Source organism: Phacochoerus africanus, chromosome 14, assembly GCF_016906955.1.
Source record: "Phacochoerus africanus isolate WHEZ1 chromosome 14, ROS_Pafr_v1, whole genome shotgun sequence".
NCBI classification, from domain to species: Eukaryota; Metazoa; Chordata; class Mammalia; order Artiodactyla; family Suidae; genus Phacochoerus; species Phacochoerus africanus.
Window position 1 is genome coordinate 34054987 of NC_062557.1, and position 71007 is coordinate 34125993.

The window sequence follows — 71007 nt, forward strand, 5'->3', positions numbered from 1 at the left end:
ATTTCTTGGCTCATGAATGAGGGCCTTGGGGATCCAGGCTCCTTCAAGCCAGATCTCTGGGTGGGATTTAGGCTGACTCTGTAAGAACTGTAGCTTTCGTGGCTCCCAGTTGCCCCTAAGGTTGACAGAGACTTAGCTTCCCATCCCAGTCTCTGAGGCTGGCTCCCCCTCTCCATGAGCAGCCTCTAAAATTGGCACATCTGCTCCCAGCCTTGGACCTGGGCGCTGATTGCAAGACAGAGCTGCTGCCCAGTCACTGGAAGGGCACGTCCCCTCCAATCCCTTTAGTCTCCTCATCCTCTTTTGCTGCTGTGCCAGTGGAATAGCTCACTGGCCGAATAGAACGTTGTCCCCAAATGGCCGTCTTCAACCTAGTAGTTCATTTTTTTGTTTGTTTGCTTTTGTCTTTTTGCCACTTCTTGGGTCACTCCCTCGGCATATGGAGGTTCCCAGGCTAGGGGTCTAATCGGAGCTGTAGCCACCGGCCTACGCCAGAGCCACAGCAACGCGGGATCCGAGCCATGTCTGCAACCTACACCACAGCTCACGGCAACGCCGGATCCTTAACCCACTGAGCAAGCCCAGGGATCGAGCCCACAACCTCCTGGTTCCTAGTCGGATTTGTTAACCACTGCGCCACGACAGGAACTCCATGATGTTCTTTTTCTATGCACTCTTCAGAGATATTTAGGGGTTGGGAGGAAGGTGGGGTATTTACTTAAAGATCAGCAGGGATGAAGAACATTTCTGAAATTAGTAGGGACACAGAATCTGAAGTGTGCAAATCCATTCCCTTACCATGATAGGGCAGTTTTTGTAGAGGGACGTATACTTGACCCTCATGGTCAAGGCCAAGATCTCGGGTCAAGTGCCTGTCTTGGGAAGGGGAGCACTAACTAGCCAGCCCCTGATGGGTTGGTCTAAGGGGATGGCTAGATCACACGAAGATCCAAACCAGAGCCCTTGACCCTCCCTCTGTTCCTTTCTTGGGAACTAAATGGGCCTTCCATTGCTCAAAAGTGAGCAGCTAGTGAGAAGCTGGAGTCCAGAACAGTGCGCAAACTCAGTCAGTATTCAGCCCTAAAATTAACTTTGTCAAAATAAATCTGCAGTTTTTGCATGCTAGTAGCACAGTGCTGGTATTGACAGGAAAAATCATCTGCTTGGGTAGAAACCTTCGTTTAGGAGCACAGCTTAGGAAGGAAATGGATACAAAATAAAAGGCAAATGCACGCCGTGCGTAACACACTGATCTGCCTGCCCCCATGGTTTTATAAGGCAGAGAGATTATCCAGTAATCTGCTAGGGTCACATCAGCTGTGGGGCAGATTTGCAGGCCCAAATGGGGACAAATGGCATTCTTTTGGCTACAAGACTCTTTTAAGGAGGAAAGGGAGGGTGCAGGACGGAAGGCCAGATTTTACAGGCCTGGGAGGGGAAAGTGACTACCATTCTATGAGCCACACTGGACTGTCTTTCAGTCCAAGGGTACTGAGAGAAAATCTCCGCTCTCCCCTCCGCATCCCAGACCCAGGTCTCTCCAGGGAGGACCAAGCGGCAGGACCCCTTGAGAAGAGTGGAGACATCTGGACAGCTGTGACTGTTTGGATTAACAAGCAACCCAGTGAAGCAACACTTCCCATTCCCAGACCAAAGCAACGTAAAGAATTCTTCCTCCAGCTGTTTTCACTGAGTCATTAAAGAGACTAAAAGCAATAGTCAGAGGAAGTTTGGAAAGCCTCCGTTCTATGTAAAACAGAGGTGGATATCTAAAACGTTTTTAAAAAATGGTGTCAGATCCGTCTTGACTTGCCATCTGGTGATACTGTTGCTTGGGACTTGTCATGTCTCTCGTGAGCGCTTCCTTGGAGGCAGCAACCATGCCTTCATCACCTATATATGCCCTTTAGTGCCCAATAGTGCCTGGCACACTGCTGGTACTCAGTAGCCAGCTGATGAATCCAGCTGAACAGAAATGGGTAGGAGACCCAGCCTAAAACCCTCTTCAAGGAAAGTGAGTTTACAGCATGAGAAGAAATATTTGTTTTTTTTTCCTTTTTCTTCCTTTTTAGGGCTGTACCCCCGTGCCACATGGAGGTTCCCAGGCTAGGGGTCCAATCGGAGCTACAGCTGCCGGCCTACATCACAGCTACAGAAATGTGGGATCCGAGCTACATCTGTGACCTACACCACAGCTCGTGGAAACACCAGATCCTTAACCCACTGAGCGAAGCCAGGGATTGAACCCGCAACCTCACGGTACCTGGTCAGACTCGTTTCCACTGCGCCACAACAGAAACCCCAAGAAGAAATATTTGAAACCCATCTTCTCTTGGCTTTGCTCAAGCTGACTGGCAGGGGAGCGTCTCTTCCCAGAGCCAGTCCGGTATATTTCCATCCTCCCTTCTCAGTGGTCAAACCAGCCCATTAGTCCCTCCCGCTCTCCAGCCCAATACCAAGACGTATACACCTGGAGAAGCAGCAGTGCTTCAGAAATGTCTCCATCATCATAGTGAAGTGGTGAAGCTTCTGAGGTATTAATTAATCCATCATAACATTTGTGACCGGTTAACTTTAATTTGTCAAAATAAATCTGCAGTTTTTGCATGTTAGTAATACAGTGCTGGTATTGACAGGAAAAAAATCATCTGCTTACATAGAAACCTTCGTTTAGGAGCACACCTTAGGAAGGAAATGGATACACAATAAAAGGCAAATGCAGGCCAAAGCAGCGAGCCCTAGAGCGTAACAGGCTGGATGTCAGATTTGAGGATTATCTAATACAACCGTTTAGCTGCCAATCTGATAAAGGGGAAGCTCTCGACCAGGTAGGTTACAACCAGAAGGGAAAAACTCTCTGCTTTTTCGTGGGTGGTGGCCGTCGTGCCTTCAACACTTGGTTGAATCAGTTCATCAGCATCAAAAAAATTCCAGTTCCAAGACACAGGAGAATTTCACCACACAACCTACTTGGGCCTCCCCTTCCAGCGGCCCACCGCCACCCCCATCCTGCCAACTCTCTCCCTCCCAAAAGAACACACAACGTGTGACTTTATTATTGCAGACAAGCTTCTTAAGTGAATAAAGAATGCATACAAAATAGCATTTTAACTGAAGTCATACAATGAAGTCTCACTCCTGTTTATTATACAATGAAGTGATAAAACAATCATTTCTAGTATATATCTTTTTTTTTTTTTTTCTTTTTAAGATCTAATACTTTCAGGGTTCTGACAACCACACTCTAACCTGTGGGTAGGGTCCACACCTGCCCCCACTGAGGACTGCTCCTTGGGCCACTGTGGAGGAAGCCTAGGCTGTCTCAATCTTGGAGGACTGCGACTGCCAGCCCAGCCAGAGAGGGACGGCAGGTCCCAGCAGGCAGAGCCAGAACCCGGTCCTGGGGCTGCTTGTCAGGAAATTCGGGCTTCCTCCAAATGTGGCCACTACCTCCCCAATCCAGGCCTCAGCAGGACCAAGGCATGGGCCTTCCCTACACGAGTCCTTCCAGTAGTCCACACATAATGCTCTACATATTAAAAACAAACCATCTTGGTACTGTGGATAGGGACAGTTGTAACAAAGTCATAGCTACATATTTTTCTCTACATTTTGTTTATTGAGACAAACTAATTAAAAGGCACAAACATAGGGCATGTTTACATGGACATTATAACAAACATATACATTAAAAGTGTAGGAATGTGTTGCCTTCCTGCTAAACAGAAAGTTCCTAAGCTTTTATATATACAAAAGTTGTACAATTTAATGTCCTAAAGTACAAAAGATCATTTATAAAATTATTTTACACTAAGTACTATTTATTTTATTTTTTTACTACGTAGTTTAACCCCCTCGAACTGCTTTGTATAATGACACACAGATACCTGTCCCTGATGTAGGAAGTCTGCCTCAGATGCAAGGTATTTTGATGCTTGAACTGACACGGTGGGGTATAAATGGAAGTCGTCTAGTTTGATAGTCAGTCCTGCAAACATTCTGCAAGATTAACACAACTAATATCCATTTCTCTTAACCGCAAGATTAAAAAAGGGAAACACCCAAAACATATTGCAACTTAAAAAAAAAAAAATCAGTTTTGGTTTTAGTAACTTAAAAATGCTTTAAAAACATTAATGTGTGGCATGATGGTATAGAGAGTATCTGTTTCCGTAGCTTTTGGTTTCTACTTTATGTACAGAGATAAAAACATCCTGCTAAGAAATAAAAAGCACATGTCTTAATGTGCACAATCACTGCTGGACTTCTACAGGGAGTGCAGACAGCTGTCTCCCTGAAAACCCCAGAAAGCTGATACGAGTGTTTCCTCGAGAAAAAGAAAAAAGAAAAAAAAAGTGATGTCCATATTTACAAAGTTGAACAAATCTGCACAATACTTGATTAAGAAACGGAAGGAGAAGTAAAAAAAAAAAAAAGAGAGAGAGAGAGAGAGACACTGCTTGTTCTGAAGGGGCATACTACCTAGTTAGTGGTTAGAATAAAAATTGTATACAATTTAATATAAGACATAAACTCTAGTGAGCAACTAACACATCTTTCCCTGCTGAAACATCAACAGGCTGATTGGGAGAGAGAGGGGCATATCACATCCCAGTGCCTCCAGCATCTTCCAATTTAAAGCAATAGATTTTAACTGTTCCAAAGTACTCCTTGGCTCCTCAAGAGGAGTCCCACTGGCCTCCGTTTGTTAGAAGTCTGCCTGTCCGCACACTTGACTTCTCCTCTGTCAGTTGCGGCCTTTTCTCGCCAAAACACAATTTGTATATTTTGTTTTTTCTTTTTAATTTTTTAAAAAAAAGTCCACTACAATGCTATATTCCATCAGGATTAGTATGCTGAGCAATATTTACATCTCCAAATATCAGGTCACAATCCCTATTATATGTTGAAGTTAGAATGATAAATTATCATATGCTTTGCATATCAGAGCTGGTATCACCTTTCCCATAGGGAATGCTGCCTGAAATTAACATATTCCCAAAGGTAAAATGCATATTCTCTGAAATGCATTTTATTATGACAATGCATGTATTTACTCATAAAAACAATAAACACAGACAATTCTACACTAGCTCTCAATCTGTGGATTTAGAACTTCAGGTTAAAATCAGCCATCCACCTTGTACATATGGGGAGAAGAGTTTTGCTAGTGTTTAGAATAAAATGATTTCTTGGGATTAGAAACAGTAATGCTGTTTTGTTTTTTTGTTTGTTTTTTTAATTTTGAAATGGGTTTTGCTTCTTTATGATTGGTTCTAATTCTGGCATTTCATCTTGCCAACTACTATCCTGTTTAAGCAATGCGGTCAGCTAAAAGGAATTTCTGGTTTAACTAAAGTGGTCCAGTGATAAGTGACATACACACCCTACTTTGAACAATCCCAGCCAAATTGGAGAAAAATGCTGCTACACTATTATTAACTAACATAATAAAATCTCCCTTGGTTTACTTTTTGCTTTAATAAACTAAAAGTTAAGTTGCTGGTAAATATTTACTTTAACCCATATTTTGATTTTATAATACTGTTTACCAAGGTGGTGATGTAGGCAAAGCTTGGGGCAAGAAAGGCATGCTCTCTACAGGCCTCATTGCTATATTGAGAGGGGCCGCTAATGTCATAGGCGTGGGCAGGTTCATTGGAGACGTGATGGTGACAGGGTGTGCGATATTCACTGGGGCAGTGACGGGGGTGGGGAGGTTGACTGGGGTGGTGAGTGTTAAGGGAGAGGTCATGGATAATGGACTGGTTATAGTTACAGGGTGCCCTATGTTCATTGGGCTGGTTATGTTAACTGCACTTGAAACATTGACTGGACTTCTCATGCTCATTGCAGCTGCCACTGTGACTGGGTTTGACATAGTCCCAGACGATACAGAGGACGTTATATTGAATGGAGTAGTGAGAGTCACAGGTGTCGTAGCAGCCGTGGAGGTTTGGCACAGGTTAGCAGCTTCTAAAATAAGAAGACAAAAGGATCTTTAGATTCTCAAAAACAGTGAACACAATTCAGTTTCTCAATCAACTTCTTTTAATTAAAAAAGACAGACATTTAATAAATTACAGTTTTCAACCTGGTGGTCAACAGGAAGGGAGGAGCCTTCTGAGCACAAGCCTTGGGGCCAGGAATCCTGGCCTGAGAGCAGATCCCTTTACTGATACTGTGCGCCCAACAAGGACTTAGGCAACTGGTTTAGCCTTGGTGCCTTAGGTTTCGAGTTTAGATTTACCTACTTACCTCATGGTGATGCTGGGAAGATCAGTTAATTTCTGCAAGGCTCTCTGAGGGGCAGAGATACCAGGTAGGGCTAAGTATTCTCACTAGCACTTCATGTAGTTCCTCTGAGTTCTAAAGACTTTCCTGGGAAGAGCCAAGCACCCGCAGAGCTGGGCCAATGGTTACACAATAACAGATAATGAGAAAAATCTTCTCATAAGGCACACCATAACTAGCAGAGAGAGGTGTGTGTCCTCCAGGCTATGTACGCTAAAGCCTTCTCAGAGATGAAGCCACATTCTGTTAAGGTTTCAAAAATCCATCATGTAGGGACTGATAAACAAGCTATTTTAATATCATCTGCTTACTTCAGACTTAGAAAAATCATTCTAGTTAAATCATCTTGTTTCTGGTTATGCTTCTTAAAGATGTTCGGAGAGAGTCAGTTTCCCTCAGAAGCTTTACGTTCTCCTCCTCATTCTGGTTTCCTTTTCTCTGATGCTGCCATAAGCACCTACTTAATGCCTAGTGTCATTTCACTGTACATATCACACACACCATCAACCATACTAAGGGGAGACTAACCAGACTAGGAGACCCTGAAGTGAGTTGGGGGACCCTCGTCCTTGTTATCAGCAAAGCCAGGGCACCTTTTAAGGAAAACTTCCCTCAGAGGTGACCCCTCCAACCCCACCCCTCAAACAAAATTCAGCACCACCTGCTGGTGTGTCAGAAAAGAGCAGTAAGAAGACAGATGGGGGTGCTGGCTGTGGCTTGGCTGTGAAAGTGGAAATGCATTTGAAACTAAAAATGGAGGGCTGCACACACACACCACGGGTGGGTCAAATCACCTCAGGTGGACCCTTGAGTCAGGGAGCAGCCCTTCCTTGATCAGTATGCTGTAACCTTGGCATCACTCCACGCTCCAGATCAGGGATTCCCAAACATGGCCGATGATCAAAATCATTTATCTAGGGAGTTTCTGCTGCGTGTTTTTCTATTTTATTTTATTTTTTTGTCTTTTTAGGGCCGCACCCACGGCATACGTACGTTCCCTATGGGCTAAGGGTCGAATCGGAGCTATAGCTGCCAGCCACAGCCACAGCCGCAGCAACGTGGGGTCCAAGCTGCGTCTGTGACCTACACCACAGCTCATGGCAACGTCGGATCCTCAGGCCACTGAGCGAGGCCGGAGATCGAACCTGTGTCCTCATGGGTGCCAGTCAGGGTCATTTCTGTCGAGCCACCACTGGGACTCCCTGTTGTGTGTTTTTTAATGGCTTCCCAGGAAATTCAATCTTGAGATGTAGATGGAACTTGGGAAATCTATCGACTTAAAAAGCTCCTGAGATGATGATCTGATTGTCATTTAGGTTTGGAAACTTATATTACCTTATTTAAGCCCAATATTTAAAAGGGACCTGCTGATTCTAAGTTCAGGTTTTTAGGTCAGGAGTCTCTTCTCCTCCAAAATGTGATATTTACTAACATGAACACCAACACAGAAGTTTCTCTTTGGTCATTTCCAAAGAGATTCATGCTACAAATGGGAATACAATAGCATTTTGTTTCATGGAGGTCAGAAGATGAGCTAAACAATTGAGTTTTATTGTACAAGCACACTGAAATACAATACCAAGCAGAAGAGTGGAGAAAAAAAGAGAGAATGAGGGAGAAAACCAACTCACTTTTGAGGTGATGGCAGCCTTGCTAAAAATACTCTCCTGTTTTCACCTGGTGAGTTTTCACTCCCCTACGTGCCATCTCCCCACCTTTTCTTTTTAATCTAACCCTGTCCTTTTCTGTACCTTAAACTTTCACCCTTACTTCTCTGAGTAAAATATCCTTCACAATATGCTTTCAACCCACTATACAATTATCACGCCATATAAACAATTTTCTTCCCCACCCCCCATCCTCCACCCCTTCTATTACAAAACATTTTTTCAAAATAATGGCAAATATTCATTTGGAAGACAGGGATAAGCAGCACCTGAGACAAAAGGGAAAGCCTGTCTGAACTGCTGAATTCTTTTTTATTTTTGCTTTTTAGGGCTGCAGCCATGGCACATGGAAGTTCCCAGGCTAGAGATCGAATCGGAGCTGCAGTTGCCGGCCTACACCACAGCTGCTGCCACATGGGATCCAAGCCCAATCTGTAACCTACATCACAGCTCACAAACATGCTGGATCCTTAACCCACTGAGCGAGACCAGGGAGCGAACCCGTATCCTCATGGATACTAGTTGGTTTCTTAACCCACTGAGCCACAATGGGAACTCCTGAACTGTCGCCTTCTTTTCCTCCAATGCCACTAGACATATTAAAAAGAATGTTTTTCCTTTTATCTTCAGCCAAGTACAAGATGTTTAGAAGGGATCTGAGGTGAGGGATAGCTGTGCCACATGAAAGCAAAGGATGGAGGAAACCACACAGCAAAGGAATTAGAGTGGAGACCACATGCAGAAGATCCCTTAAAATTAAAAATAAAACAATAAGACGTGACAAGGGTGCAGGAGGAAAAAAGGAGTCAGTCCTGTGCTGATGATACACCAACAAAATGATTTAACTCAAAGAGCTGCACAATAGTGCAGAAGCCAAAGCTACAACTAGTAAGTTAAAAAGCTGTGTTGAAAATTGATACTCCAACCAATTCTTTATAAGATATACATGAGAGAAAAGCAAACCACTCTCAGTTTTATAACAATTACAGTAAAAGTCACCAACAACTAAAATACATCCATGTTAACCTAACGCCAGCCCCAGTGACAGCCTAAATGAGATTAAGAGGCCAAGAGAAAAGACATCAGCATTATAGTCTGAAACATGTAATAATAAAATTGAGAAAGAACACGGAAGAGCAGAAAATAGCACAGTTATAAGAAAATGAATTTATGTACACATAAGGGTACTTCCTACCTCTAAGAGTGGGACTATTTCAGAAAGGAAAGAAAAGCAGCTCTCAATGCATGGAGGTTGATATAAAAATGAACATAAAAAAGGAATTTTGAGTGCATATAGCAAAGGACTAAGTTTGGCTCCAAATTTGTAATGAAAAGTAAATCAAGAGAAAGAACATGACAGAAAGTACTGAGTTTTTATTTCCTAGTTTAAAAAAACAAAACAAAAAAGTTCTCTGGAAGCTTAGAAGCTTTGTTTCTAATAACCTTAACTTTACCAGAAATTTCCCAGCGTATAGTATTTCCATAAAGCGTTTCCATAAAGCTGGATTCCTTAAGCCTGTGGCTGTGTTACTCTGCTGACTTGGCATACTAAAGGAAAGCCCTTCTCGAGCCATCTCTGAGCACTGGAAGCCTCATCTTACCTTTCTTTCTTGCCTTGACAGCTTCTTCCCACAGTCTCAATGTCTCTACCTGCTTCCCTGGCCAGCTTGTCACATGTTGCTGCTGCTGCTGTTGCTGCTGCTGCTGCTGCTGTTGCTGCTGCTTCTGGTTGCTGGTCTCTTCACTCATGCATGCTACTCCAAAGACAAACCAGAAACACTATATTTACCTTGAAAAAGTGTGGCCATTTTTTCAAAATCTGCAGCTTAGATACCTGACTCCTCATGCCTCCATGATCTTTATCATTTCACTGATAGGTTTTGTTTGTTTGTTTACTACAATCTTTGCTGCTTGTGTCTTTATTGGTCAAAACAGATAAATTAATTTAAAAAAATCTAGAGATCTGCTGCTGTGGCTCAGCAGGTTAAGAACCCAATATAGTGTCCATGAAGATGCAGGTTCGATCCCTGGCCTTGCTCAGTGGGTTAAGGATCCAGCATCGCCACAACATTCGGCATAGGCCAGCAGCTACAGCTTCGATTCGACCCCTGGCCCAGGAACTTCCATATGCCACAGTATGACCATAAAAAGAAAAAAAAAATCCAGAGAGCTAGGGAAAACCAACAAAAAAGAGAAAAGAATGCTATGTTACATTAAAAAGTAAGTGTCTTTTAGGGAGTTCTCGCCATGGCTCTCTGGTTAGCGAACCCGACTAGTATCCATGAGGACTTGGGTTCGATCCCTGGACTTGCTCACAGGCTTGCTGTGGCTGTGGTGTAGGCCAGCAGCTGTAGCTCTGATTCGACCCCTGGCCTGGGAATCTCCATATGCCATGGGTGCGGCCCTAAAAAGACAAAAGACAAAAGACAACAACAACAACAAAAGCATGTGTCTTGTGTCTTTCAGAATGGAACTTGGACAGTATCTGCATGGAATAATTAATGCTCATCAAAACATCTAACATACTTGGTTACTTGACCACAATGATATACATGAAATTTCTGTAAAGTTCATGAAGTTTGATATACTGGATAATAAACCCAAGGTACAAAGGAGCAAATAAGAATGAGATTTAGGGAGTTCCCATGGTGGCGCAGTGGTTAACGAATCCGACTAGGAACCATGAGGTTGCGGGTTCGGTCCCTGCCCTTGCTCAGTGGGTTAAGGATCTGGCGTTGCCGTTGCTCAGTGGGTTAAGGATCTGGCGTTGCCGTGAGCTGTGGTGTAGGTCACAGACGCGGCTCGGATCCTGTGCTGCTGTGGCTCTGGCTACAGCTCCGATTCAACCCCTAGCCTGGGAACCTCCATATGCCGTGGGAGCGGCCCAAAGAAATAGCAAAAAAAAAAAAAGACAAAAAAAAAGAATGAGATTTAAAACACATTAACCATTCTTTCTCATTCCCCTTTGGCCACCTATTTTGAGAATTTAATGTTTCTGCTGCATGAAATGCCTATATAACGGAACACAGAATTAAGAAAATACCTTATTCTGGTGCTTAGGGAGATCTAAAGAAAAAGCCTGGGCAAAAATGCATTTTATCCACAAGTCCCTGGAATACTCTATCTTCAACTCTGAATTAAAGATAAGGAAAGCATTTAAACTTTCAAATGGATATGATAACTCATTTCTCTACAGATTGGGGTTTGAAAGGTAAACTGATTTAACACTGCTTTTATCTTAGGCTCATTAAGGACAATCAGGAGGTAAGAAGCACTTGTGCTTGAGAATCTTCCTAACACTTAACAAAAACAATTAAACTGCCTGGCATAAGATGCAGTTTCTTAGTATGGCTTCTGCTGCCACAACTCCAACATACTAAAGCTTTTTATTCAAACTCACAGTAGAGGGGACACACTGAAAAGCAGCTGCAGGGGAACTGTGCTCTTCAGACAGGGGTGTTATTAGCAGAAAAGGACAGGATTAGAAGCAAAATTAATGCTTTAATTAAACGTCTCCACATAATTTAATTAATATGGAAGAGTGTATCAGTGCTGTCTGTATACATGTATGTAAAGTATATTTCCAACATGCATATACGCTCTCCATTGATGCAACTACACACTTTAATAACAGGGGGAAACATGTAGGGTAAATGTTAATATAGTCCTGAGAACACTAGTGAAAATATCTTCAATACATTATAAAAACATTTAGGTTCCATCAATGTCAAATGCAAAAGAAACACAGTTTCAAGTGGCACCTACTTTTACTGATGCCTTGTTTACATGTGTTACAGTTGATACTTTGGCTCTGCCCGTGTGTCTTTAAGTGGCTGGTGATGTACGCTGCACTCAGGAGCTTCCCACAGATGTTACAGGACACCTTGCCTTCGTGGCGCACCATGTGTGTCCGCAGTCTGTCTTTGGTGGCAAAGGCAGCAGTGCACGTCTGCATGAGGGAGGAAAACTTTTTTTAAATATAGACTATCCTGTTCTACTCATTTTAAAGTACGTTATATTCTAGGTATTATTACCCTACCCATGTCAGCAAGCAGACTGAGTTAGCTGAATTTTAACTGCATGTGTTACTTAAAATCATAATAAAACACTTGGTGAATTTTAGATTCTTACATTCTGGGGAGGAAAAAAAAATGTATCAACAGAGTAGTGAAAAGATGTAAGCTTAGACTCAGTTAAACCTGGATTTAAATCCAGCTTCCCTGGTCCACTAAACAGTGTTATACTGAGCAAGTGAGCTAACCTATCTGAATTTACTTCATCTGTAAAATGAGGATAATACCTACCTCACACAATTACTGGTGGATTAAAAGCCTGGCCCAAGGGCTCACACATAGCAGGTACTCATTCAATGACACTGGCTTCCTTTCTCCAATTGAATTTTTCTTAGAATTCAAATCATTTACTTAATAAAATCAGTCATTAACAAATATAACTGAAAGAAGCCCAAAAAGACTTCCAGCCACAAACCAGAATTACTGATGCCTAAAACAGTCATTTGATTTAGCAAGATTCTTAACCTTTTCTTACCAGAATTTGTGCTGAATACAATCATTGACATGAATAGATTTTCAAACCACCAGAAAATGCTCCAATTTGGCAAAAGCAGAGTAAAACCCAAAAAGAGGTAGCATTTGTGAGAAAATTCATATTTTCTTCTATTTTAGTTAAAACAACCTGAACCATCAGCCCAGAAGTTAAGTTAAAGCACTTCATTCATTTATTCATTTCAAATACACAACAACCTCTGACCTCTGCAAGATAATAATTTTTTTCTCTTACAACAATTGTTTCCCAAGGAAAGAAAAATGTAGCTTAATAAAAACAACACATTTACTTTTTTTTTGCTTTTTATGGCCGCACCTGTGGCATATGGAAGTTCCCAGGCTAGGGGTCGAATCAGAGCTGCAGCTGCCGGCCATAGACACAGCAATGCAGGATCTGAGTCGAGTCAGCAACCTACACCACAACTCATGGCAACGCCCGATACTTAATCCACTGAGCGAGGCCAGGGATGGAATCCACATCCTCATGGATACTAGTCGGCTTTGTTACTGTTGAGCCACAATAGGAACTCCCACATTTACATTTTTAAATCTTGCCTCACGGAAATAAAAGCTGTCATTTATATTTCATAAAACTAGAATTCAAACGGACCACATTTACTCAAGTCAGTGATTTTAAAACTATTCAAGAACGGTGAGATTTGATTGGCTCAGACCTTCTGGATAATGTGCATTAAGTGCTACACTAAGGATAAGTCATTTTAACTCTTACTTGGCATTTGAAGGGTCTTTCTGTTGAATGGACATGTTTTACGTGACAGCTTAAGTGGTCAGGCCTGTGAAAGAGAGAGTTTCAACAGAAGATGTAATGGAACAAACATAGAGAAATGCTACTTACTGTGATGTTTACATGCTTGGCAGATTTGGGTGGGGGCATTTTAAAGAAAGCTAGCAGAATTACCAACTTCCCCACCCCCCAGTGCAAGCCTCCTTACCTCTCTTACCATAAACGAAAGTCTTAGTCCTTTACCTGTTAATTTTCTCTCTTAGTCAACATCAAATTAATATTAGGTCTTGATTCTTTACAATCACAAAATACCCAAAGTTTAGTCCTAACACTTGCCAGAGACAAGTGTTACTATATTAAGTTTAAAAGCCTTTAAAAATGAAAATTAGTGAAATGTTAGTAACCACAGAAAAATGGGAAAAACGTTCTTCTAAAAGTTTTAGGAGTATCCAAGGTCACCCAAACTTTCAGGATATGTTTCTTTGATTTGTGCAGTGAATCTCATGTCTAGTCATCCAACTGAATTAAAAACTGATGGTTTTGCAGTGATACAAAGTATTGACGTGCCAAATGAAGGCCTGAGTCCACCAAAGCACTTCCTAAATGAAATAAGTTAGTCACTATGTCACCGCTTGTCAACCACACCAAACTGGGTTTAGACACAGAGGTGTAATACCTTCATTCTGTCACCAACCTGCACTAATAACACAGGCCTGCACATGTCTATTCTCACACAAACCTTTTAGATCACATAGAGATTGTACTGAAGCCATAATGGGGAAAAAAAAAAAAAAAAAAAGAAGCAAAGCAAAATGCAGTACCTTGAGAAGCCTTTCCCACAAACACTGCAAGTATAGGGTTTGGTGATGCCTCCTTCATGAGACCTCACATGGTAAGTCATCCGGTCCTTCCTCTTGAAGCGCTGGTTACAAATAGGACACTCGAAGGGTTTTTCGTCCGAGTGGGAGAGCTTGTGCCGATTGAGGTGGTACACATCTCGGAAGGCCTTCCCACACATCTCACAAGCATGGTTCTTCTTGACAGGCTTACTGGGTTTCTTGACCGACTGGGTCACGGGCATAGCTGTGGTGCTGGCACTGCTGCTGGGGTTGGTGCCCGAGGAAGATGTAGTGACTGTTGACAAGATGCCTGCAATGGTTGAGACCAACGAAGTTCGGCTGCTGTCCCCAGCGATGGTGGAGATAAGGGGAACCACCGTGGTGGGGGTTTTCTTTGGCCGGGACACCAACTTGATGCCTGTGTGGCAGGACTCGTGGCGCCTCAGGTGATAGCTGTCCCTGAAAGCTTTACTGCAGTAAGTGCACACAAAGGAAGTTTTGGGTTTTTCTTTCTTAATCCCAATGGCATCCTTTAATGTTTCTGGAGCAGCCTGAGGTTTCTGAGTTATTGGTATTGGGAGCAATGGTTTCTGATCAGGGGGTTCCACAGCAGAGCTCAGGAGGGGCAGCAAGCTGTTCTGTGCTGCCTGCTGTTGGTGATGGGAGGCTTCATGGGCCTAAAACCAAACATTTACACTTCAGAAACTCAGCCTCTCACAATGACCTTCAACATTCAACAAGCTTCAGACAATAAAGACCAGAAGAAATAATCAACAAGCCTGGAAGCTACTCTCTGCAGTGGAGGTGCAGTAGCCACCTAGTTACTCTCAGAGCTCCTAACACGAAGCATTAAAATCACTGCACAGACACAAAACTTTTGCGAATAAGTTGCTGACAGTGATCTTGCTTGCAAACAGCTGACTAAACTACACACCACCCTGGTTCATAAGGGACACACCAGCTGATGAAATCAGTCTGCATTAGTCTGTCAGTGCTGAAACCAAGTTTAAATAACTTGTCAAAAAAATTACACTCCAGACTTAAGTATTTAACAGTACCTTACTGCAGTAATGCACAAACCGCGCGTGCGTGCGCACAAACACATACACACACACACACACACACACACAATCATCTATTTGTCTAATTTCTACCCAGGAAAAGAAAGGCACTGTGTCACTCCTCCTTTCCATCAGAAACCTAATGACTGAAGAAGGAGGTTGTTGCTAAGTGACCAAAGGAATCTAGTTCTCTGACTACGTGTGCTAGTTGTTAAGTTTACTTTTAAGGTTTTCACTTAACTAAAAGATTTGGTTGAAATGGAACCTGCTGTTAATCAACCTGAAGGCACCCGTGAAGGCAGCCCACAGCAAAACACCTGTCAATTGTTTCTCAGTTTAATCTTACACTACAAGCCTGCATCCTTTAGCAACACTAGTTGTTTGTTTAAACCCTAAACTCTCCAAGAGAGACTACTAAGAGAAAACACACCATAAATAATTAAAATTCCTTTCATTTTCACCTTCTTCTAGCAGTTGTAGGTCTCCTTAAAGCATTAGACATTTGCTGTTATAATGTGCTTCTCTACTCCCAAACTAGGGGCTGGACACTGCCTGGAAATGTTTCAGCTGCACTGAAACCAAAATTTCATTGTGGAGCAGGTCCTTGGTATTTATGAGTAGTTACTCTCTGGTTTTGAGTCTTCCAAAATTCTCCACTACCTCCACAGTGATAAACATTTAGGAAACGATGGAAAAAATTCCTGAAATAGTTCTTCCTAATATGTTGTGCTTTTTTTTAATCAACATTGTGTTTGAACTCTTCACAGTGAGCCCCAGCCCCTATGCTTGAGTTTTGTTATCCTAAAAGGATACATGCACTCAGAGGTAAGCGATCCAATATTTTAAGCACACAATGTCCTAGTAAGGGCCCATCCCATCATCTTAGACACCCTAGATACTTATTTACCCTTCTCACTCTATAATCATAAGTCCTACAGTTAACTCCATTAAGGAGAAAAAAACACAGGGACAGACAGTCACACTCACACAGAGCTCCTCTCCTGACCAGTAAGAACATCTACCACACACCGCTCCATGTTACTCTGTGCTTAGCTGTTTACTCCACATTAACAGCTAAGCCTAGAACCAACTCCCCCGGATCATTAGGTGGGGTATCCAGAGTTACCACTTTCAATTTAATAGTCTTAACTGACTCTATCTTTGAGTCCTAGAAGTACTCATAGAAACTGTGTACTTACTTATGAGTATCCTTCTGGACTTAGTGCTCATAATGAATTACAGTCCACTTTCCATTTAATTTATGGAGCTTCTGTAAGTGTCAGGGTCCTACCCAATTGACATCAGCAGGAACTTTACAGACTCCAACCTGACTGTAGGATACCCAAGTTTCCATACAGTATACAAACGGTTAATAGCTGAAGATAGCTCAACATATACTATTTCAAAGGCTAACTAACAGATCAGATAATAGGGAATGCAAATCTTCTGGACAAAGTTCAGACTTATAATGTTTAGAGGCATTTTTCAATTCTAAACAACCATTAGTTCGATGGAGTACTAAAAGCACTTACTGCCATTTTACCAATTCAGATGTCTGTGGCAACATAAAGTATTTTTACAGCATTGCTGAGGCTCACTCTCACACGAGGGTCACACCAGGTCCCTGCTTCTTGGGTGAAATGCTGTAGAATGCCTCGACCACTACAGGAATCACTCTCTGAGGATTCCTAGGATCCCCACACTTCTACATGAAGCCTTCTAAGAGGGGAACTGGATTTCCCCAACTTGTTCTCTGGGGGAGAGACAGAGTAAAATAACAACCATGGCCTGCCTTCAGTTAAGTGATTTAAAATATATATATATAACTTCTGGGTAAACTTTTATTTGACTACCATCATCAAACCAAAGTTTTCATTTCATCTCCCATCTCTTTCAACTGCAAGGCTTTTTTAACCCTGCCCGAGCTTTCCTTTAACTGGGGCTGGCAAAAAACAAAGCAGAAATGTTATTTCATCACCCAGGGTGGTAGGATATGGCACCGTGAAATTTCCAGTGCCAGAGGGCAAAAGATTTTGTTCTGAAAGAAATTAGCATCAGTGAGTCATATCTTGAATGTCCTGTTAGGAGAATCATTCATCAAACATTTTAACAACTATGGCTTTCACTTTCCACCAGGTTATTTGGAAAGCAAATTGTTTTCAAATATAAATTCAATAGGATGCTCCAGGAAACAAACAAGAGAGTTTAACTCTCCATTTCCCCCAGTGAAAATTACTTAAAACTGGAACTGAGTAAGTCTATTCATACCTTTCCAGAGAAAAGACTGAAATATTCTCTTTACCCATTCAACTGTCCTCGGCTCTAAATTATAAGTTTTCCAACAATTTTCACTGCACACATTGCCAAGCCCAGGATCAAATATTAGCTTTCACACTTCTCCATCAGGTGGAAAAAAAGATTTTAATAGCTGAAAAAAAAATTAAATAATATAAAATCTAATTAAAAAGGTGATCAATAAATGCTTGGCATTTGCTTTACCCAGGAAAAGAATAATTAAAGTATTCTAAAAGACTTTTTAACTAGTTTTCCAAAAATTAGTTATGGGTTTCTCCTTCACATAAGGACCCGCCCCTCCCCTTAAATCTCCATGAAGAGAGAGCATGGTTAATATGGTAAATCTAAATCATGTGAAAATCGCTTCAGTGGCCCATTAATCCCATATTTTTAAATGACCACTTGAAAGATTTTCTAGAGAGGGCATTTGCCACCTTTACACCAACCTGGATGCAAGCTAGTTACATATCATTTCTTTTCCAATGCATTTTAAATTGACTTATGACATTAAGGAGCTCATTAAATGTTACAACAATACTAGATCAGAATGAGAAAAGGGTCAAGTTAGTAAATTCCGTAGTTTTGAGTATGTTCAATTTTAGGAAGCCTGGATATATCTCAACAATTACTTAAAAACCAAATTACTCACATTGGAAAGAACATACGTCTTAAAACAATAAATTATCTCTACACAACAGGCAATATTTGAATTATCCAATTCCCCATATTAACTCCACTGGGATGGGTCCAGGGGCTGGGAGGATTTTTTTTTTTTTTTTTTAAATTGTGCATCCGTTCCTGGTTAGTTCCAAAAGGTCTCAAGCGCCCAAGCTACACATTTGGGATTTGACGAAGCTATTCAAAGAAGGAAAATAACTCGGAGAGGCGGGAAGAACGCACTTAGAGTGCCGAGCTTCCTAACCTCCTCCAGTTCGGAAGTTTCCCCGTGAGCTCATCACTACTGCACACTAAGTGCTTCGTTTGCAAATAGTAACGAAGCAGGGGGAAAAAAAATAAGTCCTAGGTCTTCCAAATAGGGGTCTCCACCTAAAGTGGGAGGGCAAGAGGATGGCCAACGTATCGGCCACAATCACCTTCAAGTTTCTTGCAAAAAGTGAAGACCAACACCCCACGAATGACTCATCCTGGGGGCTTTGTAAGCGGACTTTGTTTGCTCTCTCCACTTGCCGTCTCCCCCACTTGGTGGGAGGAAACGTTCGAGGTGGGACGAGAGAGAAACGCACCCCGGGAGAAGGTGGGGCCTCCCGGAGTCCCGACCCCCCCCCCCCGCCGCCCCCGCCTCCCCGCGCCCGGCCGGGGGATTCCCCGGGCTGAATGAGCCGGCGGGAGAGCTGGACAGAGGGAGAGGGTGTCAGCTGCCAAGGCTCGGCAGGGGCTTGGGAAAGAAAAGACGTAAAGCCAGTGAAAAAGTTTGGGGAAGGGACACACATTCGCGACGCCCCCCCAAATGGTGTAAACACGAGGGGGGGGGCGGCGGGAAGAGGGAGTGGCGGGGAGCCCAGGGATACCCGCTATTCACGGGGATGGGGGGGTGTCAGAAAGTCAACACACACGCACAAAAAGAGGAGAGGGAGGTGAAAAGAACGGAGAGTGAGTGGAAGATGGATGAAGTGGGGGGGGACTGAGTAGGACGTGGGGACCCCCCTCACCCCACGGTGCGGGCCCGGGCCCGGCGCGCCGTGGCCGAGTGGACCGCGCTATCCAGCGGCCCGGCGCCCTCCTTTCTCTGGGCCGCGAGTGGTGACAGCGACCGGCCTCCTCCCTTCCCCTTCAGGGCGGGAGGAAAGGGTGTGTGCGTGTGTGTGCTGGGGGGGCCCGGGGTTCACCCCGAGGCCTGCTCTCTTCCCCGCACCCCGTGAGGCCGCCTCCTTTCACCTCAGCAGCCCCGCTCCGCCGGGGCGGGCGGGCGGAAAAACAAAGGGGGATTAAGGCCGGGCCGGAGAGCGGAGCCGGGAGGGAGGGGAGGAGGAGCGCCCGCCCGCCAGCCCGGGGCCCGGCCCCCCTGTCCCCCCCGTGCCCCCCCCGGGGGGGGCCCCAGTACCTGGAACAGGAACGCGGTCCAGTTGGCCTCCATGGCTGCGGCGGCCGACCCCCCTCCTCCCCACTCCCCCCGCTCGGGGAGCCTCCTCAGCCGGAGGAGGCGACAACAAAGCGGCGGCGGCGGCGGCGGCGGCAGCGGCAGCGGCGGCTCCTCAACATGGCAGCGCCGAGCGCGGCCACTTCCGGTAACCTCCGGGACGCACCACCGCCGCGGCGAGCGCGGGCGGGGGGGGAGCCCCGACCCGGCCGCCGCCGCCCCCAGCGGCCCGGACCCCTCCCGGGCGTTCCCGCGGCCGGCTCGCCGTCTCGGAGCTCAGCCAGGGCCCGCCGGCGGTGGGGTCAGGGCCCCCGCGGGGGGGCTGGGGTGGGGCGGGGGGCGGGGATGGGGCGCGGCGTCCCCCCCCGCGGGGGTGTGTGGTGCTGCGGTCCGTGGCTCAGGCAGCTGGAACAGGGGGAGCTCAGGAGAGAAGATGGAGGACGCCAGGGTCTGGCGCTGGCTCGCTGGGCAAGGCTGGGCCGGCTCTCGTGACTCAAACCCGATGCCCAGTAGCATCGCTTCCCTATCAGACCCTCAGGGGAAGGCACAGACGGCAGCGGTCACCTGGCTCGTCAGGCCCTTTTTTGCGCAGCACAGTCCCTACCTCCAAACTGGGGGAAGCCCCTTCGACTTGGAGAGTCTCTCCACTCTGGTATTTCATCTCAGCGAAACCTTCCGCACTCTTGCTAGGATACTCATCTAACTCTGAGTGGCCTTCCAACTCAAGCAGGGAATCCCACTGGGGTGCAGCCACAGATCTTCCCTGGGCGGAGGGAGACACTTCCCACGCGTAGAGGTGTCATTGCTGGGTTATTCTTGGGTGAAGGGCTGAGCGTCCCCATCTTCCCTTTAACTCCAGATATGATGTGAAATTCTACCAAACACCCCCTCTCCCGCCAAAAAAAAAAAAAAAATTTTTAAAGTATAGGCAAATTATTTCAGTCTTTTAGTACAGTCTGCGCCCTCACCCCCCAAAACAAAAATCGAACTTCTGGTTGGACAGCGTCAGATGTCACTGAGGTGACCCTAGCCTGTTTGCAGTTCCAAGTCTTCCGTGTAGGCGTCACTGCTACTGGAACTTTGTATGATGATGCCCTGAACATTTTCTATCCATTCCTCACATAGAGGTAGCTACTGGGAATATTAGAAACAAGCTATTATTATACAAGTGCCTCAAGTCCAAGAAGTCTCCTGTGGCGGGAAATGAGGGGGCAGACTATCAATGATATTTTTATTAACTCTGGTTTTAAAAAATCCCTCAGATGGTCACATTATTTCAAGGCTTCAACATCTTTCGTAACTGACTCTTATCTCATCCGCTCCATTTATTCCTCTTAAGTCACATTCTAATCGAGGTCACCATCTCTGACTTCCCCCATACAGACACAATAAAAATAATACGGTGGCAGAATTCTATTGGTAAAAGAGACTGAGGAGGTATAGTAATTTGCCAGTCTGTGTTTCCTTTCCATCCACTACACACGTATACCCCTTTCCCTCAGTCACCAGAATGCAGGGGGTGGGGGCTGCAAAACATTGGTCTGGTTCCTTTTAGAGGCGATTCTCTATTGGACACTGCCAGGAGGCCTGGGGGATGAATGAGAAGCTCTGCAGTGTTTGGATCAGTGGCAGAAGCAGGTGACTTGGTCAGCCTAAGACGGGGGGCAGAAAATGAATAGTTCCTGATTATATTCCTTAGCTAAACTGCTACAGTGGCCCCTAAGTCTCCTACAAATGTCCATTAGTCACTTTTGGAAAGAGAAATAAAATGCCTAAGTTTATATGTATATAAGATAAGGAGAGAACTAAGATGTAAACTTAAGGAGTTAACTAGGTAAGCGAAAACCTTTTTGCTCTGACCGTAGACACTGCATATTCTTTTGTTTTCGTTCAGTAAATGCAAGTCTCTGCTTCTTCCCTGTCTGTCTTAACATGTTCATTTCAAGGTCTCAGTACTACATCTCCTCAGTTTTTCTCTTCCCCTGTATAGCCTCTCCTACTTTGCTGCCTTTCAAACTGGTGAAAGTGAGACTTCAGGATTATGAAAACTAGTACTAAATGAAGACCATTTTTCTAATGACGATATTGAACATCTTTTCCCAGGATCTAGAAAACCCTTCTCTAGCGAGCCTTCTCACAGTACCTCTGGAGAGGGTTTTCCCCACTACCATAAAGTAGATGTCCAGTGAAAAACGGTCCAGTTCTCATTGTTGAAGAGCTGGGATTCAGAAGTATCACTTTTCTTGAAGCAAATGGCTTTGTTTTTTTTTTTTTTGGCTGTGCCCACAGCATGTGGAAGTTCCCAGGCCAGGAATCGAACCTGCACCGAAGGTGACAACGCCAGATCCTTAACCGGCTGCACCACAAGAGAACTCTGTGTAAACGGCTTAATTTTTCTTTCTAACCATGAGATGAAACCAGAGTTCCTGATTGCTCCCCAAACCCTCCTTTAAAGAGAAAAATTAACGACCTTTTAAATTCAGATGAAATGTTAAATCTTGGGATATTTTCTCTGGAAAAAGTTTGGAAAACAGTACTCAAAAACCTTCAGCTCCAACTGTTTTGAGGAATGTAATGAAACTAAGATCAAAGACTCCATCCTTAGGACAGACAAAATCTTTAACCACAAACAAAACTCCTCCTCCTCAAGCAGGCTTCCACAGATTGTACTAAGGTCCATCAAAACACTAGCAATGTCAAAAGACAATAAATTCCTCTTGATTATTGTAAAGAAAAAAAAAAAACTTTCAGTGGTGTCACCTCCAGATAGGATGAATAAACCGAAATGTCTGGTAACTAAGCCAAAAAACACAAGTGCTTACATCCACCCAAATAAAATTCACATTCCCTCCTCACCCTGTCTTTCTATCCATCTCTCCTACTCCGATGTGTATAACCTGTCACTTTATCTTTCAGGGCCCCAGTTTCCTCATTTGGAAAATGAGGACAAGATAAATACCTAACTCACAGAGGTGTCTTACGGATTAAATGAGAAATGTATACAAAAAACTAGACCATTTTCCTGGATTATAACAGGTGCTAAGTAAATATTTTTATTGGTGCTATTGAGTGGTTCTAGATTAACTTTTGGGCTGGGAACTCTATGTAAGAGCTCTGAGCCACCTCCTCTTACTTTCTCTCAAAATAACAGGTTTTTTCCCCATGCCCCATGCCTCTCTCCTTCAAAGAGCCCTAAGGGGAATAGCCAAAAGGCTAATGACACATGACAAAAGAAGAGACCTATTAAGATCAGCTTTTCTCAAGACAACTTTTAGCAAACGCTAAAAGGCAACAGGATATTTCCTTCCCATTTTGGAAAGGATTTTAAAATCCTGTGGGTACATTAAGGACTAAGATTAGATTCACGAGCCTAGGAATAGAAACTCTCTGCTATTGTCAATTACCTTTCCCAGGTAAGACTGCCCAACAAACCAAAACCAAGTCAAATTCAAAACTTTTTGTAGAGACCATCCAGTTAGAAGCTCCAGACTGGCAGTTAATGCACTACTTAACTCTTCATGCAAGAAAGGTAGAACTGACAATTAACAGGTCTACTAATAAAAACCAAGACTGCAATATTTAGAAATACCAGAAACATCAGCCAGAGAGAAATGTTACCCTTCATTACCAGCCTCAATGGAATCCAGAAGGAAGCATACTCTACCAGACCAAAGGGAACAGCCCCCTGCCCCAGCCCCAGCCCCAGCCCCAAGACAAAAGCAAAAGCGACCAAGCTTGGGGAGAGAGGAAAGCAGAAGTAATCTCACTCCCCTCCTCCCTGCTTAGGGTTTAAGCCAATTGCCTGTGGCCCATGTGGTCAGAAGTTGGGTTTGTGTTTCAACTTTACTACCTAAAGTGTAATACTAGTTATTTCTGCTCTAACTAGTAAGGTGAGCAAGAGGAAACAACAAAGAATTTTTCCCCTAAATACCTATTTAAGTTCCTTGACAGCTGGAACATAGTCACAGAGAATAAAGGGAATGGGGAACAAATCTACCCATTTTCCTAGTAGACGTTTAATTCATCTGGTAGTAGAGGGTCCTTATACAGTCTACTAAGAAAGGCCACATACCCAAGATGCCAAAAACAAGTCCAAAGCCATGGAAACACATCTATCACCTTAACGCTTCTTTGAAAAAAGGTGCCAGAAATCAATGCTCAACCTATTAGTTCCATCCACAAAGCATGTGAGTAGAAATACCAAGTCCTGAATAGCTGAAGAGGACATCCAACAAATAGCAAGCAAAACAGCATAGGACACAAGAAGGAAAGAAACTAAGACAGGTCAAAAATACACCAAGTAAGAAATTCAATACAACTGGAAAACATATTCTCAGGCACCAACATTTCTCCTTTGGACACCTGTTCCTCCCTGCCCTTAGATGCCCCAAGCCCAGAGTAATGGCTGAGCCTGAAAAAAAAGTTAACACTTAACAGGTCATGCAAACTTGGTAGGCCTGAACCAAACTGCAAAGCTTATTCAGTTACATCATACTAACAGTTAAAACCATAAATTAAATCCTTACATAAGCAGTTATTCTGGTACAAAGGAAAAGCTCTTTTCAGTGGCTATAGCCTCCCCCCCAAATACATTCCACTGGAACTCTCTTGTGACCCAGTGGGTTAAGGGTTGCCACTGGGCTTGGGTCACAGCTATGGTGTGGGTTCGATCCCTGGCCTGGGAACTTCCACATGCCTCAGGTACGACCAAAAAAAAAAAAAGGAGAGAGAAAAGAGGGATAACAGCACTAAACAGCATTGTGCTAGCAACCCATCTGTATTACCAGAAAAAAAATGATATTCATTTGAAAAAAAAAAAAAAAAAGGTACTTGTTAATGCCTGTCCAAATGTTAATGTGAAGAGTAGGGCAGAACAAAAACATACATATATCAAGTGAATATTCTTTAACCAAACTCCCAACAAAAACATCTCTTCAATTTCTTCTTCATACCAGACTTGAGGATAGTCCAGAGTTTGAACAGGATTCTGTTTCTCAGAGGTCTCCCAAGAGTTAGCATATTAATATATGCAGATTTTATGTCTCCCTCTTTCTGAGTTGGTGGTCCTTCCTCTCCCTTTCATTGGTCTAGATTTAAAAAAAAAAAGCTTCATTGGGTCAATCTGATCTTCAGCTGAAGATCCCTCCATTCCTGGTAGTGAAGGAAACAGGGAATAATGAAATGAGCTTGAGGAACCTATGTAGTATGCTCCCAGGATGAGGGAAGTGAGCAGTGGTGACCCAAGACACCGATGTGACATCACAAGACTAGTTAGACTAAGCTTTAGGAAGGCTGCTCCATTCCAGACAGCAATGCCAAGAGATGGCAACACAAGGCCAGAACAGTTTAAGATTTGGCTAAGGCTCCAGGGGAGAGATTTGCTTTTTTAAGGATGTTTCTTGACCCCGAGAAGTCTCTGAACCAGAAGCTGCCTCAAGTTCTACAGTGATCTGGTCCAGGCATATAAACAAGTGCAGGGAACCTGGCAAGCTGGTTGTTAAAGCTCTACATTGGGACAACAGCTGTACTCCGAATTTACACCTTAAGCTGTGTAATAAAACATCAAGCTTACCTGCTATCCACAAGTACTACTTGAAGCATTTCACCCTTGGTTGCCCGAGTGGTAGCAGAAAGCTCTTTGCTTTACTTGAAGAAAGAGGACCAAAATTCCTAGAAGCAGGATAGATTTTGACTTGAACGATTGACAGTGGTACACAGGAAAGATGGGTCAGATTCAGAGAAACTAGATTTTTCCTTTATAGTAATTTTAGTCTCTTTTAACAAAGTACATAAGACTCTTCTCATCTAATTGGCAGAAGTTAATTAGTCCTCTACCCCCAAGGCCTGACCCTGTCCTCTGCTGTTTTACTGACCTTAAGTGAATGCCCCCAACTCCCCAGTTCCCAGCTGTTTCCTCTTATTTTTCCAGCTTCCTCACCACACCCCCCAACCTCTCATTTCACTTTCTTTCCCCTTTCATTCAGCAGTGAATGCTCAGAGAGCAGATGGCAAGTACTCAACTCAAGCCGGTGAAAACGCTTCCTGAGCATCAGGTTTAAGGCAATCCCAGAAATAGGAATCCTGGGGGTTGTGATACACACTAGCTCTGCCTTTTAGTGATTTATACTTTAGACAGGAGAGGCATGGTATACTCTTCACATATTAAATATCTTCAGGCCAATTTATTAAAATTAGGTTTATGAAATGAGATTTAAAAAAGCCTTAGTTCAGCTTCTCAGGGACAAGAGGATTTTTTTTTGGTTTGCTTCGGAATTGATAACTTATTCTTAATTTGTCCAGTCACCTATATAATACATTTAGCAAAACTCATGAAGCCTTAGGAAGACCCATGTATGTTCTACACACAAGTTTATTTAGCTAAAGTTGGGTTATTCTGATCACTTACGCAAAGCATATGGAGGGATCCAAGTGGGTACTACAATCTGCGATCAGCCCTCTCACTCAGAAAATATAAAAGGAAACCTTGAATCCTAGAAGTAGGTTTGGGATTTGCTCCACGATGATCTCCCTAAAACCACAGGAATTTGGGGATGGAAACTTACTAGGGAAAATAGGAGGAGGGAGGGGAAAAGGCACCCCAAGTCCAACATCTCCAATCAGTAAAGTTTAATTTGGCCTCTTCTCATGTTCTAAGAGTCCTGGTAAACACCTGGTCCTAGAGGTGTTTGGGACTGTCTCTGAATCAGCTCAGAGACAGTCCCAGAGTCAGGCTGTGCCAATTCTAACCTAGAGTGAAATTCTCAAGATTTTGAAAGGCCAGCCAGGAGGACCCCCCAGGGACTAACTTCCTAGTTTATAATGAACTCTAATCAGCTTGAAAACAAAACAAAGACGTCCTAATAATGTAGGCTCTCCTGAGAAAAATGGCCTATGTGTAGAACTATGCCATAACTACTATCCTACTTCAGTAGACAAATATTTATCAAGCCTTTGTTAAATGTCAGGAACTGTACTAGCCACTAGGAAACTTTTAAGAATCTCCTCCAGCAGAGAAATCAAAACTTGAAAAGAAATAATTATAGAGCAATCAGACATTTGTACAAAGTACTTAAAAAGAGCACTAAAGGGGCTACTTGCTTTAATAATGAATGAGACTTTATCTCACTGGTTCACTGCAGATTATCATCTATTATCATCAAAATTGATGCTTAAAAGGCTGTGTGCTCAGGGCTAAGTGTAATACAGACTGTTAAGCTACGCACCCCACTGTCTTGTAGCTAGGCTCTGGGCCATAGCTGCAGTGACTAGATTAACAGCAACTTTGAAACAGCCCCCAGCAACTTGGATAAGAGCATGGATCAAAGATGGCACCATGGGACACCCTAGTGGCATCAGGTGGATATTGCAAGTGGTGATCACTTGGGTCAAAGACTTCCTCTTAACAATCTCCCACTGGAAAAAGCATGGCTTTTTAAAAAGCAATATAGTAGTAAAATAAACAGAAATTTGTCACTAGAAGATGCAGATTCAAGTTCTGGGCCTTTCACTTTAACATCTCGAGCCTACTTCCACAAACTGCAAAATAAGGCTAATACCATTTGAGGATTGAAAGGAGTACTTCATAAACAGCTACTACTTTCACTAATAAGGCCATTCCCCCCCCAACCCCCAAAATTTTCAATTAAGGTAGAAGGGGCACAAACCCTTTCAGTCACTACTTTGGAAATAAGCCTAAATCTAATTGGAGGAACACACTACATATAAGATCTAAGCTATGTGGCCCATCTGCCTATGATCTCATGAACCCATTTATCCATAATCATTTAAGGTGTATGCATACTAACATTACTGGGCCATCTTGAAAGTAGTGTTAAAAGTTATTAACAGTCTTTGCTCTCAAAGAGTTTACATGTACCTGGGGAAATAAAACATACACACAACAGCTAAAGGCAACATGCAAATGTATGCATTTAAGACATTAAATGTTGAAAAGCAAAGCAGACAGTGCAACTGGCCCAACAATGTTTTGATCTTTAGCTATCACCAAGGTGCTGAATAATTTTTAATGGCAAATGGAAGATTTGGGTGTGTGCATTAAATGTGTGCTGAGTCTACTGGCTTTGAGAGAACTGCTGCTAGTTGATTCTCTATCAGCCCAAAGGCCAGGGTCAGGGGTCTGGAGTAATATTAAGACTTTCCCAAACCAAAGAAACAACTATTATCCAGTTTCTTCACTCTATATATGAATTCCCTTTATGAATAACTACTAATAAAAAAGAACCAAGATGACTCAATCCCAATGAGGAATCTGCTAGAAACTTACTGAGTTAGGGCCACCAAATTCAGAGGCAATTTAATTTTCTTCTGTAAAAAGAATGCTTGGGGGGAAAAAAAGACCCAGGAGGAAGCAGCAAGAGAAGGAATTCTTTTACTTTTAGGAGACACTGGCATCAATTCTTGAGTTCTGTATTGAAGTGTGCTCATCTTGCAAAACTTTTTGACTTTATAAGACTGATTTTGGGGAGGCAATGGCTTTCCAACTGTATTTGCTTTAGCCTGGCATTTAAATTAGTTGACTCTTGTAAAACACAGGCTTAACTGTGCAAGCTGGTTACATGTATTTTTCTCTCAAGTGAATATGTATTACAGCACTACACAAACTGCTTAGTTGAACCTGTGGGTGCTGAACTGCAAATGCAGAGGCCTGACTGTAGTTATTTGGGATTTTCCACTACTGCATGGAGGATCAGCACCCCTAAGCCTGGCATTAAGGGTCAATAGTGACTTGCATCTACCACCTCTGAGGAATTATTTGATGCAACCTCAGTAATACTTTCTCTTATACCCAGTCAGCCAATAACTTGTGAGATAGTTTTCTATGACATTGCTTTTAAGGAGCACCAAGTTCTACTTCTGGTCAATGTTATTAAATTGTGCCAGAGATAGGAGACAAATCCAAATGGCATTTTGAGGCTATTTGGCAAGTAAACATATGGCTCACTGGAAAATGCAAATATGACAAAAGTTCTGCTGGGTAGAAAAAACAGAAAAATTTCAATGGCAATTAGGAAAACTGTGGAGACTAAATGCATCAGAGAGCCATTACATGGGTTCAGAAGTTTGCTTTTCAGTTTCGGGAACTAAATTTAACTTGTTAATGATTGAAGCTGCAGGGTGACCACTAACAGGAGGGAAGGCGAAAACTCTGAAAACAAAACAAAGAAACAAACCAAGCATGGTCAGTAAAATACTACTAGCTCACCTAGAGCAGGAGAAGATGTGATTGAAAATGGTGATTAACTGTAGACTGTAACCCACTGTTGTTCTGTATTAGGGGAGTGATACTGTTTTAGGAAGATCAGACTTGACAGTCAGGATGGAGACAGGTAAGCAAAATCAGTTTAATGAATCTGGGTGCACAGACAAGGATATTGGTATGGCGAATGGAGATGGGAGACAAATGCAAACAGCAATGTGAAGAATTCTACCTATTAACAACTTTTTAATAACTAATTTCTAATTTAGCTCAAGTCAGATATAAGGGCACTGCGGCTTAGAACTGGTTAAGTCAGAGAATTTGACCATCAGTCATCTTGCCCCAACTTTACTACCTAGTTTTAGAGAACAAAGGAGTCATTTTTAGTTTCCTTTCTGGTAGTTTGCTTGCCCTGCCCCTAACCAACATTTTATATTCGTCTCATGCTGTGAATGTCACTCTTTCTTTTGTAATTCAAGTTAAGGAAGTCTCCAAAAATTCTTAGAAACACTCCAGCAGGTAAAAGGATGAAAAATGTCTTAATGTTATTTAGCTTCTTCTATATAAACTGTCAAGTGAATAAGGACTTACTTCCAACTTGGAAATAGAAGAAACTGAGATTGTATTTACCGGTTATTTATCAAAATACTCAGAAAGGGAAATAAAATGAATTAATATTTTGAGTGTCTACTCACAACACTGAGCTATGCATTGTGCTATTCCTGGGAAGAGAGCTGTTAGAAAAGACATATAAACAACTCATCGATAAAGGCAGAATGGCTTAAGATGTGGTAGAACAATACTCTGCAGGAACCATGAGCAAAGACAAAATAGTGCTTATTCAACTAAGTTTATTTAGTGACTATCATGTGCTAGATATCGTTTTAGTTCTTTAGAAAATAAAAACTCATGAGCCAAGTTAACATGAGGTAGACGATGGATAGAGCAAGCAAGGTAGGTGACATATGCTATACTAGAGGTATTTACACAGTCTGTGCCAACACAACACAATGGGCTAGTTTTCAGAGGTGATTTTTGAGACAGTACTATTCAGGGTATATGTTACACTTCTCTGAATGAAGAACAGATGGAGGGCATTGCAGGAGCAAGAAGGACAAATACAAGAAATACTGGGCAAATTCCTGGGTTATAGAGTCTACCAGGGAGAAGACAGAGAAGAGGGAGGCCAGGAGCCACGTTACCAACAGCTTCAGATTCAGCCCAGGACTTCCAAGGGCTATTTAAAGGCTGTAGGTTGTCCTTTGTTCAACTGATGTGGTAGTCCATTCCTAAGTATTAAACCTTAATAATTAAAACCTGGAAGCTTTTTTCTCCAACTTAAAAAGGCCCTCTTAACACCTAGGATCTTAGGGTACAATGCTGCCATGCCTTCTGGCACCCTAACAATCTCCAAGTTTAGCCTTTTAATGAAAATTTTTCTAGATTTCCATTTGAACAACTTTGGAATAGAATCTCTCTTCACAAGTTAATTAAGTTTAGTATCGACTAAACCTGATCAACAAGGGGGCTTAAAAAACTTTTAGTATTCCTGATAACAATTTAAACAGGAAGCAAATTTGTGTCCTTTACATTTTTGCAATGTAAAGTTGGGGAGTGGAAATAACAACTGTTGAAGTGTGAGTTTATAATAATTTTCAGCTTTCTTAAAATAAAATGGCATTAATCAAGAAAAGCTTATACTGACTTTTTGATCACAAGATACTCTGAAACAAGGCCTGCAAAATAGAATATAACTAGCCAAACTGATGAATAAACAGGGTTTTAAACACACAAACAATCATTAAGTCTCAATAATGCTCAGAAATGATTGGTAACACTCCAAAAACTGTTTCACATCATAAATCAAATGATGCAAGTTTCTGAAAGCATATTCACTGTATGACTGGCTAGATTTTGGGAAGCATGGGGGAGAGGAGAACACATTTATTTCCATACCCAATTCTTACACTGCTGGCCTTACTATTCCATACCTGGAGATGTACTAAATAGGCTGAAAACCATGGAGACCCACATCTTCAGTTATTTTTCCCCAAGTCCTAGAACCTAGACATAATTTGTGATTCCCAAGTTCAGTACTCACTGAAGTACTATTCAAAACCTAGGAGTTCCCATCGTGGGTCAGTGGTTAATGAATCTGACTAGGAACCACGAGGTTGTGGGTTTGATCCCTGGCCTTGCTCGGTGGGTTACAGATCTGGCGTTGCCGTGAGCTGTGGTGTAGGCTGCAGATGTGGCTCGGATCCTGCGTTGCTGCGGCTGTGGTGTAGGCTGGCAGCTACAGCTCTGATTAGACCCCTAGCCTGGGAACCTCCACATGCCTCGGGTGCAGCCCTAGAAAAGACAAAAAGACAAAAAACAAAACAAAACCTAGATGGGTCCAGAAGCTGAAAAGGGGAAGAACTTTGCACAACAGTTGAGGATGCAGAAGCAAAGTTACAGGAAAAAAAAACAACTTCGACCAAAATAAAAATCTAACTTTGGGGCTGAGTAGTAAAATAGTTTCTATCTTGCTGTATGAGGTCATAGCTCCTGATGGATTTTATACCATGGCTCCCTCTAGTGGCTAAATGATTTTTCCCCCTAGCATTTACTCAAAAAGGGCAGAGAGAAATAGACCAGTTAAAACAAAAAAAGCCCCTCCCTCATTAGCTATTTGGCATCCCTACAAAATTAATGTTTTGCTCAAATATATTTAATCAGGATGAGTACAGCATTCTAGAAAGGCTCTCAACTTCCACCATCTTCACACTGGTAATTCTATCAGCAGTTGTCAACAGTCAAGAAGACACTAACAGGTAGCTGAATATGTAACTCCTTTGAACCTTTTAAGAGATGGAGATGAAACTGGGAAATACTGGACTCTTAATTTAAGTGTTTTCCTTTGTGTTCTGAATACCTACCTAAATGGCAATTGCCTTATGCAAAAGCATGCATGATTTCTCTCTCCCGTAACTCAGAGAGATCTCTTATGAAACGTTTATTATGAGGTTATTTTTGCCTAAGTTAACTTCTGTATGACAAAGACTATACAGAAGCACCAAGTGATTTTTGTAATTTAAAAAGAAAAAATCCTTCCCTCCCTCCATCTCTACAAAATCACAACCACATTCAGGTTAGCAAGAAGCACCCTCAGAGCCCGCAATCACAGGAATAAGCTGGTTTAAGTATACTGCAACCCCTTATATCTATATTTAAAGCAAAAGTTTTTGCCAGGATTACTATTTATTCAATGACAATCACAAGAAACACAATAAACAAACATTTCCTTGTAATTTCTTTACTTCATGCCAATCCTAGCTTTTCCTATAGGATCAGATTGATCAATGTTCCTGTAAAAGCAAAGTACTGAGAAAAAATTGCCCCCGAATAGAGTATTACCCACTGTATGCAATAGGATGGCAGATTTCCTTCAATGGAGTACAGTTGTTGCGAATCCACTACAGCAACAGAATATAAAGAAAGGAGTCATACCTTTTCCTTATGGCTGCTTCAGCCTAAAAAATGAGGAACTTAACAGCCCAAATAAAAGATCCACAGTAATGGGGTTTGTTTTCACTCACATGCCCCAAATTACACAGAAGCTTTTGCCCTGTATATTCTATTACAGTTCTACAATCCCTTATCCAAACTCTTTGGGGGTAGATGTACTTGAAATTCAGAGCTTTTTGCACTTCACAGACTCATCACATAACATCCTCAGGAAAGCCTCTGGCAACTGACGATGGTATAACGAAACACATCAATATTTCTGCACGAAGACAGTTTAGTCACAGTAAGTACAATACAAAGGCACTGGTTTTGGTCATGCTTTATATTCAATTTGCTCACCACCACCAAAAAACTTGTTTTCAGATAAGAGATTGTGAACCTGGTTTCTGCCTTTGCACTCTTCATACTGTGATACAAAGTTAAATCAAACCAAAAGATGGTTTTAACAAAACTTCAGTCTAACAGTTTTTTAAATACTATTTATGGTAAATACACAACTTATTTTTTCGTTTGCAATTTCATTACAACTTCATGTACAAAGTAAGCAAAAAAGGCACACAAGAAATTCATCTTCACAGACACTTGAAAAAACATCAGCCCTAATGAGCAAAGATCTATCAAAGACAAAACTGAAAAAGTTGAAATTCTAGATTCATATTGAACTTAGTAAAAGCACTACAGTGACTAGATACATGAACACTCCAAATTTATTAAACTATAAATCCTAAAAAAAAAATTTTAAATGAGGAAAATCTATTCATATTAGTTTTTCAAACTATTAACTAAGTTTCTAACAAAATTCAGATCCCAAACAATTAGGAATCAGAAAATGAGTTTCTTACCTTTTGTTTCCAGAAGGATGTGGCTGAACAGCAAGGTGAGTTACTCAATCTGACGTTATGAAAAATAATTGCTTCTCAGAGATTTAAAATGTTTCCTTGGTTAGAAAATAATAAACTAATTACAGGCCCCCTATAATATTCTAAGGGGACATAAATGAAAGGGGAAAAATTTTTAGGTCCAAAAGGGTATGACTTGTTTAGTAGCTGCCAATATGGGTAGTGGCCTAAGGTCTATTAGCTAAGACTGAAAAACAAAGTCTTAGCGCACTAGCGCTCTGGCTGATCTTACCTTTCATACATACAACACAGTTGGGTCCTTTCTAATCTTAAATAGCTAGACAAACAGTATTTTCTATCTCACTTCAATCTGGGGGTGGAAGTACTAAAACTCTGAGTAGAGCACATCTTTCAACTTAGCTTAAATGCATACAACTTTGATCTTAATTTTGGTCTTGTTTCCAAAATACTCAATGAACACAAATCCAGGCTTAAGACTAGGCCACATTCACCTTTCCAAGTCATTTAAAATTATCAATGTATATTCTACCCATGAAATAAAAACTTACTTTTGAACACTCTATTGAATACTAGAGCTTCTCAATGAATCTATACCAAGTGCTTTAAATATTTTAATGGACTCCTAATTTTGTACTTATCCCTTTTCTTCCTAACATTCCACAAGGTTCATTTAAATATGTTGGGTGACTATGCAACTCCTTGGGTCCATTCCCTCTGCTACCAAAATTATTCCTAGTTTCCTAGGTTTGAAATTGTCACCTGAATAGCCATCTTTAATTCTGCTGCCAACTATAATTAATACCCAAGGAAGGTTTTACAATATAGCTATCTTTTGGGTGCAAAAATAAGAGTGGTTTGATGGGTGTGACTAGCTGTCAGGAAATCAGAAGAAAAAAAAAAGCAGAAATTCTAAATAAAAATCTCCTCCTCCAACTCTAAGTTGAAGATTTAGCACCAAGAGGCCATCAAGTAAAGATACAAAAACTAGTAGACTACAAAGATATAATCACTGCTTTGCTGTTTTGGATACAAGAATAACTTCCATGGTTGAGACGACTTTCAAGGTAAAATTCTAAAGAACGACCAGCTTTGTATTAGCAATGATTCGCTCAAACATACAGCTAACCTTCTAGTGTGCTATTCACATCTCAAAAAGAAAATGTTATTTAACAATTCTAATCTGTGCTGAATTTAGTATTTAATACTTACCAATTTTTCAGATGAGTTTGAAACTCAAAGTCTAAGTGCAACACTAGTCACCTAGTCATCACCAAATTTTGCACAAAACCCTATGCTGCCTATACGATCACTAAATATAAGCAGCCATCTATAAACTTTTAATCTTTGTTTTCTTTTCTAGGGCTGCACCCACAGCACATGGAGGTTCCCAGGCTAGGGGTCTAATGAGAGCTGTAGCCGCCGGCCTATGCCACAGCCACACCAGATCCGAGCCGCATCTGTGAACTACACTACACCACAGATCACAGCAATGCTGGATCCCTAACCCACTGAGTGAGGCCAGGGATCAAACCTGCAACCTCATGGCTCCTAGTCATATTCGTTAACCACTGAGCCACAACGGGAACTCCTTAATCACTTTTTAATTAAAATACTGGAAGCTTATTTTTCAGAGACTAGATGACCCCCCCTCAGTTACCATTACATACAGTTGGTGTATTCTCACCTTATCGTCCCCTGAAGACTTTTACAAGAATTAACAGTGGCTAATAGCATTTACTAGAAAACTTCAAAGAACCTTTAATTTACTAACACATAAACACGAGAATCAGTATCTTATAAATTTAAAGTGAGACTAGTTACTCAGTAAAAAAAAATCTTACAAGAGGAAAAAGGACAACCATGCATAGTTTTTTAAAAAATGTTTATTTTTTTCAAAGAAAAATGGCAATAGCCAATTGGAAACCTACTTATTCTTCAACTCCAATTTTGTTTTCTTTAAATTTAGAAGTGACTTACTGATTTACTATTTTAAACAAACCCCCCCTTTCCCCTTTAAATGTTTACCATCTACTCGTGCTGAATCCTTCCAAGGAGATTGCTCCAGCGTTTATCTCCAGGTCCTCGCTTTGCTCCTTTTACCAAAAATGCAAAACACAATTCCATCGTGCATCTTAAGGGCTCCAATCGTCAAAAATAGGAAAAAAAAAAAAAAATCTTTGGAATAGCCAATTAAGTTGAATAAAAAAAAAAAAAAAAAATCCACACGAATGCGGTTTGGTTGGGGCAGGAATCCACTCCTATGTTCCTGGTAATCTGATCCCGCTCCATGAATCCTTGTAATTCATCCTCCCTATCCTATCCACATTATGATTTGAATCCAATGATCCAGCTCCAAGGATTGGGATCCAGTGAGCCCTCTCCAATCCAAACCTTTATAACCAGCAAAACCAAAAAAGAGGAGGCAAAATGTTAGATACTGTAATCAAAAAAGGTTTCTGGGGAATGATGAGTTATGTCTGTCATCAGTTTAACAGATGTACATCAATAACTATCAAATTCCCCAAAACAAGTTTCTGAATGGTGTTCAGATAAATTTTAGAAACTTAATCATCATAGAGACTAACTGGAAGAAGCATTTTATATTTACAGTTCAACTGATAATGCCAACACTTGTTACTGTACAGCGTATTACAGGTTTTGTGGTTGCAAAAAGTTATGTAGTTGAAAGTTTACTGGTATTGCTACCCACCTAAGTCTAAACTAAATCTAATGCTCCCAACTGCAATTTAATTTGTAAATTAAAGTGTTTTAAACATGAGTCAATTATGAATATTAAAGGGGAACGTGAGACTTAAAAAGTATTCCCAACTAGATTATCTACACCAATAAATTGGAATTCTATATTTTGCTTTCATTTTGTCTTAAAAAAATGAAGTAGCAACGCTATTATATCAGTCACACAGAGGACATGCAGATTTAGCAGTATTGATATTATACTCTATCTGGTTGGAATTAAAGACACCCTGTACCCACAAGTACACCAACAGCAGGTCACACATTAACAGTTGTAACTAAGCACTGTGACAAATTAATCAGTTCTTCCCACATTAGTCCCTAATAAAACAAAAAAGGGAAGGGAGCAAAACAAATTGTTACAAAATGGGCCATTTAATTTTGCCACAATTGCCAGAGTTTTAAAGAGTAAAGCAATTGTAGCCAAATATAACTGCATAAAATGTTTTCAAGTGTTTTAAGATAGACGTATATAATCACTTTAAACCCTTGCCTTTTAGTATAAGGTCAATACTGCCAATTTCATCTGTGACAATAGCACTTGGAGTCATACCATTGCCTCCATTATTGATCTGATCCTCCTCAATCCTCCTTTTGACAATCCTAAAATGATTGAAATGTGCTCCACAATCCTTAATCCAAAGCATTCTTAATCCATCTCTTCAGATATGTCTACAGAAAGACACATGAAAAGCAAGATAAACATAAGAACTTCCCCAGGTAAGATAACCACCAACACCCCCAACATCCCAGTTCACACAAACCAGAGCAGAATAGACATTTACACAGTATCACAGTCTGAAGAGCATGGAGAGTTAACTAAATTTAAACAATCCTGTCTATGACATCACTTAAAATACAATTTATCAGACATGAGGGGAATGTAGATGTTAGGAGCAAGGGGATATTACACAAGAATGCAATTCAACACTTTAGCCCACTCTGAACAAAAACAGTTTTGAATTAAAAAATGAAAAGATTGTACTGAATAAAGGAAAACTGTATACAACATGGGTTCTACAAAAAAGTGTCACCAATCATCTTATGTACGAGAGCGAGATCTGCTATGACGGGGAGAATAGCGTGGTGATCCTCTGCTTCTCCTTGGGGAATAACTGCGACTCCTGCTGTTGCTTCTGCTACGGCTTCTGCTACGACTACGGCTTCGAGATCGAGATCTTCCATAACTTGGACTTCTGGGCCCATCAACTTTAACCCGGATGTAGGCAGTTTCTCCCTATTGGATAGACAGAACTTTCGATTGAAAGATCTAAGCTTTCACCTGTCTTCAGGCATGCTGAATGAATCAACGTAACTCAAACCAGAAATCTGGCACTTTACTGGGTTTTTACTTGGACACCCTTGCCTGAATCTTACCTTCAAATTCCACTGTTAAGACCACTGTATCCAATTCTGGCCAAGGAAAAGAATATAACCTACCTCATGAGATCTAAACTTAGTGTTATCCAGTTTTCGAACTGCATAGGTCATATCTTCTTTCCGTACAAACTCCACGACACCAGTGCCATCTCGGTAAACATCAGCATAACATACATCACCTGCTTCACGCATGTGATCCTTCAAATCCTGCCAGCTTCCACTTGGAGGCAGTCCTGAAAAAGTGCGTTTTCTTTCAATACCAATTATCCTAAGTTTCACATTAAACATAAAGGTTACATTAAAACAAGACTTAAAACCAACGGTCCTTAACATCCTGGATTAACGAGCTGTTAAAAGAGTTCGGAATCAAGAGTCCAAAATTATTTGTAAAGTTAAGGCTCTTCTTATCTTCTAGGTACTGCAACCTAATTCGCTAAGTCTCAAATAGAGTAGTCCTTCTTTACTAAAGTCACCCAAGGCACTCCGGTTTAAGTGAAGACCTGGCATGAAAACACCAAGAAAAACTTCAAAACGGTGTGCGGTCCCCTTATCATCAATCCGCACGGACCCGCCAACTCACCAGAGACAACCACTCTGTTTTCAGAACGCCTGGATGGGGGGCCATAGCGCCCTCGGGGAGCCCCGCCACCTCCACCCCCGCCGCCGCCTCGGCCGGTACCACGGCCGCTTCGAGGAAACTCCACCCGCAGACGGTATCCATCGTAATCATAGCCGTCGCGACCATACACCGCGTCTTCTGCGTCTCTGCGTGACCAGAGAAAGCCAAGGTGTAAGGAAAACAAAAAAGGAAAAAAGAAAAAAAAAAAAAAAAAAAGGGCCAGGAGGGGCGGCTCACTCCGCCGGGGAGCGAGCGGGCCCCCGCACATGCGCACCGGGGTGGAAGAGCCCACATGCGCCGCATAATAGGAACGGCCCCTCCCCCACCCAGAAGCGCGCCAGGCTCCCGACCACTCCAGCAGCCCTCGGCGCCTCAGTTTCCCGCTCCGAGCCTGCGAGTCGGCTCTAGGGACGTCCGTGAGGCCCGGCCACCAGAGGAGCCACGCCGACTCGGCTCCTTACTCGACTCCTGCATGGGCGATATCGTCTGGCCCCCAACCCAAGAACCCACCGCCCCATTCCCTAAGTGAAGGCCCCGGAGCCTTCCCCAACTACTCCAACCTATTTCCTCAAGGCCGCAAGCCCCTGGCCGCCTCACCGCGGGTCCTCGAACTCAACGAAGGCGAAGGGCGGTCCTCCGCGGCGATTCTTCAGGTCGATGTCGCGGATAGCACCGTATTTGTAGAACACGTCCTCAATGTCCTTGGTTCGGATGTCTGGAGGTAAGTTACCCACGTAGATGCGGCAATCGTTGTTCCCTGCCGGGCCACGGATCACACCACCTCCCGACATGGCGGCGACGAAAAGCGCGGACTCGAGAACAGGCCTTCCCACCAAGCCTAGCGAGCGGGAGAGCGAGCCCGCAGCGACACCACGTCTCCCGCGGCCCCTCCAAAATGGCGCCTTTATCAGCTCGGCGCACGGATATGGGGGGGAGGGAGGAAGAGAAGCGGGAGGAAGCAGCTATTCGATCTCACTACGCACGCGCAAGAGCGTAACGGGTGCTGAGAGAGGGACGCTCGCGCAAGCGCGACGTCACCCTCCGCGCGAAGGGAAAAAAGTTCCCGCCTTCCCGATTTGTCGAAGGGTTTAATAAGGGAGTGGCCAGCCTTGTGGCAAAATTAAATATAGAGCTGTCGTAAAAGGGGTTATTAATCTCTGTCGAATCCTAAAGAATCAGCAGTTTCCTCAGGAATGTTTCTCTCAAAAAAACGGCGTCTTGAAAGTATTTGGTGAAACCTAGCCTAGAGCTAGGTCCCACCATGCTCTGCGCTGTTAACGGCCTTTGGCGGGAAAGACTGCCGGGGGCGGAGTCAAAGGGGGAGGGACCAGGCGGTTGCTCCGGAAACACGGGCATCCTTGGCGAGTGCACCTCGTTCAGGAGTCGCGTTGCGGGTGAATCAACGCGGAGCCGAGACGTGACTTTGTCTTCCCGCCCCATCTGCGAATGGTCCGTGGACTGCTTGGACGACTGCCTAATGCAGGGGAACCTGGCTGAGACGCTTTAATAAATATTCTACACTAAGTACCGTTCCAGCTTCGGTTCGGAACTGACCTCAGTTCAACGCTCCTTGTGCTCGTGGCGGTAATTCCTGGCGGCATCAGCCAACCAGGACCCAGACCTCTGCTTCTTTTTTAAATCACCTATCGCCAGGGCCCAGCGCAGCGGAGAGGTCCAGTGAAGGTTTGCAGAATGAATTGTGTCTGTTATTTCTACAACGTCTTTCAAAGAACGAAAAACACGTGCGCCCTCCTGTTTGTATTGCAGAATCCTGACGTTCCTTCCCTTTTTTGGAACTCATTAGCAAATCTCTCAGGTAATATGAATGAGGAAAGTGGATGTGTGAGAACTTCTGTGACCACTGGAGACCGAAGTGGCGGCTTAAGGACTCATCTCGCCAGCATGTTGGTCCAGGGAGATAAGAACTTGTTACATTTTGCCACGGAGCCATCTGAAATCTGGATTTTTATATGAAATACTGGGATTTTAAAATATTAATGGTGAATTCAAATTAAAAAAAAAAAACCCTGTCATAAATATGCTGAAACAGATCTGCACCCTGATTGAGAGGATGATTTTCTTCATTTTTATTTATTCGCATCAGTCCCTCTCCCCAGTGATGTGATGCTGTTTACAGAGATACCAGAAAACGTTATTACAATTGAATGGAGAAATCACGGGGAAAATAAGGGGAAATTAAAATGAAGTCATGGATAAAGTTAATACACAAAATGGCTGCAGTAAAAATTTGTGAGTTCTAAAGATGGATTACAAATTTGACCCTAGTCGTCATGGCAGTCACAGTAAAGAAGGAAACAGTATATTCAAGATCCAAAGTGCCTTAAAAAGATTTTTCAGAAGGTCATGTTTTCAGTTCTAAAGGCGATTGCATGTATTTTAACAATGTTCTCAGTAATCCCAAAATGCAAATTTAATTTGCTGCTCAACAGATTCACAGAAGATCTTTAGTAGTCCTTGAAATCTGATGGTTTTCAAAACTGGGTATCGCAGTTTTTCTGTCTTTTAGATCATCCTCCAATGATAGATATTTTTTTTCTTCCTGCGGCATGTGGAAGATTCCAGGCTAGGGTTAAAATCAGAGCTGCAGCTGCCAGCCTACACCACAGCCACAGCAATGCAGGATCTGAGCTGCATCTGTGACCTATGCCACAGCTTGCGGCAACGCTGGGTCCTTAACCCACTGAGCAAGGTTGGGGATCGAACTCGCCTCCTCATGGATACTAGTCGGATTCTTTTTTTTTTTTTTTTGTCTTTTTGCTATTTCTTGGGCCGCTCCTGCAGCATATGGAGGTTCCCAGGCTAGGGGTCGAATCGGAGCTGTAGCTACCGGCCTATGCCAGAGCCACAGCAACTCGGGATCCGAGCCGTGTCTGCAACCTACACCACAGCTCACGGCAACTCTGGATCCTTAACCCACTGAGCAAGGCCAGGGATCGTACCCGCAACCTCATAGTTCCTAGTCAGATTCGTTAACCACTGTGCCACGACAGGAACTCCCAAGTCGGATTCTTAACCTGCTGAGCTACAACAGGAACTCCTCAATGATACATTTTTAAACCAAACTTTCAATTTAAAAGAAGACACTGATAATTTTTAAAATGAGAAGCTGACTAAAAGGGACACTATTTCAACAAATTTATTTAGTCCTATTTGGTTAGTAGCAGAAGAGATGAGAGGTTTTTTTTTTTTAAATTGCTGGTGTACCATGTGTTGGTTCTTACATTCAGTAGGTTTACTGAGCACAGTTTCTTTCTGTTCTAACTTTATCCATTCACTTGTTATTATTCAGATTTGTCTTCTGTTGATTAGTATTAAGTTGATAATAACCAAAGTAGTTTAAACATAAGTGCTTATAATTTCAAGGCATCTTCATTCCAGAAAAATAAGAAAACCATGAATTTGCTTTGATTTATTCTTGTCCAATTTAATGCAGCCATTTCTGATTTTGTTCAGGTATGCAGGTAGAATTTAGTATACAGTGAACAGGACATTCTTATTTCTCTATCGGCTTCTCTTATTTTATTTGAATGTCACCAAATTATAGGTTCTAGGGTCTATGACAAGGTCAGGAGCTAGCAGGAAAAGTCTGGGTGGCTGTTTATCGGATCTCCTAGGATGACATTAGCTGAAAATGATTACATTTAAGGGTGTGATCTTCTACTGTCAGTGTCCCAGACTGGCATGTTTTGGTCCACAAGAGTAAAAAGCAAGACAACAAATATCCAAACCATTTGTTCATTTGTTTGGGGCTGGGGGCGGGATGAGGCAATTCTTTTTCTTTTTCTTTTCTTTTCTTTTTTTTTTTTTTTTTTGTCTTTTTAGGGCTGGTTCCCAGGCTAGGAGTCTCATTGGAGCTGTTGCCCCTGGCCTATGCCAGAGTCACAGCAACGCCAGATCCGAGCTGTGTCTGGGACCTATACCACAGCTCAAGGCAACGCTGGACCCGTAACCCACTGAGTGAGGCCAGGGATCCAACCCGCAACCTCATGGTTCTTAGTCGGATTCATTTCCACTGCCCCACGATAGGACCTCCTAGGCAATTCATTTTTGATAACCAGGATATTCAGATTGTACATACCAAGAAAACTTTTGGCAGGTCTAGAAAGCAAATCAGGCAGTTTCTTAGTAAATGAGGAATCAAAAGAAAAGGAAGTGAATTGTTTTGAGAGAGAGTTGATTCAGGTCTTGGTGAGACCTGATAAATGATCCCTGCCCCTCAACAGGATCACACCCTCTGGATTTTGTCTCTCTGTTCCCTGAATAATACTGGGTCAAGATTGGCAATTCTCTTTCTGTAGTCTTATCTTCTTTCTCTAAACAGTTGCTAGACAGTTGAATTGATTTCTGCTAACCTGATTGTAACCGCTTTGGTTTTGGCTCCTGAGATTATATCCTCATCTTAATTGGAGCTTTGGAGTGTTTCTAAACTCCTCAGTTACACATCCACAGACAGTTTTATAGATTGCTCCCACAACCAGCTAATTTATTAAGTATGGGTTTTACCCATTTAGTTCTCAGAAGCTGCCTTATTTTCAACACTTTATGTAAATTACTTCCTCAAAAAGAAATTTTTTAAACGCTTTCGATTCAATCCAGTAAGTATAAAGTGTCAGCACCATATTTTGCCTTGAGGATAAAAAAGGAAAGAAAGAAATTCAGAGTTAGTTACTGTAAGAGTTGAAGTCGCAAGACCCAATTTTTCAGTGATTTTCCAAACACTTAAAACTCTATACCTCTTAGAATGATGTGATAAGATAGTTGCACAGCTCTATAAGTATACTAAAAATCGTTGAATTGTACAGTTGAAGGGAGTGAATTATATGTAAATTATAACTCTACAAATTTTTTTAAGCGACTTGGGGAAAAAATATCTCCAACAATCAGCAGAATCACGCTTTCCATTCTTCTAAAGGCATTGTTGGGGGTGAGCGGTGCTGTAGAGTAATTTGCACTGAAACATGGCTTCCCTAATTTGGAAATTCTGTTTTCCATATTCATATGTCAACCTCTCCTGTCCTTTCTGGAGATGACTGTTAATTTTACTAGGTGGACACAAAGATTAGGACTCTTGATTCCACTGTGTGTAGGAATCATCTCCAGGAACTGTTCACTTGTGTAATTCTCTATTCTCTTGTTCCACTTGTTTTAATGACTAATACTCTCTGAAGACAAAAGGAAATAACATGGTATGTTATCTTTTTGTTTCGTTTATATTTGTCTCATCTTCCATAGTAAACTATGTTGAGGACAGGTTTCTATTGTAACTCCCTTTATTACCAGTACATTTTTTGTTAAAATGAGTGTTATTAACTATTTACTGACTGCTCTTTGAAAAAGATGGGGCACAGAATGTTTCTATGGAAACTGCATCATGTTTCTGTCAGTGAATAGACACAATGGGTATTTCACATTTCCTGGCCACATAATGGCCACTTTTCAAGCCCAAATAAATTATCTAGTAATATAGGCTTGGAAATCTTATTTTGGGACTGGCCTCCCTCATTCTTTGATAATTTTGTTTTGTTTTTGGCTGATTCTTCCCATCTTTATTATCCTATTATGGATAACAGTAGTATATGATATTACCAGAAACAACTCTTAGAATGGTGTATTCCAAAGAGTTATATTTTCAGAGTTCCCATCATGGTGTGGCGGAAACGAATCCAACTAGGAACCATGAGGTTGCGGGTTCGATCCCTGGCCTTGCTCAGTGGGTTAAGGATCTGGCATTGCCGGGAGCTGTGGTGTAGGTAGCAGATGCGGCTCGGTTCTTGCATTGCTGTGGCTGCGGTGTAGGCCGGCAGCTATAGCTCTGATTCGACCTCTAGCCTGGGAACCTCCATATGCCGAGGGAGTGGCTCTAAAAAAAAAACACAAAAAAAAACCCCAAAGAGTTATATTTTCACCATGTCTCTCTCTCCTATTAATATTATTCCTCTCTTCCTCTTCCTGCTTAATTCCTTCTCTTCAAAATTAAAACTTCAGGAGTTCCCTGGTGGTACAATGGGTTAGGATCTGGGATTGTCACTGCTGTGGCTTGGGTCACTATAGCTCCAGTCACTTCTGTGTCATGGGTTTGAGCCCTGGCCCTGGAACTTCTACATGCCATGGGTGCAGCCAAAAAAAACCTCAAACTCTAGTTCATCATTATTGTACCTTTCCTAATTGGGGTAGATGGCTGTTTAAAGAATTATTGTTAATATTGCAGATATGCTTTATTTGCTAAAACTTCTACCTTTTTTAGCAATTTAATCTATGTAATAGTGGTATTATATGTTAATACTACTGACAAATATGTTATAAATATATATTTTTTTGAAGTTTTCAGATTGTGACTGTTTATTTTCCTTTATAAGTTAAATAAGGAGTTCCCTCATGGTGTATTGGGTTAAGGACCTGGCGTTGTCACTGCATTGGCTCAGGTCATTGCTGTGGCACAGGTTTGATCCCTGGCTGGGGAACTTCCACATGTCTGGGTGTGGCCAAAAAAAATTTTTTTTTAATAAATTTTAGGGAGTTCCCGTCGTGGCACAGTGGTTAACGAATCCGACTAAGAACCATGAGGTTGCGGGTTCGATCCCTGGCCTCGCTCAGCGAGTTAAGGATCCGGCGTTGCTGTGAGCTGTGGTGTAGGTTGCAGACGCGGCTCGGATCCTGCATTGCTGTGGCTGTGGCATAGGCAGGTGGCTACAGCTCCATTTGGACCCCTGGCCTAGGAACCTCCATATGCCGCGGGAGCGGCCCAAGAAATGGCAAAAAGACTAAATAAATAAATAAATTTTAGGCAGTTCCTGTCATGGCTCCTTGGTAACAAACCCAACTAGTATCGAGGATTTGGGTTCAAACCCTGGCCTTGCTTAGTGAGTTAAGGGCCCAGCATTGCTGTCGGCTGGGGTACAGGTCACAGATGTGGCTCAGATCCTATGTTGCTGTGGCTCTGGTGTAGGCTGGCAGCTACAGCTCCAATTCAGCACCTCACCTGGGAACTTCCATATGCTGCAGGTGTGGTCCTAAAAAGACAAAAAATAAAATAATAAAATTTAGATTAGATATTAACTCTCAGGATTCCTTTTATAAATTTACTTGCTGAGTTTTGCAGCAGACTCCAAGGCCCAAAAGCCTAAAATACTTAACTATCTGGCTGTTTCTGTTTTTGTTTTTTGCTTTTTAGGATCTGTGACCTACACCACAGCTCATGGCAATGTCGGATCCTTAACCCACTGAGTCAGGCCAGGGATTGAACCCGAAAGCTTATGGTTACTAGTCAGATTCATTCTGCCATGGCGGAAACTCCTATCTGGCTGTCTACAGAGAAGAGTTTGCCAATTTCTGACTGAGAGGGGAGAACGTGCTTTTGTAATTTTTGCTTAAACCTAATTCAAAAATTCAGTTTCCTCCCGTTCTCTCTCTTGTAGTAGTAACTATTTGTTAATAGTTGGAAATGTAAGTAATACACTTTTTCAAGTGATGCGTTGCTTCCACATGCTTCATCAGCCCTTACTACAGTTTAATGCTGACCTACCCTGCCAGCCTGCCCAGCTGAGAAGAGAAGGTGCTACTCTGCTGCAACAGTTTTGTAGTGTAACTGACTCCAAATTGCTCATTGTGAGAGTGCACGTCTGTCGCTGTTCCTGCATTGAAGTGATGTTGCAGGCAGAGTCCGTAACAGGTTTTGTTCTACGTAAGGATCTATATTAATGTCCACTCACTGTGGGATTTGTGGATAAAATTTCCAACCTTTGCAAATTGTGTTCCACAGTTCGGGAAGGCCACCAGCTCTCAGGACTGTAAGGTCTACAATCTAGAGCCATGCCCTTGGGATCCCTCCTTGTCTGGCTCCTACCTGCTTCCATGTGGTCGGGAGCTACTCTGCTCACCAGCTGCAGTTCCTTCCAAGTTAATTTCTACTCTGTAGAATCCACACTCCAGAGGGAAAAAAGTTCCTTCCCTGATTGAGAGGCTCCATTTCCTGTGTTGGGATCTATCTTTATATAAGATGATTGAGAATGACAATGTTTGCCTTTAAAGGAATTTCTTGTCTTTTCTGCAGGAATATAAACTCTCCCTCCACCTCCAGCAGAACAATTCCCTCGAGTCATCATGAGCCAACACTGATACATTTTCCAAAGACTGGATTATACTCTTTTTATTTAGGGTCAAACACACTCATATGGAAGTTCCCAGGCTAGGGATTGAATTGGTGTTGCAGCTGCTGGTCTGCACCTCAGCCACAGCAACACAGGATCTGAACTGTGTCTGCAACAGCTCATGGCAATGCCGGATCCTTAGCCCACTGAGCAGGGCCAGGGATCCAACCCGCAACGTCATGGTTCCCAGTCAGATTCATTTCTGCTGTGCCACGACAGGAACTCCACAAGTTTGAATATCCTTTAAGTGATCTTTTGGATCTCAGTTTCTGAAACAAGTGCAAGGCACAGCTTAAACAAGAACATATATATCCTTACAAAAACGTTTCTACCTTCACACAGAGAGATTCTTTCTTTCTATTTTGGCCACCCTACAGCATATGGAGTGCCTGGGCCAGGGATTAGATCTGATCTGCTGTCTCAACCTAAGCCAGAGGTGTGGCAACGCCAGATCCCTATCCAAGTGTGCCAGGCGAGGGATCAAGCCTGCATCCCAGCGCTCCCGAGACACCTGCCAATCCTGTTGCGCCACAGCAGGAGCTCCAAGATTTCTATCTATACATTCCTAATCCCCTGTGTTAATATGCAGTGTTATAGCATGTCTTTGCCAAAAATAATGATTTATATGCCTAAGCAATATATTCAGCTTCTCAGTCTGAAATATCTGCAATCTGAAAAAAGCTTTCTTTATATTTTTTCCCAGGGTGAATAAGTGGGTGTTGTTTTAAATTTGTGCAACTATAGAGCCCCATCTGGTATGCTCCCTAGCACAAAAGAAGCAGTCTAAAGGATTATTCAGCTGTACCTCTTTACAGCTACACTAACTGCTTATCACTTTAAAATTGTGTTTTTTTAGGAATTCCCGTCATGGCGCAGTGGTTAACAGATCCGACTAGGAACCATGAGGTTGCGGGTTCAATCCCTGGCCTTGCTCAGCAGGTTAAGGCTCTGGCATTGCCGTGAGCTCTGGTGTGGGTTGCAAATGTGGCTCGGATCCTGAGTTGCTGTGGCTCTGGCGTAGGCTGGCAGCTACAGCTCCAATTAGACCCCTAGCCTGGGAAACTCCATATGCCATGGGAGCAGCCCTAGAAAAGGCAAAAAAAAAATTGTGTTTTTTTAGCTTCAACTAAATCCAGGTTTTAAAAAAATTATGGGTATTTATGTTAATGTTTTATCAAGTCATAATTCCAGAATATTACTTATCAATTACATACACATATGCATATTTGGGATTCTAGTTACAGTTTCCATCTGATAAGTATACTCTTAAAATTATCCAATTACCCGTTAAAGACTATTTCTCTCTCCCCTGTCAAGGAGAATGTCTCTCAACTTCTGTGACTTTGCAATTTGGCCAAAAATGGCCCCCTTTTGTTATGAGCTATGTGAAAACAGGCTAGGTCAAGGTATTTGCCCCACCTATCCTGCCCCAAGCTGACGTAATTGGTGTTCCTTCAAACTGATGTTCTTTAACTATTTCAAGTTTTTTTTTTGTTTGTCTTTTTACCTTTTCTAGGGCTGCTCCTGCGGCACATGGAGGTTCCCAGGCTAGGGGTCGAATCGGAGCTGTAGCCACCAGCCTACACCAGAGCCACAGCAACACTAGATCTGACAGCCGAGCCACATCTGCAACCTGCACCACAGCTCGCGGCCACGCCAGATCCTTAACCCACTGAGCAAGGCCAGGGATCGAACCTGCAACCTCATGGTTCCTAGTCGGATTCATTAACCACTGTGCCACAACAGGAACTCCTAACTATTTCAACTTTTATTTAAATAAGCAATTGAAATGATTTTCTCTTAATAAAAAATTAAAGAATAACAAAAAAGAACATATTTCCCTAGATGTGTATACACCAGTTTATGTGCAACTATTTGAATGCCAAAGCCGTAACCCTGACAGACTCACAGTCTTCCTTGCAGAGCTGCAAGCATTCTTGAGCCTTTGTCTTAAATAAAAGTTAAGGACTTGTTTGGGGTGGTATAAACTAATAGAGGCTCTCATTAAGCATGATTTGCACTGAACTATGTCATTAAAGTGCTTTCCAAAATTTATGCCGCTGTATTTTAGGAGATCTGTACCATCCAACTGCTGTTAGGTAAGGCTTCAGTAATAAAACAAACCCTCAAATCTCAGGGGCTTAACAAAATAGCCAAGATTGACTTACTGGCAACCAGGAGTGAGCAGCAGCACTTAATCTTACATGTTTTATTCCGGAATCCGGAAATCTGGTGCGGTGGAAAGACGGGACTTTGAATGGGATGGATTTGGGGTTAATCCCATATTACCACTTAACTACATGGGTGATCTTGCATAACCCCCTTAACCCACTTAAGCCACTGTTTCTTCATCTATAAAATGGGTGGGGGGAATAATAATAATACTTTGGTGGCTGTTGTGAAGATTAAGTGGAATAACATGTAGAAATCAACTAGCAGTAGAATGCTCTACGCACAGAAGTTTTTAATAACACTGGTTCTTATACAGGCTCTCTGTTTTTGGTTCAGATGTTGGTCTACTTGACTCTGGAAGAAAAAAAAAGTGAGGCTCAAATGAGTCTGTCTTGTGACGAACTTGATATTGCGGATCGACAGCTTAGTAGAAAAGAAGGTTGAATGTCTTGCCTAAATTTTGTGTTTCGATATGGCCTATGCTGAAAACAGTTGAGAGATCTGTATCACACAGAGCAACAGAAGTGCCCTTGGCCACGTAGAACGCAGTCTCTAGCGCTATCCGAATCTGTAACCAGAGGAAATGTGATGTAGCTCTTTTTTTTTTTTTGTCTTTTTGCCATTTCTTGGACAGCTCCCGTGGCATATGGAGATTCCCAGGATAGGGGTCGAATCAGAGCTGTAGCCGCCAGCCACAGCCACAGCCACAGCAATGCGGGATCTGAGCCACATCTGTGACCACAGCTCGCGGCAACGCCAGATCCTTAACCCACTGAGCAAGGCCAGGGATCGAACCTGCAACCTCATGGTTCCTAGTCGGATTCGTTAACCACTGTGCCACGACAGGAACTCCAGGAAATGTGATGTAACTCTTTTGTCTTTCAATGTTTCTGGAGAATGACTCCCTTGTGGAAAAGCTGACTGGATGATAAAAACCTCCTGACCAATGTACTGCTTGTCTTTGTGGCTTTTTTTTTTTTTTTTGCTTTTTAGGGCCACCCTTGGGGCACATGGAAGTTCCTAGGCTAGGGGTTGAAATCAGAGCTACAGCCACTGGCCACACACACAGCTCATGGCAACGCCAGATCCTTAACCCACTGAGTGAGGTCAGGGATCCAACCCACATCCTTATGGATCCTAGTTGGGTTCGTTAACCGCGCTAAGCCATGCAGGGAACTCCCCTGTGTGTGTGTGTGTGTTTAAACCAACTAGTTGGAAAAAAATCTCAGCTTGCCCCTTGCTAATCTGTTTGGTGTGCTGAGCAGAAGACTGTTTTGGGAAAAGTACAGACTTTGGAGTTAAGCATATCTGAATTTGAGTCCCGATGCTTCCGCTTACTGTATTCTCTTTTGTTAACTTGCCCATTTTTGTATTCATGCTCATTCAGAATATCTCTGGAGCACTCTCACTATGCCAAGGGGACAAACATAAAGGGACATGACACCTGCCCAGTACGATTTGTCCTCTGTCTGCCACAGCAGCCTACAAACCTTCCTACCCCCTCATACCATCAATAAAACATTTTTGAGCTCAAACCCTTCATAGATGTACATCTTAATGTATTATATAGACTTCATAAGACACTGGATTTTAAAATGTGTCACCATCTGGGAGTGTATACCCAATTTGAGAAACTACTGGCCTAGTGGTAAGCTTCTCTGAACTTCACTTTCCTCATTAGAATTATGAGGAAATCTTTTTCATGGTATTGTTGCTCTTTTATACACTTAACACGTTTCCCTGAACACTCTCCAGGGTTAGATTCCGTCTGAGGGACTAAAGATAGAGTGCTAATATCAATTTTTTACTGTCTAAGGGAACGCTTAGGTTGCAGGGAATACTATTTATACTTAAACGTTTTAATTGATAATACAATTGGCATTCTGTATCTGCCAGTTCCATCTCTCCACATTCAACCAACCACAGATTGAAAATATTTGAAAAAAAAAATTCCTGGAAAGTTTTTCAAAGCAAAACGAAATTTGCTGTGTGCTAGCAACTATATAGCATTTGCATTGTATAAGGTACTATAAGCAATGGAATAAAATTATTTTAAGGCAGGCCAAGAAAAATTAAACATAAAAACCTCTCCTTTTAAGCCGATACCCTCTCCCCTTGAGCCTGCATTGTGCGTCTGCATCATACATTAACTAGATCTCCTTAGAAGACACAGGAATGCCTGCTTACCAAAAAAGCAATTTCCTCCCGGCACCAGCAGGGTTACTCCCTAGGAGGTAATATTCCTTTCTCAATTCTGTAAGGGATCATGATAACCTGCTACTTAGCTTGTGGGACTATGTGCACTGTCAGTATGTTACTTTGATGTATAAGCCTGTGTCTCAGACGCTTACATAGCTGTGCCTTGACCTCTGACAGGTGGGACAGTTCTCAGATCTTTCATAAAGACTGTCTCTCAGGTTATAATCCTCAGATGGCTTGAAAAAAGTTCTTCCACTTCTTTCTTAGTTTGACTATTAATTTTTTGTTGACATAAGCCATCCAGAGATGATTTAAAGTATGTGGGAGGATGTGCTTAGATTACATGCAAACACTGCACCACTTTATGGCAGGAACTTGAGCATCCACGGAATTTAGTATCCACAGGGAATCCTGGAAACAATCTCCTTTTAGATACTGAAGGATGGCTCTATATTAAAATTCTTAAGTTTTGTTTGTTTGTTTTTATTTCTTATTATTTTTATGGCTGCACCTGTAGCCTATGGAAGTTCCTGGGCTAAGGGTTGGATTGGAGTGCAGCTTCCAGCCTATGCCACAACCACAGCAATGCCAGATCCGAGCCACATCTGTGACCCGTGCCAGATCCTTAACCCACTGAGTGAGGCCAGGGATCGAACCTACAACCTCATGGAATTCTAGTTGGGTCCTTAACCTGCTGAGGCACAATGGAAACTCCGGAATTCTTAAGCTTTAGGATCTAACTTTTCTTAAACCTAAAAACCTTTTTTAATTAAAAAAAAATTTTTTTTTTTTTAGGGCCGCACCCGTGGCATTTGAAAGTTCCCAGGCTAGGAGTTAAATTGGAGCTACAGCTGCCAGCCTACACCACAGCCACAGCAATGCTGGATCCAAACCGAATCTGCGGCCTACCCCACAGCTCATGGCAATGCCGAATGATTAAGCCACTGAGCGAAGCCGGGGCTCGAACCCGAATCCTCGTGGATTTTAGTTGGATTCGTTTCCACCGTGCCACAAAGGGAACTCCTTAAAATTAAAAATCTTGATGGCGGAGTTCCAGTTGTGGTTCAGGGTAATGAATTCGACTAGGACCCATGAGGATTCGGATTTGATCCCTGGACCTTCTCAGAGGGTTAAGGATCTAGCGTTGCCATGAGCTGTGGTGTAGGTCCCAGACTTGGCTCGGATCCTGTGTAGCTGTGGCTGTAGTTGTGGCTGTGTCTGGCAGCTGAGCTCCAATTCAACCCCTAGACTGGGAACCTTCATATGCCACAGGTTCCGCCCTAAACAGCAAAAAAATAAAAATTTAAAAATGCTAATGAGCATTACAAAAAGGCAGAATGCTAAGGAGAATATTATCAAAGAGATTATTTCCCAAAACTGAAGGACATGGATCTCCAAATTGAGGGTTTTTTGTTTTGTTTTGTTTTGTTTTTTGGTGTTTCTTGGGCCGCTCCCGTGGCATATGGAGGTTCCCAGGCTAGGGGTCTAATCAGAGCCGTAGCTGCCAGCCTACGCCAGAGCCATAGCAAGGCCAGATATGAGCCGCATCTGCAACCTACACCACAGCTCACAGCAATGCCAGATCGTTAACCCACTGAGCAAGGGCAGGGATCGAACCCACAACCTCATCGTTCCTAGTCGGATTCGTTAACCACTGGGCCATGACGGGAACTCCAGGATCTTCAAATTGATAGATACCACCAAATACCCAGTACCATGAAGAAAAAAGGCCCTCACCAAATTACATATAATAAAATTTTAGAATATCATCAATAAAATATCCTAAAAGCTTTTAAAGAAAAAAGAACAGGTCACATACAAACTTCCTCCCCATCTCTCCTAGGCATCAGAATATAATTAGATTTCTCAGTAAAACCCTGCAAGCTAAATAACAACAATAATGGTAATTAATAGAGCAATTCCTTGACATTCCTGAATGAAAATTTATTTATTTATTATCATTTATTTATATGTCTTTTTCTACCGTACAGCATGGTGACCCAGTTACACTTACATGTATACATTCTTTTTTCTCACATTACATGTTCCATCATAAGTGACTAGAAAAGAGTTCCCAGTGCTACACAGCAGGATCCCATTGCTAATCCATCCCAAAGGCAACATTCTGCATCCACCTACCCCAAGCTCCCAGTCCCTCCCACTCCTTCCCCTTCCCTCTTGGCAACCACAAGTCTGTTCTCCAAGTCTATGATTTTCTTTAAAGTTTCCTTTCTGCCTTATATTCCAGATATAAGTGATATTTGGGTTGATTCCATGTCTTGGCTATTGTGAATAGTGCTGTGATGAACATGCAGGTGCATGTGTCTTTTTTAAAGGAGAGTTTTGTCTGGATATATGCCCAAGAGTGGGGTTGCTGGGTCATATGGTAGTTCTATGTAGAGTTTTCTAAGGTACCTCCATACTGTTCTCCATAGTGGTTGTACCAATTTACATTCCCACCAGCAGTGCAGGAGGGTTCCCTTTTGTCCACACCCTCTCCAGCATTTGTTATTTGTAGACTTATTAATGATGACCATTCTGACAGGTGTGAGGTGGTATCTCATGGTAGTTTTGATTTGTATTTCTCTAATAATCAGGGATGTTGAACATTTTTTCATGTGTTTGTTGGTCATCTGCATATCTTCTTTGGAGAAATGTCTCCAGGTCTTTTGCCCATTTTTCTATTGGGTTGTTGGTTTTTTTGCTGTTGAGTTGTATAAGTTGTTTGTATATTTTAGAGATTAGGCCCTTGTCAGTTGCATCATTTGAAACTATTTTCTCCCATTCTGTAAATTGTCTTTTTGTTTTCTTTTTGGTCCAAATGTCCACTGGTAGATGATTGGATTAGGAAGATGTGGTATATATACAGAATGGAATACTACTCAGCCATAAAAAAGAACAAAATAATGCCATTTGCAGCAACATGGATGGAACTAGAGATCCTCATCCTGAGTGAAGTAAGTCAGAAAGGAAAATTTATTTTTAATGTTCAATTCTATACTGAGCCAAACTGTCAATCATGAGCCAAAATTTTAAGTGATGTGTCTTCCATTCACTGTCTCTCAGGAAACTGCTGGGGTATATGTTCTACAAGAAGAAAGAATTAAACCAAGAAAAAAAGGAAGACATTGGATTCAGGGAATAAGAGATTTATAGCAAGAGAGACAAAGGAAATTTGCAGCATAATGCCAAAGGATAGACCCAAGGATAATTCCATAGCTTTTTTAGAGGGCAGCTAGCCTAGATTGGCAAAGAAAATTGCAGATTTGGCACCTGTAGCAAGGGAAAAGGTAACAAATAGATCATTGAAAAAACTGACTATGTAAAACTTGTATTGAAACATTTCAATATTGGGGAATATTGCAAGATTTAACTTCAAATTCAAAAAAATTTTAAATGCATGAAAAATGAGATTGATACATCCATACAGTGGAATTAAAACAAAAGATATAAGCTATTGAAAGACATTGATGAATCTTTTTTTTTTTTTTTTAGGGCCATACGAAAGTTCCCAGGCTAGGGGTTGAATCAGAGCTGTAGCCATCGGCCTATGCCACAGCCAAAACCACAGCAATGCCAGATCTGAGCTGCGTCTGCAACCTACACCACAGGTCATGGCATGCCAGATCCTTTAACCCACTGAGGGAGGCTAAGGATCGAACCTGAGTTCTCAGGAATACTAGTCGGGTTTGTTACTGCTGAGCCACAGTGGGAACTCCTGGATGAATCTTAAATGCGTATTGCTAAGTGAAAGAAGCCAGCCTGAAAAAAGTACGCACTGTTAATATTCCAATTACATATGACATTTTGGGAAAGACAAAACTATAGAGATGGTTACCAGATTAGTAGTGGTTGTCAACAGCTCAGGAGGAGGAGTAGAATAGGTGACACATGTGGGATTTCTTTTTAGGAAGGTGAAACTATTCTGTATGATACTATAATTGTAAGACCTAAACCCTATAAAACTTTATAGCACAGAGAGTATGAAGTTTAATGCATGTGTTTAATTTTTCAAAAAAATTTATTGAGGAGTTCCCATCGTGGCACAGTGGTTAACAAATCCGACTGGGAACCATGAGGTTGTGGGTTCGATCCCTGGCCTCACTCAGTGGGTAAACAGTCCGGCATTGCCATGAGCTGTGGTGTAGGTTGCAGATGTGGCTTGGATCCCGAGTTGCTGTGGCTCTGGCATAGGCCAGTGGCTACAGCTCCGATTAGATTCCTAGCCTGGGAACCTCCACATGACGCAGGTGCAGCCCTAAAAAGAACAAAAAGACAGAAAGACAAAAAAAAAAAAGAAAAAGAAAATACTTGTATCTAGAATACATAAAGAACCCTTACAACTCAATAATAAAATGACAAAGAATCTAATTAAAAACCAGACAAAGGGGCTGAATATCCATTCCTCCAAAGATCATCTACAAATTGCCAATAAGCACCTGAAAAGATGCCCAACATTATTAGCATTGGGGAGATGCAAATTAAAACCAAGAGGTACCAAGAGTTCCTGCTGTGGTGCAGTGGGTTAAGAATCTGACTGCAGTGGCTCAGGTGGCTGAGGAGGCGAAGGTTTGATCCTCAGCCTGGCGCGGTGGGTTAAAGGATCCTGCGATGCCACATCTGTGGAACTTGGTGCTGCCATTAAAAAACAAACAGGAGTTCCCATCGTGGCGCAGCTAAAACGAATCCAATTAGGAACCACAAAGTTGCAGGTTCGATTCCTTGCCTCGCTCAGTGGGTTAAGAATCCAGCGTTGCCGTGAGCTGTGGTGTAGGTCGAAGATGTGGCTTGGATACCGAATGCTGTGGCTGTGGTGTAAGCCAGCAGCCGTACCTCTGATTCGACCCCTACCTGGGAACCTCCATATGCCCCGGGAGCAGCCCTAAAAAGCTAAAAACAAACAAACAACCCCCCCCCCAGACATCATTTCATACCTATTAGGGTAGATATAATCAAAAAGCCAGATAATTGGAGTTTCCATCATGGCGCAGTGGTTAACGAATCTGAGTAGGAACCATGAGGTTTTGGGTTCGATCCCTGGCCTTGCTCAGTGGGTTAACGATCCGGCGTTGCTGCAAGCTGTGGTGTAGGTTGCAGACGCAGCTCGGATCCCATGTTGCTGTGGTTCTGGGGTAGGCCGGCAGCTATAGCTCCGATTAGACCCCTAGCCTGGGAACCTCCATATGCCACGGGTGCAGCCGTAGAAAAGACAAAAAAAAAAAAAAAAAAGCCAGGTAATAACAAGTATTGGCAAGGATGTGAGGAAATTAGCACCCTCATATACTGCTAATCGGAATGTAAAATGGTGCAGCCACTTTGGAAAACAGTCTGACAGTTCAACACGTTGTTACCATGTGATCCAACATTTCTACATCTATACTCTGGGACATAGGAAAACATATGTCCACATAAAATTTGTACAGGAATGTTTCCAGCAGCATTATTCATAATGTCCAAACGGTAGAGCGACCCAAGGTCCATTGACTGGTAAATAGATAAGCAAGATGTGTATCTACACAATACAGGCAGTTCCCATCGTGGCTCAGTGGTTAAGGAATCCGACTAGGAACTGTGAGGTTGTAGGTTCGATCCCTGGCCTTGCTCAGTGGGTTAAGGATCCCGCATTGCCGTGAGCTGTGGTGTAGGTCACAGACACGGCTCGGATCCCGTGTTGATGTGGCTCTGGCGTAGGCCAGCAGCTGTAGCTCCGATTAGGCTCCTAGCCTGGGAACCTCCATATGCTGCATGAGCGGCCCAAGAAAATGGCTAAAAGCCAAAAAAAAAAAAAAGAAAAAAAGAAAAGAAAATATGTATATCTATACAATACAAAGAAATGAAGTACGGAAACGTGGGTGAACCTTGAAAACATAAGCTAAGTGAAAACAGCCAGTCACAAAAGGCCACATAATATATAATTCTGTTTATGTGAAGTGTCCAGAAGGGACAAAAGAGACAGGGTAAAACAGTGGTTGTCTAGGGTGAGGGTCAGGAGAGAATGGTGATGGGGAAGGTGGGACTACCAATGGGTATGGAGTTTCTTTTGGGGGTGATGAAAATGTCCTGGAATTAGATACTGGTGATGGTTGCACAACTCTGAGAATATACTAAAAAACTATTAAATTGTACCTTTTAGTTGTACATTTGAGCATTGAATTGTACATGGTAATGGGTGAATTGTATGGTATGTGAGCTATAGCTCATTAAAGCTGATATTTTATTTTATTTATTATTATTATTTTTTTTTTCCTTTTTAGGGCTGCCCCGGAGGCACATGGAGGTTCCCAGGCTAGGGGTCAAATCAGAGCTGTAGCCGCTAGCCTACACCACAGCCACAGCCATGCCAGATCTGAGCCGCGTCTGTGACCTACACCACAGCTCACGGCAGCACCGGATCCTTAACCCACAGAATGAGGCCAGGGATCGAATCTGCGTCCTCATGGATGCTAGTCAGATTCGTTAACTGCTGAGCCATGACGGGAACTCCAAAGCTGTCATTTTAAACAAATGCCATCTAGCACTGTGCCTGACCCATGGCAGAGACTGAAACAAAATTTCTTTTTCCCTTTCCTCTTCCCCAAACTTCCCTACCCAGTACACCCCTGAATGACTTGCTAGACTTTTTTCACCTCTGACAGGACTTTTACCGACCACTTTCTTAGCGATCAAGATTTTCTCTCTCCACACAAATAACACCCCCCTCTCTCTCTTTTTTTTTTTTTCTTTTTAGGGCTGCACCTGCAGCATATAGAAGTTCTGGATCTGAGCCACATCTTCGACCTATGCTGCAGCTTGGGGCAATCTCAGATTCTTAACCCACTGAGCGAGGCCAGGGATTGAACCTGCAGCCGCATGGATAGTAGTCAGGTTCTTAACCCCCTGAGCCACAACGGGAACTCCCAAATACCACACCATTTAGATCTTCCCCTTTCCTTTTCAGTGCCTGCTGTCACCCTCAAAATAATTTCCTAGGGTAGGACAGCCTTCCATAACCCTCATTTGATTGCTGAGGGGCCACTGCCTGGCTTAAAGTGGCTGTATTGCCCAGGCTTTGCACAGGCTGTTTCGGGGGCCGTTCTCTGCAGTCACGTCACAGCTCTGGCTGGAGACGTCCATGACTCGCACCAGCTTCAACTGCTCCTTTCTTCTCTCCCTGGTCCAAGCCAGACCATTTCTCCCCTCAGCTCCCGTAATCAATGACAAAATGCTGTCTGGATGGCGAGTCTACTCTTTAAGAAAGACTTAAAACAAAAGCAACAAACCAAAAAAACCACCAACAAAACCCAGTCAACAGCAATTTTTTCACAACTTCTTTTTTTTTTTTTGTCTTTTGTTGTTGTTGTTATTGTTGTTGTTGTTGCTATTTCTTGGGCCGCTCCCTCGGCATGTGGAGGTTCCCGGGCTAGGGGTCGAATCGGAGCTGTAGCCACCGGCCTACGCCAGAGCCACAGCAACGCGGGATCCCGGGCTAGCGGTCTCATCAGAGCTGTAGCTGCTGGCTTACTGCCCCAGAGTCACAGCAATGGGGGATCCAAGCCACGTCTGTGACCTACCCCACAGCTCACAGCAATGCCAGATCCATAACCCACTGAGCAAGGCCAGGGATCGAACCCACAACCTCATGATTCCTAGTTGGATTCGTTAATCACTGCGCCACGATGGGAACAGCACAACTTCCTAAAACTTGATTGAGAAATATTTTCCTGAGTCTCCAGTTCACCAAGATCTTCCTGAAGGAGTCCTACTGTTGGCTTAATGTTACATTTTGGGCTTTCTCTGCTTATCTGGAAAGAGGGAAGAGTTCAAGGGTGAATGGAGTCCAGCTTCTCTCTGAGATTCTCTGAGTTCTCATTTCAGCTTTACCTACTTGTAAGCATTTTCTTTCTTTCTTTTTCTCTCTTTTTATGGCCCCACCTGGAGCATATGAAAGTTCCCAGGCCAGGGGTTGAATTGGAGCTGCAGCTGTGGCCTACGCCACAGCCACGGCACCACCAGGTCCTTAACACATGGAGTAAGGCCAATGATTGAACCCACATCCTCACAGAGACAACATTGGGTCCTTAACCAGCTGAGCCACAGTGGAAACTCCCATAAGCATTTTTGAATGGTCTCTCATAATAACTGATCTTACTGCTGCCTGTACTTTTACTTCTAAAGTTTATAGTGTGGGTGCTGGAGGCGGTGAAAGGAAGGAAAGGTAGGGTTCCTGTTGTGGCTCAGTGGGTTAAGAATCCAGTTAGAATCCATGAGGATGCAGGGTCAATCCCTTGCCTTGCTCAGCGGGTTAAAGATCCGGGGTTGCTGCGAGTTGCAGCATAGGTCGAAGATGTGGCTCAGATCCGGTTGCTGTGGCTCTGGTGTAGGATGGCAGCTGCAGCTCCGATTCCACCCCTAGCCTGGGAACTTGCATATGGTGCAGATGCAACCCTAGAAAGACGCAAACACACACACACACACACACACACACACACACACACACACACACGAAAGCAAGGAAAGCAGAGCAAGGATTAGAACCTGGGCCTCTGCAGTTGTTTTTTTGTTTTGTTTGTTTTGTGCCAAGCCCATGGCATGCAGAAATTCTCCAGCCAGTGATTAAACCTGTGCCACAGCAGTAAACCAAGGCACAGAAGTGAAAATGCCAGATCCTTAGCCTGCTAGGCCACCAGGGAACTCCAGTGTGCTCTTTCTCTGTGTCCTCTCATGACCCAACCCTAGTCTCTGGAGCACAGAGCCAGGGGACCTTGAACCCTTGGCATGATGATTAATCTTACTGTAATATGAACCACAAGGGCCAAGCCCAGTGCTTCACTTGCATTATTTTATTTATTTCTCCATCTATTACTTCCTATTTTATAGACAATAAACTGCAGAAGAGAGAAGTTGAGACTCTAGCTCAAAGTCAATCAGCTAGTAAAATGATTGTCTAGCAGGGGTACCCAGAGGTGTCCAAGCCTTAAGGCAAATATTGCCCTTCTGAGAACTAATGTCCATTCCGATGATTCTACGTCCAGCTGAATGGGGTTCTCAAATGGGAGAGAAAGGACCATAGGTGCTGTGACCCTTGATACCCAGAGTGGGCCCCAAAGAGTCACCTCGCAGCAGATAAACCGGTAAGCCCAGCATCCCTTGGTGAGGTTCTTGGAATGTGGAAGTTTCCAGCCTTTCCTGAGTGATGCAGTTTCAGTCTGGTTTGCGTTCTGAAAATATTGCTGCAACGAACCTTTTGCCCTTACTCCACTTTCTGTGGCCCCAGATAAACTCTGAGCCTTTTGTGTCCAGTTCAAACTCGGATAGCAGAAACTTTAAATATTTGAAAGGACCTCATATCAAGTTGTTGCCATAAAAATCACAAACCCTGGGACCCAAATGATACTAGGAAGAAAAAAAAAAAAAGGACAAAGATTCTTTTGGTGGCTGAGATGCTCATAAAACAAAGCAAGCTTTTCCCTGCCGAGGAGAGGAAAACACGTGAAGGGTGCCAGAAGAGATGCAGTGATTGTCATTGGATTTAGGTCACTTGGGCCTGGAAATTACCTGAGAGGCAGAAGTTTGCTTAAAAGCAGGAGCATTTGTGTCAGGTGGAAACAAATGAACAAACAAAAAAGTCAAAATCATTCAGGTTAATAATTTAAGACAGAAAAAAGGAGGCCTAGAGAGTAAGACGGTTTCCTGAAGGTCACCTGTCTGAGAGAGGCAGTGACAGAGCCAGGCTTCGGTTCCAGGCCACTGCAAGCAGCTCTGCCCACCTGGTGAAGCCCTGAGGAAGCAGGTGAACCCGTGAGGCAAGAAGTGCAAAGCATCTTTAGGGGGAACCAGAGCAGCATAGCCACAGAAGGAGACAGTTTGGTTTGGGAGTTTGAAAAGTTGGGTGATTTGAAGCTCGTCTAGGACTTGGGCTATGGCCTGAGGGCAACAGGGAATCCAGAAGCATGCCTGAGGCAGGGGCGGGGGGTGGGTGCAGTAAAAATAGGACTGAGGGCTACTAATCTGTTGCGCTGTGCAGGCTGCATTTGAAGACAGGTATTTTAAGGCAGGGAGACCAGTGAGGACACTATGCTGGAGAAGGTATGTGCTAGAAATCCTTTATTTTTGGGGGGGGGGGCGCACTTGTGGCGTGTAGAGGGTCCTAGGCTAGGGGTCAAATTGATCTACAGCTGCCAGCCTATGCCACAGCCACAGAAACACCAGATCCGAGTCGCATCTTCAACCTACACCACAGCTCACGGCAACGCCGGATCGTTAACCCACTGAGCAAGGCCAAGGGTTGAACCTCCAACCTCATGGTTCCTAGTTGGATTTGTTTCTGCTGCACCACCATGGAAACTCCCTGGAAATCCTGGGGTTTTATATTTTACTTCTTAATGTTGCATGTATGAGTGTGTGTGTGTGTCAGAGAGAGCGAGGGAGACAGACAGACAGACAGACAGACACACACACACACACACACACACACACGCACACACACACGTCTCAGCGTGAGGCTCAGACTTGTTGGGATTTGTCTGGGGCACAGGTTGGGCTGCGATCCAGAAGCACGACCTCTCAACTCCTTTGGTAATTTCCAGATGGTCCATTTCCATCCTCCTGTGCCCACATGCCTGCCCACAGCTGAAATGAGTCGGCTTCACCCCAGGCTCTCGTGTACAAAGAGGTCTGTTGATGATACATTTTGAACAAAGAGGCAAGTAGCACCAAGGGCTCAACACCCCCTCCCACCCAGCCCAGAGCCGAATTCCTCCCACCCAAACAAACGGAGCAGATTCTTAACCCAACGTACCACAGAAGGAACGCCCTGTCCTTCTTTCTTAAGATTGTTTTGGTTCTTGGGGGTCTTTGGTGATTCCATGCCAATTTGTATTGATTTATTTATTTAGTCTTTTTAGGGCTGTACCCACTGGCATATGGAGGTTCCCAGGCTAGAGGTTGAATCGGAGCTACAGCTGCCGGCCTACAACACAGCCACAGCAACACCAGATCTGAGCTGCGGCATCTGCAAATGACACCACAGGTCACGGTAACGCTGGATCCTTAACCCACTGAGCGAGGCCAGGGATCGAACCTGCAACCTTGTGGTTCCTAGTCAGAATTCATTAACCACTGAGCCACAGTGGGGACTCCAAGTAACCCTTTACTCTTGCTGTGCCTCTCACCGTGTTGGTTTCTCAGGCTAGTCGGGTTTGTAACCCACTGAGCTACAGTGGGCACCCCCTTGTGTGGTACTCGTAGCTGCAGAGGGGAATTGCTGTCCCCCCCTGCTTTCTAGCATCTGAGGCGTGTGTGAGCGGTGGTGGTGGTGACCTCTTCAAGAGCAGCCTGAGGGACTTCCCGTTGTGGCGCAGTGGTTAACGAATCTGACTAGGAAGCATGAGGTTGTGGGTTCAGTCCCTGCCCTTGCTCAGTGGGTTAACGATCCGGCGTTGCCGGGAGCTGTGGTATAGGTTGCAGACGCGGCTCGGATCCCGCGTTGCTGTGGCTCTGGCGTAAGCTGACAGGTACAGTTCCGATTAGACCCCTAGCCTGGGAACCTCCATATGCCGCGGGAGCAGCCCAAGAAATGGCAAAAAGCCAAAAAAAAAAAAAAAAAAGAGCAGCCTGAGACATTTCCGGGGACTCCCTACAGGAAGAGTCAAGAGCCAAAGAAATTTGGAAACTTGGGCAATACATGATCTTGAGCAATTTATTTCCCTGAGCCTTTGATTCTATATCTGTAGAATGAGCTTAGTCATCCTTACAGCTGAGATCCCATGAAGTGCTTTCTAATTGAGAAATGGGTCATGAGCATCAGGAATCGGGACTTTGAAACTACTTAGTCCCCCATCTTGGGCTGTGTGGACCTTGACGTCACGTTGTTTCTCTTCTATCCCAGTGTGAGTACAATTTGTTGGACAGAATGGTGGTGGGGTTGGCCTGGGTCTCTTTGGAACATACGTGGTGTGGATTTGCTCTTCAGGGCAGCCTGTTTATTTCACACGTGCCCTCTATTGGGCCTTTTATTTATTTATTTATTTTTTTCTGCTTTTTAGGGCTGTACCCACAGCATAGGGAGGTTCCCAGGCTAGGGGTCTCATCAGAGCTACAGCTGCCAGCCTACACCACAGCCACAGCAACGTGGGATCCAGCAGCACCTGTGACCTACACCACGACCCACAGCGTGGGATCCTTCACCCACTGAGCGAGGGGCAGGGATCAAACCCATAACCTCATGGTTTCTAGTCAGATTCATTTCCATTGCGCCATGACGGGAACTCCTCTCGGTCCAAGTTTTGAGAAAATGGGTGAAACACCACTGCTGCTCCATCTTCATCACATCCCAGAAAATCCCAGCCAAATCCCTTTAACAATTTATGTGATTACTTATTTTCCTTTTCCAAGATATTTTTTCCAAGATATTGAACTCAATTAAATAATTAAAAGAAAGAAAGAAAGAGGGCCAAGACCTCTCTGCTCCGTCCTGAGCTTTTCTTTCCATTGCTGGGCTTATCCCTCTATTTGCAAACAGGGGTGTAGTTAGTTATACCACACTTTTTTTTTTTTGTCTTTTTGCCATTTCTTGGGCCGCTCCCACGGCATATGGAGGTTTCCAGGCTAGGGGTCCAATCGGAGCTGTAGCCACCGGCCTACACCAGAGACATAGCAACTCGGGATCCAAGCCGTGTCTACAACCTACACCACAGCTCACGGCCACGCCGGATCCTTAACCCACTGAGCAAGGCCAGGGACTGAACCCACAACCTCATGGTTCCTTGTCAGATTCGTTAAACACTGCGCCATGACGGGAACTCCCAGTTATACCACACCTTAAATTTTGTAGTATATTATGCTGTGTTTCACATGGCACCCTTATAGCTCTGTCCATATGTCTTTATTTCAAGAATCTGAGTATAAGGCATGGCCAGCATTATTAGTGAAATAAACTTTGTTAGTGTTAATAAAATAGCTTTATATTCCCCCCCCCAAAAGAAAGGAAGAGGGAGAGTAGAGTTGCATCAGGAAAAAAAAAAAAAAAAAGATATTGAACCCGATTCTCTCTGCTTCTGAGGCAAAATATTAACTCAGGTAGTCAGTGTAGCAGCGTGGGCTTCGATGCATTCTTTGACATGGCCATGGGTTAACATTCGTGGTTTAAGGGCTCCAGGGAGTAACATCCCCACAGGCCTTGTTTACTGTAGCAAGTGTACCTACACCCAGATGGACATTAATCCCTAACCCCCTGTGGCTCAGTTTATGGGAAGAAAAGGGCAAAGAAACCATGAGACTTACAGGACATTCCCACCCCAAGACCCTACTGGACAAGGACTGAATAAGGCCAATGGGAGAAAACCACATCTCTCTGGACCCCACATTGGTACCTGCCCCCCATCTTTAAGGAATGAAAACCCCTATAGGACAATAGAGAAAGGGGGGCTCTTCTCCCCCCTCCCAGTAACCCTGGGCGCTATCTGCTTTCCTTCAATAAAGCGTTGCTTGCTTGCTGCCTGTGTGTTTGCGGAGTTCATTCTTCCACTGCCGTGAACAAGAACCCGGATTCTGGTACCATCTTTCCGGCATCCCTTCTACTTTTGCAGGGACAACACCTTCTCATTTCTGAAACAGTTTTCTTGCTTGCCCCTTATTCTTTCAATAATGTTGTTTTTATCTTCACTTGCCTCTGGGTGTTTAGTGTGCCCTGTGAATCGTATTCACTCGCTCAGATGAGGAGTGGAGGAAGCGTAGGCCAGGAAACCCCAGCACCCCCCAGCAACCCCCAGCTAATGCATAAGAGGCTTCAGCTCTGTGATTATCACAATTGTTGCTTAGTGGAACAGTGAGCCTTTAGTTGGGTTCAACCTTTCCCTATTAGTATTACCCTGTAATTTAACCACAATTAGCCTCCCAGAAACAAAGACATAGGAAACAAGTAGGCAAAGGAGGAAGATGGCAGAAAACAACAGTAGTCAGGGGTTTTCATCAAAGACCCTGTGTTTAGAAGATAGAGGGCCAGAGAAGACCGATGTTGGAGCTTGGAAAGAAATAACTGGCTTAATGATTAAAAGGACTTGAGTTTTACTTTCTGGCATTGAGGTTGGGATCTGCTCCCATTGATCCCACGGTCTGGGCTGAGCATGATTTGTTTAGGAGCAATGAGGACGGAAAAAGGTCTTGAGGGATGACCCCTGTCCCTGTCACCTTCTCTCCTTGGGGGTCTGTGAGAGGAAGGTCTTGGAGAGGGTTCTCAGAAGTGGTGTTTCTTGGAGTTCCTGTTGTGGCTCAGTGGTTAAGGAATCTGACTAGGAACCATGAGGTTGCAGGTTCGATCCCTGGCCTTGCTCAGTGGGTTAAGGATCTGGCGTGGCCGTGAGCTGTGGTGTAGGTCGCAGACGCGGCTCGGATCCTACATTGCTGTGTCTCTGGTGTAGGCCGGTGGCTACAGCTCCGATTGGACCCCTAACCTGGGAACCTCCATATGCCGCGGGAGGGGCCCTCAAAAGGAAAAAAAAGACAAAAAAAAAAAGAAGTGGTGTTTCTTTGTCTCACCTGGCTTCCTCCCTTGGATCCCAAAGCAAACCTTTGAGTGTATGTTGGACTCAACCTCCTGGGCTCACAGAGGCCCAGGACTGGACATGACCATGTCCGCTGACTCGGTGTCCTACCAGGAAGGGTAGGTGCAGGCAGTGTATACAACCAGGGCTGGAAGTAGAGGATTGTGAGGTAGAGATGTCCTTAGGAGGAGCGTCCTTAGGTGTTTCTAAGGGACGGTTGCAGTAGAGAAAGGAGGAGTCCCAACATTTGAGCACCCACATAGCAAGGAAACTCTTACATCCCTCTCCTCCACGGGACTGATCCAAGAAGAGAAGAGCTGACTGTGAAATTGCACCCAGCCTGGTCCTTCTTCATTTTTCAATAAAAACAGCCACCTTTGACCCAAGTCAAATTTTGGGGTTTGTTTGTTTATTTATTTTTCTTGCTTTTTAGAGCCGCCCCTGAGGCATACGGAAGTCCCCAGACTAGGGGTCAGTTCAGAGCTGCAGCTGCTGCCTATGCCAGAGCCAGAGCAATGCCAGGTTGAGCCACATCTGTGACCTATGTCACAGCTTACGGCAACACCAGATCCTTAACCCACTGAGCCAGGCCAGGGATCGAACCCACAGCCTCATGGATACTAGTCTGATTTTTTTAACCGCTGAACCACAGTGGCAATTCCCAAAGCCAAGGCGTTAAGGGCAGAGTTGGTTGAGGGAGCTGTGGGAATGTGGCAGGGAGTTGGGGGAGGTTGGAGCAGAGCAGGATGAACAAGAAGCTGAGAGCCCAGGCAGCTATCAGTGAAATCGTGAAATGCTTTGGAAGTCTTCCACTCCCCTTTACTCTCTCCACCTCTCCTCTTCCCAATCAGGATCCAGTCCTTCCATAAATCCACTCATGTATTTCATTCCTGAGCACCCTCAAGGGTATTAGAATTTTCTGGTATTCCAGAAGGTTCTGGAAGCACAAGACTCCTTTCCACCAAATCAGAAGACAGGGTGTGTAGGAAAAAAGACTTCTCCCTTCTTCTGACTCTCTTGGCATTAGATTCTTCACTTCTCATGGTAATCTTGTGACCCTAAGCTGGAGTCTTTCCAGGACAGTTCCAATTTTTTTTTAAATTTAATTTTTTTTTGCTATTTTAGGGCCACATCCACAGCATATGGAGGTTCCCCAGGCTAGGGGTCAAATCGGAGCTGTAGCTGCTGGCCTACGCCACAACCACAGCAACTCGGGATCCAAGCTGCGTCTTTCACCTATACCACAGCTCATGGCAATGCTGGATGCTTAACCCACTGAGTGAGGCCAGGGATCGAACCTGCATCCTCATGGATCCCAGTTGGGTTCATTAACCACTGAGGCACAAAGGAAACTCCAATAGTTCCAATTTTAAATATTTTATCTTATTGTCCCCATAAATACTGGTGAGGCCACATGCCCTGAGTTTGTTGTGGAAAAAAACTGTAAGTACAGAACTAGCTCAGAGCATTTCCTGTCCAGCAGAATCTACATAAATCTTGCCCTTTCCTGGCAACTAGGCAGAGTGGCATTTGGAAGATTTGCTGGAATACCAGTGAGGCAGAATAATCACTCAGGTAGTCAGGTAGGAACATGGGCTTGATGGGGTTCTTTAATATGGCCATTGATTAACATTTGTGGCTTAATTAAGGGCTCCAGGAAATAACATCCCCACAGGCCTTGTTTACTATAGGGAGTGTACCTACACCCAGATGAACATTATTCCCTAATCCCCTGTGACTCAGTTTACGGGAAGAGAAGGGCAAAGAAACCATGAGACTTATGGGACATTTCCATCCTTAAGACTCCTATTGGACAAGGACTGATACAGGTAACTGGGCATGGCCAATGGGAGAAAACCACATCTTTCTAGACCCCACGTTCGTACCCCCCCATGTTTAAGGGATAAAACCCCCCATAAGACAATAGAGATGGGGGGCTCTTCTCCCTGCTCCCAGCAGTCTTGGGAACTATTTGCTTTCCTGTAATAAAGGCTTTGCTTGGAGTTCCCGTCGTGGTGCAGTTGTTAACGAATCCCACTAGGAACCACGAGGCTGCAGGTTCGATCCCTGGCCTTGCTCCGTGGGTTAAGGATCTGGCGTTGCCGTGAGCTGTGGTATGGGTCGCAGACCCGGCTCATATCCCACGTTGCTGTGGCTCTGACATAGGCCGGTGGCTACAGCTCTGATTCGACCCCTAGCCTGGGAACCTCCATATGCAGTGGGAGCAAACCTAGAAAAGGAAAAAAAAAAAAAAAAAAAAGACTTCGCTTGCTTGCTGCCTTGTGTTCTCAAAGTTCATTCCTTGGCTGCATGAACAAGAACCCGGATTCCGATAACATCTTTCTGGCATCACCAGCTAAGGAAAAGTTAGCTTGCAGGTACATATTTAATTAATCTGTATTTTGATGCCTGATTCTGAAGCCCCCTGAAACTTACACAAAAGCCCACCATCATAATGAACAACTTGTTCGTTCAAACTAATTTTCACCTTTATGACTCACTTGTAGATATGTGTCTTCAGCTTTCCAAAATTCTCTTTCCCACTAATTCCCTGATAAAAATCTATTTAAGAAGGAACAGAGTCTTTGACATTATAATGAGAAATAAGAGTTAACTGGCCCATTCCACCTGGAGCACTCTTTTTACACTAAAGGTCATGAAATCAATTTAGTGGGTCCTGACTTATGACAAAACTTCAAAAATACAGATAGATGGAGAAATATAGGTTTAGTTTAAGACAGAGACTAGAAAAGGGAAGAGAACAGAATATATCAGAATACATGATACTTGGGGAGTTCCCGTCATGGCATGGAAACGAATCCAACTAGGAGCCACGAGGCTGCGTGTTTGATCCCTGGCCTGACTCAGCGGGTTAAGGATCTGGCGTTGCTGTGAGCTGTGGTGTAGGTCGCAGATGTGGTTCCAGTCTGGTGTCACTGTGGCTGTGGTGTAGGCCAGCAACTGTAGCTCTGATTTGACCCCTAGCCTGGGAACCTCCAAAAACCTCCAAAAAAAAAAAAAAGACTTGAAAAGTTCAAGAGGTCACACAGTTCACACTGAGACAGAAACTGCTAAGGCAGATCCTCCCCTTAGGGCTGGTTCCACAGGGAAAGAAAAAAGGTAGCTGCCTAAACCTTGGGTGGAGGGAGGAAGGGGAGGTGGGAGGAGCCTGATCAAGGATGGAAGGACAGACAGTGCAGAAAGGAGAGAGGAAAGGGCCTGAGTAGAAGCCCACTTCCCATCCCCTCCCCAGTGGCAGCCACAATGCACTGAGTGCCAGCAGCATACCAGGCACTCTGCCCTGCGCCTTAGTTGAGTTCTCCCTTTCAAGTCTCCCCACACCCCATAAGGAAGATGAATACTATTATGACTGACCCATTTTAGAGATGAGGAAACTGAGGTTCAAGAGGTTAAATTAACTTGCTTGAGGTCCCACAGCTTATAGTTGCAGACAAGACTTGGTCTCACACTCAGGTGTGCCTTTTTTCAACTCATGCTCTCATGCAGTCACAGCAAGCAGTGCCTATTCGGCCTAACAACAGGACTGGGTGTTGGCCCAGCATCAACGATCTGCATAGGCCAGCCACGGGCCTTACCTGTGGATGCAGGGCAGGTGGGGCCAGGAAGCAAAAGAGCCCAGGTTTTGGAGCCCAGGGCCAGAGGCTGGTGGTTGGAGGGTGGCAGCCCTCCCCCAGCCCTGCTCCCTCTTGCTGCAGACTGCAGCTTTGCCATGGCAGAAAACAGAATACCACTGCTAATTATAACCAAACAATGAGCAATCACAGCCTTCTGGTGGTTTAGCGCTCGTTAGAGGCCTGGCAGGAACTTCATTGGAACTTCCCTGCCTCCTGGAGTTCCCGTTGTGGCTCAGTGGCTAATGAACCTGACTAGGAACCCTGAGGTTGAGGGTTCAATCCCTGGCCTTGCTCAGTGGGTTAAGGATTGCCGTGAGCTGTGGTGTAGGGTACAGACGCAGCTCGGATCCTGCGTTGCTGTGGCTCTGGTGTAGGCCGGTGGCTACAGCTCCGATTTGACCCCTGGACTGGGAACCTCTATATGCCGCGGGAGTGGCCCTAGAAAACACACACAAAAAAAAAGAAGGAAAGAAAGAAAAAAAAAACTTCCCTGCCTCCTGCCTCCTGAAGGTGGTGGCAGGAGCTCTGTGTTCCAGATTTGCCTCCCTTGCCGCTCCCTCCTCTGAGCCCAGTCTGTCCAATTCGGTTGGTGCTTGCTTAGCTTAAGATATGAGGGTTGTGTGCGGAGCTGCAGGTGGGTAACAGAGGCAGAACTTCGTTCCTGCCTTCAGTAAGCTCACCATCCTCCCAACAGTCTATTGATCAGCAGCAACAAAGCCAGGCGCATTTGAGCCTGGCAGAGGGGAGAGAGGTCTTGGACAGCTTTGTGTCCTTGGTGGCTTCTCTTTGAATCCCTTTCTTAGGTGCTGTAAAAATTTATTTCTGCCCGTCATCAGTGTGGGGCACAAAAGCGCTTGCTCTGCGTAAATGATCTCCAGTGGTGCTCATTTCTACAGGATGTGGGAGGAAGAGAACACTTTCAAAATCTTGGGAAATGTAAACCTGTGCCGATAAGAGAGACACATCAATGTGGAGTTTCCGCTGCAGTTCCGCAGGTTAGGAACCCGACATAGTATCTGTCAGGATGCAGGTTCAGTCTTTGGCCTGGCTTGTGGGTTAAGGATCCAGCGTTGCCATAAGCTGTGGCTTAGGCTGCAGAGGCAGCCTGGATCCAGAGTTGCTGTGGCCTGTCGTGTAGACCAGCAGCTGCAGCTCTGATTTGCCCCCTAGCCTGGGAATTTCCATATGCCGCGGGCCCAACCCTGAAAAATCTAAAATTAAAAAAAGAAAGAGGAGTTCCCATCGCGGTGCAGTGAAACGAGTCTGACTGGGAGCCATGAGGTTGCGGGTTTGATCCCTGGCCTCGCTCTGTGGGTTAAGGATCCAGGGTTGCCGTGAGCTGTGGTGTAGTTTGCAGATGCAACTTGGATCTGGTGTTGCTGTGGCTCTGGTGTAGGCTGGCAGCTGTAACTCTGTTTCGACCCCTAGCCTGGGAACCTCCGTATGCTGTGGATGCAGCCCTAAAAACACAAAAGGCAAAAAGAAAAAAAAGAAAAGAAAAAAGAAATTAAAAAAAAGAAAGAAAAGGAAAACATTAAGGTCTTAGATGCAAATTCATCCTCCTCCTCCGGGAACCACCATAAACATGAGGGATACGAGGGTCCTGGTGACAGAGGACTCCTGAGTTTTCCTAGCAGAACACCTGCCTGGAGCAGTAGAACATGGTACATAGTTGTGGGATGAATGAGTGAGGCACTGGGAGGGACATGAACGGGACATGAGGCACTGGGAGGGATGTCATTTTCCAGGTGAAAATCAAATGGAGCCCTGTCTCATTTTGCCCAGGAATAAGGGAATTCCCTGACGTGGGGCTTTCAGTTTTCAAACCAGAGAAGTTGATCTCCCCATAAGGGGCTGTGATGAATAATCCCACGTGGGCAGAGTAGGCAGGAAAGAGGACTTGGTTCCAACCAAGTTTTTTTCGTTCACCAGGAAGCTAGGAAGCATTTCTCCAGGGAACTGTGGGAAGGCAGTCCTTTTTTTTTTTTTTTTTTTTCGTCTTTTCAGGGCTGCACTTGTGGCATATGGAGGTTCCCAGGCTAGGGATCTCATCGGAGCCTATGCCAGAGCCACAGCAACGCGGGACCCAAGCCATTTCTGTGACCTACACCACAGCTCATGGCAATGCTGGATCCTTAACCCATTGAGCAAGGCCGGGGATCGAACCTGCGACCTCATGGTTCCTAGTCAGATTCTTTAACCACTGAGCCATGACGGGAACTCCAGGGAAGGCAGTTCTTAAAGGAAGAAAGAGATATGGCCAATAAATACATTTAAAAAGTTTAAATGTGCAGTTCCCATTGTGGCACAGTGGAAAGGAATTCAACTAATATCCATGAGGACGCGGGTTCAATCCATGGCCTCCCTTAGTGGGTTAAGGATCCGGTGTTGTCATGAGCTGTGGTGTAGG

The 71007-nt window shown here is 43.6% G+C and overlaps 3 protein-coding genes and 1 long non-coding RNA gene across 11 annotated transcripts; 1 reads left to right on the forward strand and 3 right to left on the reverse strand.

Moving 5' to 3' along the window:
- Positions 1-2557: 2557 nt before the first annotated feature.
- On the reverse strand, positions 2558-19744 carry VEZF1 (vascular endothelial zinc finger 1). 7 transcript variants are annotated; one of them, XM_047756592.1, is made up of 8 exons: positions 19529-19744; positions 17474-17599; positions 16704-16924; positions 14093-14787; positions 13257-13320; positions 11727-11928; positions 9563-9718; positions 2558-5976 (listed from the first exon to the last, which is right to left on the reverse strand). In XM_047756592.1, exons 3-8 carry the CDS (start codon positions 16707-16709, stop codon positions 5549-5551), a joined length of 1551 nt encoding a protein of 516 aa, XP_047612548.1. In that variant the 5' UTR covers positions 16710-16924; positions 17474-17599; positions 19529-19744; the 3' UTR covers positions 2558-5548. The 7 variants fall into 7 exon arrangements, with proteins under 7 accessions (XP_047612548.1, XP_047612550.1, XP_047612549.1 ...); XM_047756594.1 differs by having other exon boundaries at positions 9563-9715; positions 11727-11910; positions 19529-19718; XM_047756593.1 differs by lacking the exon at positions 17474-17599.
- LOC125113859 (glycine-rich cell wall structural protein 2-like) lies at positions 19560-20481 on the forward strand. The gene has a single exon (XM_047756801.1). It carries the CDS (start codon positions 19560-19562, stop codon positions 20265-20267), a length of 708 nt encoding a protein of 235 aa, XP_047612757.1. The 3' UTR covers positions 20268-20481.
- A 3915-nt stretch (positions 20482-24396) lies between these two features.
- Positions 24397-34604, reverse strand: LOC125113735 (uncharacterized). Its single transcript, XR_007131574.1, has 3 exons — positions 33134-34604; positions 25137-25234; positions 24397-24651 (listed from the first exon to the last, which is right to left on the reverse strand). It is a non-coding gene; the product is annotated as an uncharacterized LOC125113735 (long non-coding RNA).
- A 412-nt stretch (positions 34605-35016) lies between these two features.
- Positions 35017-38840, reverse strand: SRSF1 (serine and arginine rich splicing factor 1). 2 transcript variants are annotated; one of them, XR_007131789.1, is made up of 5 exons: positions 38502-38840; positions 37866-38050; positions 37346-37518; positions 36459-37142; positions 35017-35542 (listed from the first exon to the last, which is right to left on the reverse strand). XR_007131789.1 is itself a non-coding variant. In XM_047757695.1 (4 exons), exons 1-4 carry the CDS (start codon positions 38693-38695, stop codon positions 36948-36950), a joined length of 747 nt encoding a protein of 248 aa, XP_047613651.1. In that variant the 5' UTR covers positions 38696-38840; the 3' UTR covers positions 35017-36947. The 2 variants fall into 2 exon arrangements, 1 of the variants encoding a protein (XP_047613651.1); XM_047757695.1 differs by having other exon boundaries at positions 35017-37142.
- Between the last annotated feature and the right edge of the window lie 32167 nt (positions 38841-71007).

Bases quoted from the DNA above. Each gene is read 5' to 3' on its own strand.
- LOC125113859 (XM_047756801.1), top strand. From the start codon at position 19,560: ATGGCTGCGGCGGCCGACCCCCCTCCTCCCCACTCCCCCCGCTCGGGG.
- VEZF1 (XM_047756588.1), bottom strand. From the start codon at position 19,561: ATGGAGGCCAACTGGACCGCGTTCCTGTTCCAG. The intron at 11,929-13,256 runs GTAAGAGTTAAA...ATTTAAAAAAAG, and splicing joins AAAGACCCTTCAAATGCCAA to TTTTCCTCCCTCATGCAGAC. The intron at 5,977-9,562 runs GTAAGATGAGGC...TTCTTATTTTAG, and splicing joins TGTCAAGGCAAGAAAGAAAG to AAGCTGCTAACCTGTGCCAA.
- SRSF1 (XM_047757695.1), bottom strand. From the start codon at position 38,695: ATGTCGGGAGGTGGTGTGATCCGTGGCCCGGCAGGGAACAACGATTGC. The intron at 38,051-38,501 runs GTGAGGCGGCCA...CTGGTCACGCAG, and splicing joins GTTGAGTTCGAGGACCCGCG to AGACGCAGAAGACGCGGTGT. The intron at 37,519-37,865 runs GTGAGTTGGCGG...GCACTTTTTCAG, and splicing joins AAACAGAGTGGTTGTCTCTG to GACTGCCTCCAAGTGGAAGC.